General features: G+C 34.2%; 6 protein-coding genes across 8 annotated transcripts in view; 4 read left to right on the top strand and 2 right to left on the bottom strand.

Moving 5' to 3' along the window:
- LOC120155822 (histone-lysine N-methyltransferase ASHH2-like) overlaps positions 1 to 9,437 on the top strand; it is a 14,581-nt gene extending 5,144 nt beyond the window's left edge. Inside the window, 17 exon segments of the mRNA XM_039167285.1 lie at positions 172 to 274; positions 276 to 342; positions 1,035 to 1,114; positions 1,822 to 1,953; positions 2,086 to 2,202; positions 3,183 to 3,275; positions 3,902 to 3,979; positions 4,590 to 4,646; positions 5,341 to 6,121; positions 6,202 to 6,257; positions 6,481 to 6,560; positions 6,662 to 6,744; positions 6,849 to 6,928; positions 7,705 to 7,784; positions 7,875 to 7,920; positions 8,068 to 8,838; positions 8,840 to 9,437. Coding sequence (XP_039023216.1) covers positions 172 to 274; positions 276 to 342; positions 1,035 to 1,114; positions 1,822 to 1,953; positions 2,086 to 2,202; positions 3,183 to 3,275; positions 3,902 to 3,979; positions 4,590 to 4,646; positions 5,341 to 6,121; positions 6,202 to 6,257; positions 6,481 to 6,560; positions 6,662 to 6,744; positions 6,849 to 6,928; positions 7,705 to 7,784; positions 7,875 to 7,920; positions 8,068 to 8,838; positions 8,840 to 9,145 — 3,010 coding nt within the window. The 3' untranslated portion in view covers positions 9,146 to 9,437.
- A 7,449-nt stretch (positions 9,438 to 16,886) lies between these two features.
- On the top strand, positions 16,887 to 17,402 carry LOC120155817 (aldehyde dehydrogenase family 3 member H1-like). 2 transcript variants are annotated; one of them, XM_039167281.1, is made up of 2 exons: positions 16,887 to 17,248; positions 17,345 to 17,402. In XM_039167281.1, the coding sequence occupies exons 1-2, from the start codon at positions 16,914 to 16,916 to the stop codon at positions 17,358 to 17,360; spliced, it is 351 nt and encodes a 116-aa protein (XP_039023212.1). In that variant the 5' UTR covers positions 16,887 to 16,913; the 3' UTR covers positions 17,361 to 17,402. The 2 variants fall into 2 exon arrangements, with proteins under 2 accessions (XP_039023212.1, XP_039023213.1); XM_039167282.1 differs by having other exon boundaries at positions 16,887 to 17,251; positions 17,348 to 17,402.
- A 1,679-nt stretch (positions 17,403 to 19,081) lies between these two features.
- LOC120155937 (probable methyltransferase PMT10) lies at positions 19,082 to 38,824 on the top strand. Its single transcript, XM_039167389.1, has 11 exons — positions 19,082 to 19,091; positions 19,289 to 19,304; positions 33,155 to 33,812; positions 34,920 to 35,069; positions 35,149 to 35,419; positions 35,763 to 35,873; positions 36,154 to 36,313; positions 37,081 to 37,338; positions 37,464 to 37,586; positions 38,173 to 38,250; positions 38,348 to 38,824. Exons 3-11 carry the CDS (start codon positions 33,177 to 33,179, stop codon positions 38,544 to 38,546), a joined length of 1,986 nt encoding a protein of 661 aa, XP_039023320.1. The 5' UTR covers positions 19,082 to 19,091; positions 19,289 to 19,304; positions 33,155 to 33,176; the 3' UTR covers positions 38,547 to 38,824.
- LOC120155938 (PHD finger protein EHD3-like) lies at positions 35,489 to 53,264 on the top strand. Of its 2 annotated transcripts, none has more exons than XM_039167391.1 (7): positions 35,489 to 35,498; positions 48,402 to 48,651; positions 49,797 to 49,991; positions 50,103 to 50,360; positions 51,089 to 51,178; positions 51,276 to 51,317; positions 52,043 to 53,264. In XM_039167391.1, the coding sequence occupies exons 2-7, from the start codon at positions 48,412 to 48,414 to the stop codon at positions 52,967 to 52,969; spliced, it is 1,752 nt and encodes a 583-aa protein (XP_039023322.1). In that variant the 5' UTR covers positions 35,489 to 35,498; positions 48,402 to 48,411; the 3' UTR covers positions 52,970 to 53,264. The 2 variants fall into 2 exon arrangements, with proteins under 2 accessions (XP_039023322.1, XP_039023321.1); XM_039167390.1 differs by lacking the exon at positions 35,489 to 35,498 and adding an exon at positions 47,874 to 47,961.
- LOC120155940 (BTB/POZ domain-containing protein At4g08455-like) lies at positions 37,168 to 40,629 on the bottom strand. The gene is made up of 3 exons (XM_039167392.1): positions 40,236 to 40,629; positions 39,281 to 39,706; positions 37,168 to 37,203 (listed from the first exon to the last, which is right to left on the bottom strand). The coding sequence occupies exons 1-3, from the start codon at positions 40,587 to 40,589 to the stop codon at positions 37,183 to 37,185; spliced, it is 801 nt and encodes a 266-aa protein (XP_039023323.1). The 5' UTR covers positions 40,590 to 40,629; the 3' UTR covers positions 37,168 to 37,182.
- A 7,068-nt stretch (positions 53,265 to 60,332) lies between the features above and the next one.
- LOC120155936 (wall-associated receptor kinase 2-like) lies at positions 60,333 to 62,821 on the bottom strand. The gene is made up of 3 exons (XM_039167388.1): positions 61,888 to 62,821; positions 61,618 to 61,788; positions 60,333 to 61,538 (listed from the first exon to the last, which is right to left on the bottom strand). Exons 1-3 carry the CDS (start codon positions 62,759 to 62,761, stop codon positions 60,403 to 60,405), a joined length of 2,181 nt encoding a protein of 726 aa, XP_039023319.1. The 5' UTR covers positions 62,762 to 62,821; the 3' UTR covers positions 60,333 to 60,402.
- Between the last annotated feature and the right edge of the window lie 8,418 nt (positions 62,822 to 71,239).

Genomic DNA, 71,239 nt, shown 5'->3' with positions numbered 1-71,239 from the left:
TACAATCTTCATAAACCATGGCATCTTACTATCTGATCAAATGTTCTCTTTTGGTTGAGATATAGTGTATAATATGTTCTCCATTTCAGGTGTGTTCTTATTTTGTATCTTTTCGTAAGCTTAGACAGTCTGATACCTAATATTAATTCTGTTTTGTCATTTACGTGGAAGGGTCTGTGTCGACAACGTGGATAAAGCATTTTCTGATTGCTCAATCCCACAAGAGAAGTCCAATGCTGATATTAATACTGAGTTGGGCATATCAGATGCTGAGGAAGATGGTTTTTATGGCTTCAATCATAAGGAATTGGAAAAAGGGTATTGAAGCTAAATGTATGACAGGTATGATGTTTGCTATTTATGGCCAAACTGCATGAATGAATTGTAGACAGAGATGTTGTTTTAGTATGATGACTGTCTTTTTGCGCTCTTCTTTCCTTTTGGCTTAAGGGCTACTTTTGCCCATGTAGTAAACCAAATTTATCATTTTCGACCGTATGTTTTTTTTTTGCATCAATTTAGCCCTCGAAGTTGTTTAGGGACATCAACCTAACCCTCAAAGTCCGTTAACCATTTTGTCTAAAAGAATTGTGAGTCTTCTACATCTTTGGATTAAGGGATTAGGTTAAAAAATTTCTAAACACAACGATTAGAAAAATTCCCAAAATTTTATAATTTATTTCAGTGAGATTAAGGGATTAGGTCAAATTATTGGGAAATTTTTCTAACCGTTGTATTTTGTAAATATTTTAAATATTTTATTATTTATTTTTTTTAATAAATGTCACGTCATCATCAAGCCACATCAACTATATTGGCTGATGTGGTCGATAAGCGCAGAAGACTAACGGTTCTATTTGTCAAAACGGACTTTGAGGGCTAGGATGATGCCCCTAAACAACTTTGAGGGCTAAATTGATGGGGAAAAACTATAGGGGCGAAAATGATAAATTGAGTCTACTATAGGCCAAAAGTAGTCCTTAAGCCTTTCCTGTTTGATCTTCCTTCCATATTCACTTTCCAATTTATTGCAGTATCAGCACCTTCACATTTTTGGCGTCTTGATAGTAACCAATTTTTGCACCGTGGCCGAAAAACGCAAACCATTGATGAGGTTTGATTCTGAACCTCACTTGATTTCATTATATGTTTGCATGCTATTTTGTCTGCAGTTGAATTTTCATTTTCTTACTATACTCATTCCTTCTTGTTGTAATGGTAATAATTACTAGAGGCACTATAAGTTTATCTGGGAGAGCAAGCTTATTAATCTTTTCAGGTCTTGTAAATCTTGTTCATTTCCACCTTTTCCTTCCTATAGATTTTATGTTGACCCGATGAATTCATGTGATTATGTAATGTAGTTTTTATTATTAGAATTATCATGAGTTCAGTGTCGGCATATGTATTCATGATGGGTGGAATTCTTTATTGCTTCTTCTTCTTACTTTAGGGGTAGGGTGTTGTGTTGGGATTTGGGAAGTATTTAGTATTTTCAATTACCTTGGCACCTTCTTTAGTTATTCTTGTTAATGTGTAGGGCTCTAGGTCTAGACTCTAGACTACACAAATAAGGTTAGAGTTTTTGACTTAATACCCTCTCCTAATTCCTTGTTGAAGGTAGAATTTGATCCCATCTATTGGATAATACACTTTATAGGTTAAACTGGCTGATTCCTTTATTTCGTTGCTTTAATTTTCTCAGTGGATCACAAATATTAGCATATAATATACACTTTAGTTGAACCGGAAAAAAGTGGTTATTCTGTTTTGAGCTCCCCCCCCCCCCCAAATTATTAATATTTCAGTCGTTTTAAGCAGGTAATGGTTTGCCAGTGCGAAAGACCTCCGGCCGGGAAGCTTGGTTGTGGGGATGAATGCCTAAATCGGATGCTGAACATTGAATGTGTCCAAGGCACCTGTCCTTGTGGGGACCTCTGTTCAAATCAACAGGTTCTTCACTGTTTTTAGTATATGAAAACGTACAATAAATATGCAGTCTATGTTCTGTTGTGTGTGTTTCTAACTTCTAAGAGGGCTTTTTTGAAGAGAATGTTATTTTATTCCAAATGTCTATTTTTGCAGTTCCAGAAGCACAAATATGCAAAGATGAAGTGGGACAGATTTGGTAAGAAGGGTTTTGGATTGAGGATGCTAGAGAATATATCTGCTGGCCATTTCCTTATTGAATATGTTGGAGAGGTAATATATGATTTGTTTTCTTGTACTTTATGCTTTTTTGATCATGACAGACTTGTTGAAATTATAGTGGAATCATGGTATGGCTCTTTAGATTTGATTTTTATGATTGTTTAAGTAAATGGGACTTTAAAGTAAACCAGTCATACTGAACACTGTTGTTGAGGCTTCCACCCCTTACTAAACTGTTCAGGTAAAAGCACCTAACGTATTGTCAAATGAATTTGTTGAATAAGTATATGCTTAAGGCATTGTTCTGCCGTGTCATGGGTGAACTTTGTTATTTAGTTTATTTAATTCATGTGTTATAATCTAAGAAAATAAACTAAAGAAGAGTAAAAGAATAAAAGAGGAAATGAAAGAGAATTTTGATTATTGAATTTAGGAAATTAGGAGATTACAGTAGTTTAAATAAACTGAGTTGCTAACTTGTAACACGGCTTTTCTGTTAAAGATAAAGTTCTATCTAGAGCTAGGGATTACAAAGACTCCTAAGACTTATCCTTTCTTATCATAAAAGGCACCTAAACAAACAAGACTTCTACACGGCTTATTCTAACAGCATGCACTGCACTGTTGAAATCAGTAAAGTTTGTTTCTTTTCAACATTCTTCAATTGAAATTAAGCATTCATATCTTAGAGGAAGGGTAGAGTTGGGTGTTTCTAGTTCTTATTAGGATCCCTTTGTAGTCATATGTTATCATGCTAACTGTTTGCATTTGTGCAAGCCATTTTCAAATCCAAATAGCAAGTTAACTGATTCCTGTAATACTCATCTGAAAGTTTCTCTAAGTTTTTATAGATTCAAAAGCGGCATTTGTTATTGTCCAAAAAAGAAAACTCATACATGTTGAAGGCTTTTTGTTGTATAATCCATAATTCATGTTGAGTGGGACTATATATTATGATGATTGTATATTTGTGGACACTTTATTTTTGTATGTATAACTATAGGTGGTATTTGAATTGTTTGGTTCATCAGGTGCTTGGTATGCAAGCTTATGAGGCTCGGCAAAAGGAGTATGCTTTGAGGGGTCAGAGGCATTTCTATTTCATGACATTGAATGGCAGTGAGGTTTGGATAATATCCTTTACAATACGTATTTTACACAAGTTACGGCTATTAAATAGAATACATCACTGATGGTACAAAAGGCTGTAGCAATTGAAGAAAGTTTAGCTTTCTCCTGCCTGTCTTTGGTTTTGTTATTTCATTATTAAATGCTTACTACATGTTTGTGGACATAGCTAGAAACACAAGTTTATGACTTATTTACATAGTAGATTTTATTTATTGTTTATGGTGAATGTTTTTATCACTGAAATTACTCTGGAGAAACAGAGGATGCTTACTTACTGCTTTAGGCTTTAGCTTTGCGTTCTCAGCAGGATTTTAAATAGCGGTCTGCGACCGCGATAGCGCCCGCGAAACAGCGGTAGCGCTGCCTTCCGATATACCCGCTATGGCCGCAATCGCGGTAAACGCGACTGTGACCGCGATTTGAATCCCTGGTTCTCAGTTCAAACTTTATTTGCTTCTGCAGCCCAATGTTTGTAATTATCCATCCATTCTGAATAATGTTTTCATTTAGTTTTCTCAGTTTCTTCTGTTTATCAATGAAATCTATTGTGCTGTATATTTTTTCTGTCAATCTACTACTTTGATTGTTCAGTTTCAAGGGTAATTTTCCTTTCTTCCAGGTAATAGATGCATATGTCAAAGGTAATTTGGGGCGCTTCATCAACCATAGTTGTGATCCAAATTGTCGTACCGAAAAGGTGAATGTTCCTATGAGTTTTTTGTTATCATATTGGTTAATAAGAAAACATGATTTGTTTTCCAATAAAACTAAGTTAAGTAGGATTCTTATAATGTGTGTGCTACCGTAATTAGGATGAGAGCTGAATGATAGAATCTCTTGGTGGAATGTCTCCTTTCCACCTCAATGTTGTTAAGGGCTCAAAGCGCTTAAGCCCTTATATTGGATCGAGCTCAAGGTGCAAAAAAAAAAAGCACTAGCCTAAGTGAAGTGAAGCAGAATATGTATATGTGTGTTCTTTTTTGTGTGTATGTATAAAGCTTAAGATATATAATAAACTCTAAAGTGGAGTCTAGTTTTCCTACAAAGCATACAATTTTGTTATAGGTTAATATGCATAATTTTTGTTATTAATAATGTATCAATATGTTAACTATTAATGTCAGACTACCTGCTTGGTTTGTCGTTCACCCATGCTGACCTATGTACCTTTCTGTCTGATACGGCCAACTACCTTGGTGTTTGCCTGCATATGTCATTTGGTCAATCATAGTTTGATGTTTTTCTTGTTTATGTTTCCTGAGTATAAATATAGTTAACCTTGTTTCCATTGTTTTTCTCATGATCAGTGGATGGTGAATGGTGAAATTTGTATTGGACTATTTGCATTGAGAGATATAAAGAAGGTGAGTTTGCAGAGTATGACGTTGATGCCAATCTTTTCTTTTTTTTTTTTTGGATGGAAAATGGGATTTAACATAAACCCCATAAATGTAGTTTTGTTCAGCCTGCTTCCTGAGGCCTCTGCAAACCCTGTTTATAGATTTGTGCCATATATTAGTTGGTCATCCTTTTTTTGAGATTTATGATTAGTTCATGCTAAATTATTGGGTGGAGGGCAGAATGCAAATATTAATGATAAAATGCCTATTCTAGAGCCACAGACTCTTAACTAGACAGATACTTAATAAGTTGATCGGTATACATCGGAGTATCATGCATCATTTCTTGAACCCCCCAAATGTCCTATAATTTATTGCATTTACAGCATTCTTTCTGTTGGATATTTAGATAAACCAAAAACAGAGGGTAAAACCTCAAGAGTCAAGAAAGTAGTCTTAAGGATAGAGTGGAGCAAGCTGAATCTGATGTCCAGGCAGAAAAGTTTTGGAGGGTATAGGCCTAGGGCACATGGACTGACCTTGAAGAAATTGTTTTTATGCAATCTCAGACATACATTTGCACATGCATATTTATATGTATTTATGTATGGATCTCTCTCTCTCTCTCTCTCTCTCTGTGTGTGTGTGTGCCGTCTTTCTGTTACATGTACGAGAAATCTTATTATAATTTATCTGACAAGCTTGGTATATTTGTTAGGGTGAGGAGGTTACATTTGACTACAATTATGTGAGGGTTTTTGGAGCTGCTGCAAAAAAATGTCATTGTGGTTCACCTCATTGTCGGGGTTACATAGGTGGTGATTCACTTAGTGCTGAAGTCATTGTTCATGATGATTCAGATGTAGAATCTCCTGAACCTATGATGCTTGAAGATGGTGAAACCTGGACTGTTTCTAAAGGTGTTATGTCTAGATTGAGTTCCTTAGATGGTGCAGCAATGCAATCTGTGGAGAGTGTAATAACTGATGGTGCAGTAAAGTTCGAAAATATGCAAGACGCTGAGGACTCTGTGAACCATTCTGCTTCTGCCACGTCTCAATTGAACAGTTCAGTTGAAACTGAAGATCTGAAGGGGAAATTCCAATTAGCCATTCAGCCAGAAGAAGCTTTGCCTGTGACAGTTTCCAGTGAAGCTGTGCAGCCAGATGGTACTGAGGAACAGAAGGCTATCAACAAAATCTCATGTTCCATTCAGAAATTAGATGCTTCTCTAAATATGTCAGATAACAAATTATCTTCTGATATTATTGATGCTAATAAGAAGTCTAAGTCTGATACAGCAGAAAACAAAAAGGTTCCTGCAAAATCACGCACCCTGATGAGGAATTCTCAGTCATCCAGCTCTATTAAGAAGAGAAAAACGAGTAGTAATTCTCTGAATGGAAATAAGGTTCAGATAACATCCAACAAATCTCAAGTGTCGACTATCAAGCCCAGAAAATTCTCAGAAAATTCTAGTACTGGTCGTTTTGAAGCAGGTTAAGAAATCTCTTGTTTTGAAATGAGGCCGTTTTATAGTTTTCTATTTTTACTGATGCGTGCAACTGGATGCTTGCAGTGGAGGAGAAACTTAATGAGTTGCTGGATTCTGAGGGGGGAATAACAAAGCGAAAGGTTAGTGATTCAATGTCTTGCACTTACTATGTTTTAGATTAGAAAATTGTTTTGTTTTTCATCATTTTTAACTAGCTTTTTCTGTGCTTTGGCATTGTGTTCAAGTCATGCTAAGATGACACACATTTTGATGAGTATGTGGATTTTTGTGTGTTGCATCATACTTCTTTATTTCTGATCTTCATACCTAATCATGTTCATCGAACATTCTGATTTGTGACAGGATGCTTCTAAAGGCTACTTGAAGCTTCTACTTCTCACAGCTACTTCTGGTGATGGTGGCAGTGGTGAAGCAATTCAAAGGTTAACTTAGTTCCTCTTGATTTAGATGCTTTAAAACAATATATTTTGTGCTCATGCTGTATAAGTTTCCAATCTTTGATTCTAGCTTTCTTATTGTGCAGCAATCGAGAGCTTTCAATGATTCTTGATGCACTTTTGAAAACAAAATCAGGACATGTGCTGACCGATATAATTAACAAGAACGGTATTCTTCCGATCTTTTTCTGCACAGCATCCAATGATGAATACTTTTGTTGCAATTGCATCTCTGTTGGCTTTCAAATAAACGGTTGTTGATTTCGTTTTCAGGTTTGCAGATGCTACACAACATATTGAAGAAATATAGAAGGGACTTCAAAAAGATTCCAATTCTTCGGAAGCTTCTAAAGGTACAGTGTGGAAAATGTGTTATTGCATTGTTATTTCTGGAGATATTTGTGAATGCGCGTGTCATATATAGTTTCAATTCTTGGAATATCAGGTGCATCATACTATGAATGGTAGTGGAAAAGATATACTTTTTTCATATTTTCAGGAAAATTTTAAATATCGAGGAAGACATTCATTATCATGGACCAAGTGCTTTTTTTAATAGTTATATTCAACAATAGGATTTGAATTAACTGCATTTTACTGCTTTATGAAATGGTATGCTTAGGTTTGTTTTGAAGGAAAATGGGAAAATAGTTTTGGCAATAGACAGTTCACCTATAGTTCTAAATTGTATGATTAAAATCTGCTGCTGCCTGGTTAAATAAGTGTCAGTGCAGTTAGATCGTCTTTTTAGTGTACCTTTAGGCATTATTGTCTTTTGTGGATATTACTTAAGCTGGTCTTTCAGGATGGTAAATGGTGATCCCCAAGGGCATGGTTCTTTATGTAGGAGAAAAATTGAAACAAACAGAGGGCAACAATATGAATGCCTTTTGTGTAGTCTGCCACTGCATTTCATGGCTGAAGCATCGTATAGGATTCATCAAATATATATTTGTATTTGTGTGTGTCTCTCTCTCTGTGTAAGCATGATTATCTGGTTATCTAATTTTTTTTAGGACAATACAAAAAGGTTGCATTTAGGTCCAGCACAGAGTTGTCATTCTTAAGCTGGTATATGGAACTTTTAAGTTATGATAAGACTATAGCTTGCAACTTACTTCCTCTGCAGGTTTTAGAGTATTTGGCGGGACGGGGAATACTTACTCAGGAGCATATTAATGGAGGTCTTTACTGTGCTGGAAGGGAGAGGTTAGCAGATACGACCGAGTCTTGTTTAATTAAACACACTATTCTTCTTTTATATATCTTTACATGGAATCTATGCCTTCTCTCATGCAGCTTTAGGGAGTCGATACTGTCATTCACAGAACATGATGACAAACAGGTATCAACTGACATTTAATTTTTCGTTCCCTCTTGTTAATTACTTAATAGTATAACTTCTTTATCTTGTTATCTGTGGACTACAAATTTTTTTCCTTAATAGCTTTTTCTTGGATGAATTGTGTATCTTATTGGTCAAACCTTACAGGTCCATCAAATAGCTCGAAATTTTCGTGATAAATGGATTCGGAAACCTGTCAGAAAGCATGGCTACAGGGACAAGGAGGAGGGCTGGATGGAGTTTCACAGGGTTTCAGCATCTAACAATCATTGGCATGACCAGGCCGTACAAGCTACTGAAGCAATTAATAGCGGCAAACAATCTGTGGGTGGAACATCAACGGATACTTCCACCAAGGAGGGTGGCTCTTCACCATCAGCTGGTATTTCCCAAACCAGTAGTACCAGAATTCGCAAGCGGAAAAGCCGTTGGGATCAGCCAGCAGATCCAGAGAAAATTGATTCACGGTCACCAAAGAAATTTGAATGTAGCACATTATCCACTTTAGGTCGAGCAACATCAGATCATACAGAGAAGATGAACAGTGGGGATAACAAATGCCATGAAAAGTTTTGCAAAGGTGAAACTATTAACATTGACAATGGGAACCAAAGTTTTCAGCAGGATGCTCCACCAGGGTTCTCATCTCCTCTCAATACATCTTTGGCTGCACCTTATGCTGCTCCATCAACTGCTACAGGTTTCCCTCAACCAAAAGTTTGTCCGTCGAAGTTTCCTGATGCTGTTGTTGCTCATCCACATAAGAGATTCATTTCCCGTTTGCCGGTTTCATTTGGAATTCCACTTCCCATTTTGCAGCAGTTTGGATCACCACAAGGTGAAAGTCTAGAAACTTGGAGGATAGCCCCTGGCATGCCTTTCCACCCATTTCCTCCCCTACCTCCATGTCCCCCTGATGACAGACTCTCAACAACCTGATTCTGATGCGAACTCCATCAGAATTAGTGCCGACTTAAAAGAAGGGCAACAGGACAACCATCAACCTGCCTCTAGTTGCCCTGATGAAAGCATTCCAAGCACGGCTGGTGGAAACCACCGAGAGTTGGACATTTCAGGTACGAGCATCCAACAGACATTGAAAAAAATGAGAGAATCCTCGTATGATCTGGGTAAGAAGTACTTCAGACAACAGAAACGGAAAGGGTCATTGTGGGATAAATCCGAAAGCTTGGGAAACAACCATGTAGGTAGACATGCTGCATAGACGTAGGACATGTAAACAATGAGCTCGAGAACTCATCAGATGAAATAAACCAGTAGAATTGGAGTGAAGGCCCCATTGATTTTTATTGAACCCAAAGAAACATGATTGATTTATAGAAAAATTTCCTAGAATTGAATTTTGTTTCACATTCATAAATTTGATGTATTTGCCCTCAATTCTTTGTTTCCTGGGCCCAAGTTCCAGTGGAAATGTGTAACTTTATTCAATTACCAAGTTGTGAAGGTAATTAATCTCAGGTTCTTTGTGATAATGGTGTTTGTCTTCTTGGTCATGGATCCTTCATGCAATTCTTAAAGCTGCAATTTTTTTTTGTTTACCTTGTTATTTATTGAATACCACAGACAATGGCGCACACAGTATATGTAGATATATAATTTACTTGCACAATTTAAAATTAAAATGTATTATACAGATTTAAGACCGTTGGATGATTGAAAATAGACAGTTAAGATTAACTCCTTGTTTTCTTTACAGTGAATATTTTCTCATTTCTTGCCGTTAATCTCAGTCTATTTTCACTCATTAGTCTTGTAAAACTAAAAATTTTCACTCATCAGTCTTGTAAAAATAAAAAATTAACATTGTATTTTGTTTCAAAAGCATCACAATTGACAATGATTCATCAAATATGAATACTTAAAATCTATTTTGTTTCAAAAGCATCACAATCGACAATGATTCATCAAATATGAATACCTAAAATCTTTGGCGGATAAACATGGATGCATACCATTCATTAATCTCTAGTTAGTGGAGCTTTAAATATAACAAGTCCAACCATGCTTGAAATACAGCTTCATGAGGAGTATTATGGAAAAATACTACAAATTAGAAGCTTTGCTTAGGAAAAAGAAAAGTTCGAAAACAGTTACCACTAACCAAAAGAAAAATCCACGTAAGAGATGCAAAACTTTACATGCCTGAATCCTTCAAGTTTCTTTCTTAGTTCTGCAAGAGCGACAAAGTGATTATTAGAGCTAATTTGACAAATTCACTAGTGTGATGGTTGAACCATGTGCATCAGTCTTTGCTTTCAAGATCTGTTTCTTCCATGGAAAAACATCGTTGAACTAGCATAATATCAAAATTAGCCTCCAACGTTTATTAGAATGGTCACTTTAACACCTATTCTTTTATTTTTGGAGCATTTTGACCTATAACGTTTTAGATTTTGTTAAAATAGATATTGTTGGATGAAAACCAACGTATGTTATTAACATAATATTTTTATGTGTGTAATTGTTAACATATCACGTACCACATTAACACCTTGAATAACATAACAAATTCTTTCGGAAACTGGCACTGGTGTCAGTCAGTTACAGACTTAATAAACATAATTTACATGTTTATAATATGGGGGAAAGACCAATAAATTTGGAGAAACCAAAGTCACCTTCATGCCAATCAATCAAGGTATGATTTTCCTGGAAGTTTTGGTTGAAAATGATTTTCATCCTTCCACATTGCAACTCTCTAAAACCCTGCACTGGTTTTCTGTGAGCTGTTTCTCGCCAAAGATTGAGATTGACTATAACTTCCGATGCCATCCCCACACTCTTCAACGGGCTTTTTCTTTGGCAACAAAATAGGACAGTAGAAGAATCAACAACATTTGAAATTGAAGGGGGTTGATGGTAACAAGACAGTTATGTTGGCTTGGGCGAAGAATCGTAGTCGGTGGTGAGACATCTGATAATAATAATAATATTCAAGAAGAGGGAAAGAATTGTAAATTGGGAAGGACTTGGAAGGAGTTGTCGCCACATAAAATCACTCTTTTTACCTGTCATTGAGGTTTATATACCGACCTTTGCGTATGTTAGTGTCAAGCCTACAATCTTATTGTTATTTATATATAGGCCAACAGAATACACAAATGTAACAGTCGGTCAAAAGATTTTCCTTAACAAATCTTTTAAATTTATCGAGTTTTTGTTTATGATCGAACCAAAAGTTCTTTTTGTGGAATAAATTGAAGTTCTTTTATTCTCAAAACCTTCGTCTCTTTCTTAAATCCTTTTAGCATTCATAACTGGATTCCAGAATTTATCCAAAAAAGGTGACAATTGGTAATTAGAGCCTAGTTCTTGTCCATTAAAAATTGGAGTAAATAGAAGAAAGTTCAAACCATGACATAGGATGCAACCTTAGCTGCCATCTAAAAACATGTCAAATGATATTCAGACTCAACTGTAAGGCTTAAAGGATGATTCCAAGGTTCCCAAGTGAAGAGAAGAGAAGAAGGATAGGTTGATTAACTTGGAATCCAGATTTATAGAGCAGCGGGGATATTTGACAAGTATCTTGAAGATACTAAGAAGCAATGAAGGGGATGAAGCATATGAAGAAGTAAGTCCCAACAATGGAAAGAAGGAAACCCATCAGGTAAATGAACCTACTACAACTAAGGCAGGTGACAAAAAACCTGTACAATTTACTAATAGAAGAAAAAGAAAGGTACTCATGTCAATCTAATGAACCAGGTATTCTACCATCCAAACCCTTGGAATTTTAGAACTCAACACCCTTGTATATATAGGACACAATATAGGCCGTACCAATGAGGTCAATCCTAGAAATGAGGAAAATTTTGATAACAAGAATGTCTCTAACACCTTTTATGGCAGTACATGGGTTGTCATACCCCGATCAAAGTTAAAATTACATGTATTTGATAGTAGTAACCCTAGGGGTGGATTAGAAAGTGATAGAAGTATTTTAATTTGTTTGGTATTTCAGAAGAGCATAAGGTGGAAATAGTTGTCATGTACCTAGTTGGGAAAGTTGAGACGTGGTTCGATAGATATGTGATGCAAAAAAAACAGGGCTATCTGGCATGAATTTGAAACTGACTTATGTCATATGTTCTATGAATAGAACCTATGCATACTCTATTGAGGAGTTTAACAAGTTGGTGCAGAAGGCTAGCGTAGAAGAGTATCAAGAAAAATTTGAAGAGTTAAGACCTTTCCTGCTTCCTCAAAACACTTACTTGGGAGAAAATTACTTTGTATTTAACTTTATCAGCGGGTTAAATGATAAACTGAAAAATAATGTCAGAGTGCTTTAGCCTAAAACACTCTCAAAGGCATATAGAGAAGCCAAGTTGTATGATTTAGCCAATGAGATTGAAAACAGGAAGTTTAAGGTGCCTGCCAGAAATTTTTTATATTTAAATCAAAACAATATGAAAAAAATGTTTGAATATTGCACCTATTCCCAAGAAAAACACTACTCTAAGTGCTGATAACAACCAGAGTTTATTAGATTATAGGACTCATAATCTCTACTTTAAATGTGGGGAAAAGTTCACCCTGAGACACCAATGTGAATTAAGATTGTTGGGATTGCGATGAAACTCAAATGACAACCGAATATTGTCAAGAGGGGGTGAATTGACTTTTTGAGTTTAGGGAGTAAGAAGTAAAAATAGATAGACAATTTTGCACAGGGATTTATAGTGGTTCGACTTCTCAACCAAGTCTACATCCTCATCACTAAGGATTTTCTAGCAAATTCACTAATTTGTAGGATAAAGAGATAACATTTACAACTCCCTAGCTTTTCACATGCTAAACTAGAACCAATCCCCTTTACAAAAAGGAATAAAGATGCAAACAATAAAACCTCACAAGGTAGGTGTTTACAAAAATTAGGCTCACTAAAACGCTAATATTTACAATAGAAAGGAAAATAAGAATGAAAAACTCTTCTCTTGTGTTTGATTTCTTGGATAGGTGTTCTAACCCTTCTTCAAGTGTCATCAACTTGGTTTTATAAGTTGGAATGAGTTTGTGGCTGTTTCGAGCCGTTAGGGATGTTTTGGAGCTATTAAGGATTATTTTTATGCAAAATAAATTGCCATGATAGGGAGTATCGGTACTCCTTTAATTAGTATCGATATTACCTTTATAATTTTTAAATAAACTAGTCGTTAAAGACTGTTATGCTTGACCATTATCGGTACTATGCTTCATGATATTGATATCACTATGTAAAGTAGTATCGATACCCTTTTGAGTATCAATACCTATTTTGCATTCTAAAATTTGAGCAATTTGGAAAACAACTGGTAATATTGATACTACATTGAGAGTATCAATACTTCTCTTACCTTTGGTATCGGTACTACGTACCCAGAAAAACGTTTTGTGCTCAAATTCTATTTTAATGGACTTTGAATTATTTTTTAAAACTTTGAACAAATTCAATCAAGTCCAAAAACATTTTGCCTTAATTTATTATATCAAAATATTATAAAACATGGTTCAACAATCTCTCCCTTTTTGATATAACAAAACATTTGAAATTTTATTTTTGGCAAAACTCCCCCTTAATAAAATATTTCATGAAAACGACAAATATTTAGAAAATATTAAAGCTCTCCTTTTTCATTGAGAAATTGAATTTTTCAAAACATATACTTATTCCCTTTTTGTTATATAAAAAATAATTCAACTTTAAAGTTCAAAAATAACAATGGAGAGAAAATGGTAAATTTGACATTAAAATCATTTGAAAAATCAAAGCTCTCACTCAATAGAAGCATTCCAAACGAAAATTTGACTTTAAAAGCTTAACACTTAGAAGACATTGAATTTCAATAAAGGCGAACAAACATGTTAGAAGCACATGAAATTCAATATATCAAAATCTAATAAACTTTATGTAATACCAATTATTGTATTTAAGTGCATGTGCATAAAGCTATCCAACAATGTTATGCATTTGAAAAATTGATAGCAATTGTTAGAGAGATATCATTTGCAACAAATCACATCATAAACATTTAAATTAAGGTTAAAAATTAAAATTTGTAAAAACAAAGCATTTAAAACCAATTTTGACCAAAATTCATTATGATGAACTAAAAAATTATGAAAAATCATTAAAAATTTTAAATGTTCATCATAATACACTTTTCAACATACATGAGATAAAAAAACATAAAATTATTTAAAATAAAAAACTCATGCATGCTTAAACTAAATGAGCAACCAATTATGCAAGATAATCAAAATAAGCTTAGAGATTACCCATTCCTTTTCAAGTGTGGCTAGAACATTTGAATATCTTCAATTTCATCACCATTGCTCCCACACGCGTACAAGAGACATTTAAATGGGTTTTGGTATCCAAATTGCTTAGGATCTTGAACATTAGTTTCAATACCCCTTTTTCCCTTTGGAACTCATACTTGTTTAATTTTAAAAATGTTTTCATTTCTTTAAAGGATAAGTATGCTCCAAATGACCATGAAAATGACAATGTGAGCATTTTGTTATTTTTAAACATAATGAGGTGTTTCAAGAAATTAGTTATTTTTCTTTTGTTAAACTTGCGAGCTTAACTTTCAAATCAAGATTTTCTTTTTCTAAATCATTTATTTTTATTTTTGAAAGCTCTAAATCATTTTTCAAAGTTTCATTTTGTTTTTCAAAATCTTTATTTCCAAAGATTTTCTAAATCATTTATTTTTATTTTCAAATCAATTTATGCTTTCAAAATCAAATCATTTTCAACTTTAAATTTTGAAATTAATTTTTTATATTTGGAATTCATGATCGCAAATTTCAAATACAACTCATTATAAGCATCTTGTAACTCATCAAAAGAATATGAATTTAATTCATTTGAGTTAGAAGATAGCTTGGGCTCTTTAAGAGCCATTAAGCACACTACCTTTGGTGGTTCTTCTTTCTTGTCACCATGAAGTTCTTCGAGCTTATTCTAAAGCTCCTTGGCATTTGAACAAGAAGAAACGCCTTTATAGACATCGGGACCAAATGCACAAAACTACATGTGCATGGCCTTGGCATTTTTTTTTCTTTTGCGTTCTTTCGTTCTAGGGCGCTCTACTCCTTCGTCTTCTTCTTTGGAGAAGAGTAGTTGTCCTCGATCATCTCACATGCATCAAGATCATTGGATTAGATGAATAACTTCATTAATTTCTTCCAATGACGATAGTTGACTCCATTGAAGTATGGAGGTTTGTCGATCGGTTGAGAGTCTTCCATGTAGAACGAGCCGGAGGTGGAAGCCATCTTTTCAGTTGTGTCGGAAATGGATAGAGCTTCTTCAAGGATCATCTCAAGGTTGTTAGACCTTCTAATGATTCAAGCTCTGATATCAATTGTTGGGATTGCGATGAAACTCAAATGACAACCGAATATTGCCAAGAGGGGGTGGATTGACTTTTTGAGTTTAGGGAGTAAGGAGTAAAAAGAGATTGACAATTTTACACATAAATTTATTGTGGTTCGACTTTTCAACTAAGTCTACATCCACTACCTTAGCTCTCCACTAAGGAATTTCTAACAAATTCACTAATTTGTTCTTTTTTTTTTGCATGATAAAAAGATAACATTTACAACTCCCTAGCTTTTCACAGGCTAAGCTAGAATCAACCCCTTTTACAAAGGATAAAAAATGTAAACAAGAAAAACCTACAAGGTAGGTGTTTACAAAAATTATGCTCACTAAAACACTAATATTTACAAGATAAAGAAAAATAAGAATAAAAATCTCTTCTCTTGTGTTTGATTGCTTGTATAGATGTTCTAACTCTTATTCAGGTGTCATCAACTTGTTTTTATAAGTTGGAATGAGTTTGTGGTTGTTTCTAGTAGTTGGGGATGTTTTGGAGCCGTTGGAGATTATTTTTCTGCAAAATAAAGCTGCTCAGGACAGGGAGTATCGGTACACCTTTAAAGAGTATCGATATTATCTTTATAATTTTTAAATAAACTAGTCGTTAAAGACTATTGGGCTAGCTTGACCAATATCATCACTATGTTTCATGGTATCGATACCACTCTATAAAATAGTATCAGTATCCATTTAAATATCGGTACCTATTTTAAATTCAGAGACCTCTGATGTCTTTAAGCCTACTAGTATTAATACAAAGTCAATAGGCGGCTGTAAGTGTAAGTCAGCAATGAAATATTCTTGATTTGCAGTCAATTAATAAATAATACATATTTCACTCATGTCCATAATTATTGAGGGAATTATGTTCCAGTCCTAAATTTTTAAACTCTTACTTCTAATTATTGACCAGTCTGCAAAATCAGAATACTCATAAAAGACTTGATGGTTGTATATATACTTGTATTTGGTTACTGATACGAACTTCAACTACTTCTTTGTCTCTTAAAGCCAATTGTTGATATTTTTGGGGGTTATCTAATTTTTCATATATCTGCTTTAATATCATAGATGAATTCTGTGCGAGACCTTATTTCGTGTCAAGCTTTCAAGTTGAGAATCATGAAACTCATGAAGAAAACAGTTGGGAACTTTTGTGAACTAGAGTGGCCCAACTTTCCTTTTCCCCCACTTATTTTCCTCGTGGTGTGATAAGAAGTGTTTAAATACGTGACAGACTTGAAATCTTGGTGAACGCATGTGGCATTATGACATTCTAACAATTAGCTTTATCATGAAATCTCGGTGAACACATGTAGCATTTATGACATTCTAACAATTAGGTATATAAACATGCCCTTTTTTGCAGGCAAAAACTTCATTGATTACATTTCCTTCTTCTGCTGAAATTGTATCCGAACCATAGCGTATAAGAGAGAAGGGTAAAGCCCTAGCAAACTATCTTGATCTTGCATCTTTTCCACGAAAGAAAGGATGCCACTTTCTATTGAATAATCTCTTGCTAGCCTTGTGAAATGAAAGATTTTCTTCAGTTCTTTTGTTTTTCTAATTTCTAATTCTTAAATTTATATGAATGATGACTATAATTGTATCTGTTCTTTCAGTGTTGTCTCTTGGTCCAGTTATTGGAGCCATTGCAGCTGGTAATGCTGTAGTCTTAAAGCCATCAGAAATTGCTCCAGCCACATCATCGTTGATTGCAAGGTTGGCAGCTGATTATTTGGATCGCTCTTGCATAAAGGTTGTTGAAAGGGTTGTTTCTGAAACATCAGCACTACTGGAGCAAGTGGGACAAAATACTCTATACAGGTCAATGATCATTTATTATCCATTTTACCTTCTCTACCTTAACCTTTTATGTCTTAAGAAACTTGGAGAACTGCATTTCAGATTCATATGTATATCATGCTTCAAGAGGCTTGAGATCAGAATGGGTGTTGGCTTTCTATTACTTTTTTATCAAACCAGTTTGGGTGAAGGATTAGATTTCAAAATTTTTATGTCTTCTGTGTTTTACTGATTCTCTATCCTAGTGAAGAGCCAAATGGTGACATTGGTGATTTAAGGAGGTTCCCTTTTAGCATGTAGTTTAGATGTTTCTCCGTAGCTTCGAGATATCAGATGATTCGTAGGAAAACCATCTTAGCTTCTAGCGGGTCTTTCCCTTTGCTTAGGTTTCTTCCTCACGAAATATCCTATGGTGAATGTTTGGAACTCATCAAAGGGAGGCCTGTACTCTAGACTCATTAGAGAAGTTTTAAACCTCTAAAGAAAAGACTCCTGATACCATAAAAAATATACCTTTAAAGCAAATATCCTAATAATAATAACTGATGTATTCGTAAACTAAAAATTATTTAATCTATTTTATAAGATATATAAAATATATTTTTTAAGTTAAAATAAGAATAAAATATATTTTAAAGTTAAGATAAGAATAAAATATATATTTTTAATGTTTATATGTTAATTTAGTTAATATGTGAATTTAATTTAAGATATATAAAATAATAAAAATTTAAGATTAAACTAGTACTCAGTATAAATAGAATTTGTAGTACGTTTAAATCCAAAGGGTTTGCTTGGTTAGTTATTAGACTGCTGCCTTCCACCCCAAAAGTCGCAAGTTTAATTCCCTTGCTCCCACGTTTCAACTTCTTTAATTTTCTTTCCACACGTGTCACCTCTGATTGGGGAGAAATATAATTATTAAATTAAAATATAGTAAAATCCTCCGATCAAATGGTAACACGTGACATGATTTGATTTGAAGATTAAATTTATTTAATTTGTTAAAATTATGACCAAATTAATAGAATATATAAATAACAGTAACTAAATATGTAATTTTCCCAATTTTACTAACTGCCATGTGATACTTATGTTAACCGTTAACAACTAGTAACTTAATTTAAAGCATTTAAATAGTTGGGTGGTCGGTTGACAAGAATTCAAAATGGTGATCAAAATGAAAAGGAGTTATAGTTGGGTGGATACTATATATTTTACCCTTAATAATAAAATTACTAATTAAAATCAATCTCCAGCATATAGGGACTAAAATGAATGAAGCTATACAGTAAAGGATCAAACTGACATAATCCCCATAGTTAAGATACCTAACAGATTGAAGCCCAGAGAATTCGCGGGAAAACATTCTACATTCCTTTAAAAGTTCAGGACATACAGCTACTCTCATCCTTCTTCGTACATCGCCGCCGCTGCTTCCGCCAGACAATATGTCCCACCCTAGTATTTATCTTCTGACTCAAAGTCTTCTCTTTGCCTTCAAGTTTAGGACAGAACCAGGGAACAAAAATAAGGTAATTTTTGAAGCCCTAAATTTAACGTTGAAGAATGATTTATTTTTTAGACTGTACTGCTTGTTACTCTGTTTCATCGATTTTTCTTTAAGAAAGCTATCGCTTTAGCGGAAATTTGCAGCCGCCGTTCGCTTCTATGGACTGCGGATTGATAACCCACTTCTGATAGAAGATTATATGATCTAATCTCAGTTTAAAAAATTTATAATGCAGCTACCTTGTTGACTACTTCATAGGCCGAGAGCAAAACAGTTAGTATTTTGGTGAATTTAGGGTTTGGTAATCCGTTCAAGAATTTGATGCAGCATGTTGGAAGAATTTAGGCCTAGCTATGGCAGTAATAGTGGGGGGAATAAGGAGGGAATAAACAAACATTATAATGCAATTGATATGGAAGAAAATTTGGAGTTGGATGCAGTTTATGAACTGTATATGCGTAGTAATAGTATGGGAAATAAGGAGGGGATAAAATAACATTATAATGTAATTGACATGAAAGAAGATGTGTTGTTGGACGTGGAATATGAACTGTATATTAGTAGTTTAAAGCCTGGCTATGATGATAATATGATTGGGGAATCATCCTCGGTTGAATATATATCTAGCTCGGGCGGGCGGGTTATAGAAGAAAACGAAGAAAGGTCCTTTAAGAATGTGGAAAGGATGAGGGATTTCAAGAGTGATCATCAAAGAGTGAAGGCTAAGAATCCGCAAACTAGGATGCCGAAAACCGTGAAGAAGTGTTCGAAGGTTAGAATTGAAGGAAGTGAGAATAAGAAATGCAGCCAGTGGGAAAAGAAAGGGTCTACTTGATGGGAACAAAGTAAGTGGAGAACCTTTTAAGAAGATGGATTCTGGAAAGGATATAGAAAGCTTTAGCTATGAAAGTGATAAGACAAGTGTACATCAGACGGATGATGAAGGTGGTTCTGATTTGGAGATACTTGCATTGGATGATGATACTTTTCATGAAGGACAAGATATACCATATGTATCATCAAAATGTTACCGATCATTGGTAAGCATATCTTTTTTCAACTTTTTGTTTCATCTATTCTAATTTTTTCTCTCTGCCAAGACAGTTTAATAGGCTCTAACCTTATCTATATGTCATTGAAAGTTTTTTTTCTTTTTTAAATGCGACTGTTATATGATTATTTTTTAATTTTGTATGTATGTGCTTGTTTTCGGAAAAGGTTGATGAAGATAGTTGGGATGGCAATGTAACCTCTGCTCAGTCTCAGTTCAGGGAGAAGCTTATGGATCTTCTTCAAATTCCTTATGACCAACATGAGTTTGAAAGTCTATGCAACAAGTGACCCATAAAAGACCAGTGCAAGGTGTTAGGGAGTTACGCTGTTGAATATCGAAACTATATTCAACTAACACTGATGGAAAATCGTACCTTGATTGGTATGAAGGTAAGTGATTCTGTTGTGTCTTGCATTGCATCATTATTTTGTATACCTTGATTGCCTCTGTCTAGAAGTATCCTTTTATAGGTTGTGTGGTTCTATTAAACGGCTGAAGCAAAATTATTTTTACTACGTCTAAGAAGAGTAATGTGATCGTGTCCTTTGTTAGTATGCTACTGAATACTAGATGATCCGGAATCATGAATTCGTTCACCTAAATTTCTGGTGATTTCTTCTTGTCTCTTTGGTTTTGTTATTTCCACTGCCGTGGAATAAGATTTTATGTTTACCGGTATAAGATTGCTCTCTGGTATTCCTTAAAGTGCAGCTGTCATAGAATAAATTGTTTCTGCAAGTAATTTGAGTTGTTGTTCTTACATTCTCTTTTTCATGATTTTGTCGATTATTAAGCTTCTATTCCATGGTTTTTGTTAAGCAAAGACTCTTGCAGACTTAAAAGGGAAAGTCGATGAATTCAGTTGCGATCAACGTAAAATTTTTTGTCTCTTACGTGGGTTTTTTTGGTTGATGGTGAGTATTTCATGTCATAGTGCATTTTCTAATGTTCATTTTCATCTTGCTAAAATGCCCCTCTCAGATGCTAATATATTTTACTAGAAAAACCAGAGCTGGGGAGAAGATAGGGTGGATTTTGAAGGAGGAAAAGGGCATAATGCAATCTGATCCAAGTTTCAGACTGCAGCTTCATTTTTCTTAAAGTACACATGTTAGTCATATATTAAAAAATGAGTATGGGATATGTTCTTATAAATACAAGAAAAACGTAGAAGAATCAAGTATACCCAGGACGAACAGGGGGCTGTTGGGGTGCGTTTAGGGGGTGTGCAAATTCGGATATCGATTCCGATCCGATACGAAAATTCAGATCGTCAAAACAATTATCTGAATCCAATCTGGAATAATTGGATATCTGAATTTTCGGATCGAAAATATCTGAATATCCTGTCCGGAAATATCCGAATATTCTGTTCGAATATGTAATTTATTTAAAATTTATATATATATATATATTTTTTGTCTCCTCTTTTTCGAATTTCAAATTTAATCAGGAAAAACATTAATTCCATTATCAATGCTGATTTTCTGCTTAGAATGGCATAAAATAACCCATATAGATATCAGATGTAGTATCAATGTTAGTTTAAAACATCCATTGTCAAGTGGTTACCATCACAAAGCATAAGAAAACTGAGGAAAGCAGGTTAGGCGATGAATATATAGCTGAAGCTGTGAGCGGTGATTGAGCAATGAAGAACGGCTAAAGCTGGGATTTGAGAAAACCTCCCCTGAAAGATAGAATAAATGGGCCTAAGGCTAAAGGCCCATTATTTTCCGAAATCAATATTTTCCTATTTTTATTTGATCCAAATATCTGATCTTTTAAACGGATATACGATCCAAATTATCAGGAAAAAAATCAGACTGGATATTCGAATATTTGGATCGGATCATTGGATAAATGGATTAGATTGTTCGGATGGGATATTTTTGCACACCACTAGGTGTAGTAGTGCCCTGAAAATATCAAATTCTCATATAATTTAAGTATTTTCTTTATATTTTCTATTGATGATTTAATTTCATACCTCTTAAATTTCAAATATAACATTTTAAATTCACATCCCTAACCCAAAATCATGCCTCTCTCACTGAGCATATCTGTCTTGGACACAATCATATCCAACATTCACCTAGGTCCGGGTAAATAGATAGGTTCATTGGTGTAATGGCATAAACTACTAATCTTGTGCTTTTCTAACCATGTATTAGCAAAGCTTCTAAATATGTTTTTGTGCATGTTTGTCAGAATACTGCCCATTAAGGTGCATTCAAGCCTTGGATGGACTCTGTGTATTTGAATGCTTTGGGATGACTAGAGATTTTGTATGAATCTAGCAATATATATGCCTCAATGTTATAATGCCACTATTGACAATTGCAGCATAGGGCACACTTTTTGTTTTATTTTAGCATTCGTTTGGAAACATGAACTTAAAAATTTAGATTAGGAGAATCATCAAGTGGTCTCAGTGATTAAGGGGAATGTTGTTCTCTCTAAAAGTCTTTGATTCAAACAGTTGTGTATGTGGGGTATATGTGTGTTGCCAATAATTAAGGAAGACTCTGAACATATATTATATTATAATCACTCCAGACTAATAAAAAAATTTGATGAGGATGTTATTTGCGATGCATTCATTATGATAAATAGTTAAAGATTCAATATAATGTAAAGTTGAAAGATATGAAACTTGGTTTACTATTTAAATACATTTTGTAAAGATTTTTATAAGAAATTTCTTTGGAAAGATACATTTTGATAATTTGCATTTAAATTAGAGTAGGAAAGTTACTTGTTGAGAATATTAAATATATTTTGATGGTTTGCTTTTAAAAAATGTGTTGTTTTGCTTTTATAATTACAAATTTTTTTTTTGGTGAACAAAAGGATAAATTACATAGGATTAAGCCCCTGTTGTCAACGTGCAATCTTCAGCTTCCTGTTGGATAAAATCAATCACTTCCAGTGGTGGGGTGGAGAAAACCATATGAACTTCTCCTCTAGTCGCAGCAATCTTAGCTAGTCTATCCGCCACCTTGTTTGCATTTCGGCTTATGTGCTTTAAAACAACGTTTCAATCTCTGTTAATCAACTCATTCACACGATCAATAAGAGTAAAGATCGAGCCTCTCTTATTGTTCACTTTTAACATCCGGACAGCCTCCAAACTATCTGTTTCCACCGTGATTAGCCGCTCTCCTAGATTCCAAGCATGAGAAAGACCTTCATGGATACCCTATAACTCCGCTTCAACTATAGAACATATTCCGATCACTTTTGAGAATCCAATCATCCAACCACCATTTGAAGATCAAAAAATACCTCCACATGACGTAAATCCGCTTCCTATGTTACGAGACCCATCAGTATTAATTTTAAAATATGATATTTTTTAAAAAAATAAATGAAATAAAACTTATGCTAATAATAATAAAAATAAATAATAATTAACAATGGCAATTAATAACAAAAAATAATGATAGAAATATATACAGAATGGAACAACACAGCCCAAATGCAACTAGAGAGGTCTAAAGGAAAAAATGGTCTATTAGAGCAGGCAGAATTATTAATTGGCTCGATAGGCTATTCAAATTTTTATTTTGATGTTTACGGTAAATATTATAGTGTAGAGTAAACTTGTCATGTCGACGTGATGAGATTGTCTAAATAATATTTTATTGATTTTAAAGAACTCATCACTTCGATGTGATGAGTCCTTATAAAATATAATTTTTTTTTGAAAATTAAGTATTTAGTTTTTAATTTAAAATAATTAAAAAATAGTGTGACTCATCATGTCGATGTGACGAGTTTCATCAAAATTTAAAAAAAAAAATTGTTGGCCAACGGGCAGATTTTTAAATTTTGAAACATATAACCGTTGGAATTCGTTATGTTGACGTGATGAGTTCCGTCGAATTTCATATAGAAAAACAATTTTCAAAATAGTTCATTACAAATTAAAAATAAAAGTTTTTTAAACTAATACAATAACTAAAATATTTTTTAAAAAATACTTATATTTTCTTAATTCTTGACGATATCGAGGAGTGGTCGAATAATAATAGTGTGTGGCCCGTCGATTTCGTTGTAATTGTCTACCTTCATCGTCTACATATTCCTTTGCTTCTACTTCAATAGGAGGTGTATTGAACATCACTCCATTTTGATTTCCACCTTTGAAATATGGTGATGGATTATTTAAGGTATTTGATTTGATAGTTGACGTCATTGCCTCGAATTGTCCACCAATCAGTACCTCATTGACCATATAGAATAGAGAAAATAACTTGAGTGATTATAATATATGATTTTAACCAATTTTTTTGGGTTTGCAAAAATAACCAACGAATTCGCAACTCAATTTCGAATTCGCAACACGAAAGCCAAATTCGCAACAAGAATTTACATTTCGCAACACAAATTTGCCAAATTCGCAACTCATGTTTCAAATTCGCAACTCGAATTCGGATTTCGCAACTCGAATTCGCCAATTTCACAACTCAATTTTACCGCGTTTACCTATATAGGTAATTCTCATCTCAAGATACCAAATTTATACTTTTTGTAAACTCGAATTCACTCTGATCTATTTTGTAAACTTATACTTTTTGTATTTATGTAAATTATTAAGTGTTTTATTTAAATGTGAATGTGAGTTTTTTTTTAATTTACTTTAATTCAAGGGTACCCTCATTTCAATACAAATAAAAGTTTAAAATTTTCTCTATTTTTTTAAAGATTCAAGGGTTCGACAAGTTAATGTGACATCTCGGGCTCATATCTGGATCGGGTACGGGTTAGGGGTGTTACAGAGTATTTGATATCTGAGATAAGGTTTAAGTGTATTTAAATTTATTATTATTTTGGTTATCTTTTAGTTTAATTAAAAGATAAAATTAAGAGAAATTGATCGGTTGACAATATTTATATAATTTTATATATTACTAATGCAATATATGTACATATTCAATTCGATTTTTTTAGTTTTGATTTAGGTTAAGAGAATATATATTTTGAAACAAATTAATTCATATTATGGCTAAGTCTGATATTTTGATAGATTACTTGAAACATAATGTTGTGAAAGTAACCTCTTTTGTGTATATTGATTTATATAAAATATCAATATGATTATGTGTTTATTGTGATTCATGTATTTATTAATGGACCCAAAGGAAAGTTAATATTTGGTCGGATTTCAAATAACACCTATGGATATGTGACAATTATAAAGTACTTTATGTGAGCATTACATTAGTCCAAAGATTAGTCTATTGTTCGACATAACTTGTTGTCAGTGTTTGATTACTACACCAAGAGTACCATTTATTGTTAATATTAATGTCCAAAGACTTGATATTGATGTAGTGTTTGGTATCTTGAGATGAAAATTACCTATATAGGTAAACGCAGTAAAATTGAGTTGTGAAATTAGCGAATTCGAGTTGCGAATTTGGCAAATTCGTATTGCGAAATGTAAATTCTTGTTACGAATTCGAAAACTGTGTTGCAAATTCGAAATTGAGTTGCGAATTCGTTGGTTATTTTTGCAAACCCAAAAAAAGTTGGTTAAAATCATATATTATAAGGCTCTATCTCCCAGTGTTGTTAAATTTGACTTCCTATTTACTTCAAAATTTTGGAGGTATAAAGATATTTTGAAATCAAGATCAGTAGTTGTAATCTCGAAGCACATAGACATAGATAGATGTTGCTCATTCCATTGTTTGAATGTATACAACATACTTCTTCGAAAAATTATCTCTATGCTTCCCACGTGTATCAATTCTATGGAGCTCGTCCATCTTAAATATTTACATAGGAATCAGCTGATGGGACGCAAACTGGCACAACACTTTATATGCGACATGCATCTCAACAATCGCAAAAAGAAGCAAAAGTGTTACGGCACACCACAACTCCCAAGTGGCAGTAACCGGTAGTTCTTCGGCTTATAATACATGTTGAAAACATTTTGATGTTTCGATATAACAAATTAAGTTAAATGAATTTTAAGATTTTACAAAAGATTTTCTAAGTATATTCGATGTAATTATTCGAATATCAAAATATTACTCCAAGTCTTTCAAAGTTCATTTTAATCCTTACTAAAGTGTAAAATTATGTTTTATACTTAAACTATTTTAAAACAATTTTACAAAGTATTTCGAGCCTTAAATCGAGCCAAAAATATTTTCTTTTCAAAGGGTTTCAAGAAAAATCAGATTGCTCAGGGGGTACAGATTCCCCCCAGGGGGTACCGATTCCCCCCCAGGGGATACTGATTCCCCCTGTCTAACGGTCAAAAACAGATTGCACTTAGGGAACCGATTCCCCATGAGGGGGTACCGATTCCCTCCACGCTCCAAGCTGTTTTATTAATTGTTTCTTATCTCCAAACGACTCCAAAACATCCCCCAATGACTATATACGACTTCAAACACATTCCAAGCTATAAATACAACCTAAGGACACTTGAAGATGCAAGAGAACAACTATCCAAGCAATCAGACACAAGAGAAGAGTTTTTCAATATTATTTCATCTTTCGCTCATAAATATTTTGTTCTTGTGAGCTCAATCTTGTAAACACCTACCTTAGAGAGGTTTTCTTGTTTACATCTTTTATCCTTTTGTAAAGGGGAAAGGTTCTAGCTTAGCCCGTGTAAAAGCTAGGTAAAGGTTCTAGTTTAGCCCGTAAAAACTAGGGAGTTTGTAAGGTTACTCTTTATCCTCAAAATAAAGAACAAGTTAGTGAATTTGTTGGAAAATCCTTGGTGAGGAGCTAAGGTAGTGGATGTAGACTTTGGTTGAGAAAGTCGAACCACTATAAATCGTTGTGCAATTCTCTATCTTTCAATCTCCTTACTCCCTAAACACAAAACCGTTCCGACCCCTCTTTGCAAACCGTTCCGGTTGTCATTTCGAGCTTCTGAAAATCCCAACAATTGGAATCAGAGCCTAACTCGTTAAGAAGGTTTAACCACCTTGAGACGATCCTAGAAGAAGTTCTACCAATTCCCTACACAACTGAGAATATGGCTTTCACCTCCTGCTCGTTCCACATGGAAGACTCTCTACCAACGGACAAGCCTCCATACTTCAATAGAGACAACTATCAACATTGGAAGAAATTAATGAAGGTATTCATCCAATCCAATGATCTTGATGCATGAGAGATAATCGAGAACAACTACTCTTCTCCAAAGAAGAATGAGAAGAAGATGAGTGACAAAGAACGGAAGAAAGCTCAACTTAATGCCAAGGCCATGCACATGCTGTTTTGTGCATTTGGTCATGAAATCTATGAAGGGGTTTCTTCATGTTCAAGTGCCAATGAGCTTTAGAATAAGCTTGAGGAAATCCATGGAAACAAGAAAGAAGAATCAACAAAGGTGGTGTCTCTAATGGCTCGTGAAGAGCCCGAGGTATCTTCTAACCCAAATGAATTTAATTCATATACGTTTGATGAGTTACAAGATGCTTTTAATAGGCTATATTCGGAGTTTGAGACCATGAACTCCAAATATAAGAAAATGATTTCAAAATTTAAAATCGAAAACGATTTTCTTTTGAAAACAAAAATAGATTTTGAAAGCCAAAATGAAATTTTGAAAAATGATTTAGAGCTTTCAAAAATAAAAATTGATAGTTTTGAAAAACAAAATTTTGATTTAAAAGTTAAGCTTGAATGCTTAACAAAAGAAAAAGAACTCATTTTAAATAATTCATTTAGTTCAATAATGACAATATGCTCACATTGTCATTATCATGGTCATTTGGAACATACTTGTCCTTTGAAGAAAGGAAAACGTTTTAAAATTAGGCAAGTATGGGTTCCGAAAGGAACAAAGGGCATTGAAACTAACGTCCAAGGATCCAAAGCAATTTGGATACCAAAATCTACTTAAATGTCTCTTGTAGGTGTGTGGGAGCAATGGTGATGAGAGTGATGATATTCAAGATGCTCTAGCCACACATGGAAAAGGAATGGGTAACCTCTAAGCTTAATGCTTTTAATTTTGGTTATTTGGTTGCTCATTTGATTTTAAGCATGCATGAGTTTTGTTTTTAAATGGTTATGCATCATTTTTTTAATCTCATGTATGTTGAAAAGATGATTATGATGAACATTTTAAAGTTATATTAATTTTTAAGAATTTTTAGTTCATCATAATAAAACTTTGGTCAAAATTGGTTTTAATGCAATTGATATCTCTCTAACAATTGATATCAATTTTTCAAATACTTTGATTTTACAAATTTTAAAATTTTTGACCTAAATTTGAATGTTTATGCATGTGGTTTAAATGAAAATGATATCTCTCTAACAATTGATATCAAAATTTTCAAATGCATAACATTTTTGGAAAACTTTATGCATATGCACTTAATTTTAACAATTGTTATTGATATCAAATTTCAACAATTGGTATTGCATAAAGTATTTTAGTCTTGGATATATTGAATTTCATGTGCTACTAACATGTTTGTTATTCTTTGTTGAAATTCAATTTTGTTTAAGTGTCTTGTTCTTAAAGCTAAATTTTATTTGGAATGCATTTATTGAGGGGAAGCTTTGATTTTTCAAATGATTTTTTTAAAAATGTCAAATTTACTACTTATTCTCCAAAGTTATTTTGAACTTCAAAGATTAGAGTCTTTTTGATTTAATAAAAAGGGGGAGAAGTGTTAAAGTGTTTTAAAGGGGAGAAGTGTTAAAGTGTTTTAAAGGGGAGTAATTTTTCAAACTTGATTTCAAAATCTTAAAATTACTCAAATATTTTGTTATATCAAAAAGGGGGAGATTGTTGAAAACATTTTGATGTTTCGATATAACAAATTAAGTTAAATGAATTCTAAGATTTTACAAAAGATTTTCTAAGTATATTCGATGTAATTATTCGAATATCAAAATATTACTCCAAGTCTTTCAAAGTTCATTTTAATCCTTACTAAAGTGTAAAATTGTGTTTTATACTTAAACTATTTTAAAACAATTTTACAAAGTATTTCGAGCCTTAAATCGAGCCAAAAATATTTTCTTTTCAAAGGGTTTCAAGAAAAAACAGATTGCTCAGGGGGTACAGATTCCCCCCTAGGGGGTACAGATTTCCCCCAGGGGGAACAGATTCCCCCCCAGGGGGTACCGATTCCCCCTGTCTAACGGTCAAAAATATATTGCACTTAGGCAACCGATTCCCCATGAGGGGGTACCGATTCCCCCACGCTCCAAGCTGTTTTATTAATTGTTTCTCATCTCTAAACGGCTCCAAAACATCCCCAACGGCTATATACGACTTCAAACACATTCTAAGCTATAAATAATACCTAAGGACACTTGAAGATACAAGAGAACAACTATTCAAGCAATCAAACACAAGAGAAGAGTTTTTCAATCTTATTTCATCTTTCTCTTGTAAATATTTTGTTCTTGTGAGCTCAATCTTGTAAACACCTACCTTAGAGAGGTTTTATTGTTTACATCTTTTATCCTTTTGTAAAGGGGAAAGGTTCTAGCTTAGCTCGTGTAAAAGCTAGGTAAAGGTTCTAGTTTAGCCCAGAAAAACTAGGGAGTTTGTAAGGTTACTCTTTATCCTCAAAAGAAAGAACAAATTAGTGAATTTGTTGGAAAATCCTTGGTGAGGAGCTAAGGTAGTGGACGTAGACTTTGGTTGAGAGAGTCGAACCGCTATAAATCGTTGTGCAATTCTCTATCTTTCAATCTCCTTACTCCCTAAAGACAAAACCATTCCGACCCCTCTTTGCAAACCGTTCCAGTTGTCGTTTCGAGCTTCCGAAAATTCCAACAATACATAATTTAACAAAATTGTAAACATTAATTAAATTATAAAAATTAGTGTAAATTATAAATAAATAAAATTTTAAATAATTTATTAAAATAATATTTACTGCATGTCGAGTGGTTATATCAATCTTCATTCGTAAATAAATTTTCATTGCACCCGACAACTTTGTCTCCTTAATTTTATGTCGCCATCTAAACAATATAATAAATAAAAATTAAAAAATAAGGATGAAAAATAAATTTAATAATTTAATAAAAAAAATTAAAAAATTACCTTCCAACCAGATCAAGCTCAACATGGGCTGATGTAATTGGAGAAAAAACGGAAACTAATACTACATTCAATATTGTAACAAGACTAGACAACTTGCTACATTGGCTTTTTGACCCCTTTCAACGATTGTAGCCTTGCAAAGTTCCTGATTTAAAAATATCAAAATCTAGCCCTAACTAGTGTTTCAACACTCAATGAAACTATTCATATCGAAAGATAATGAGTGTGCATCAAATTCCTAGATTTATCCAGTAACAATATCCCTACAATCAATTAGAGAAGATACGATCGAGCTACAAATTTGACGTCATCCTCAGTAGAGTCTTGATCAACTTTTAATTCAGACTCCAACCAAGTCATATGTATCCGCATCCTGTTTACGACATCTGGTGGTAGCCTCTTTCCCAAAATTTGCTCAATTATATCGAATTGGTTGTAAGTTTTCTGCCTCACCAGTGTCGCACCATTTATCATAACATCGAGTTGGTAAACGACATCTTCTAATGTAATCGTTACTTCACCACTTGAAAAATAGAAAGTATGTATTTCGGGCCTCCAATGTTAAATTAGTGTCAAAATAAGTGTAGGTTTCACATTAAAACCACAAAGAAATGTGGTTGGATACAACATTTTTTGTTGTAGATATATAATAATCCGCTCATTCGGATCTTTAAGTGTCATTCCTCACTGACGAATGTCCTCTTCTTCTTCTTCCTATAATATCAATTTCAACCAATTAACCAAATTTTAAAAAAAAACTAATAATTTAAACTATTAAAAATATAAGAAAAACATTTTACTGAAGCGAGTTCAACTGAGTAAATATGGACATCACCAAAGCATAGCATTTCATCTTGAGTAGACATTTCAACACGAATTCTTCAACAACAAAAATCTCAAGAGTAATTTTTTTCTTCTGAACAATACACAATAAAAACCATAAACCTCAACCCCTTATTTATAACTCTAAACCCAACCGCTATAACGGCTAGAAGATTTAAATATATAATGAAACTCGTCACCTAGACGTGAAGAATTCCAAAGTGACTTTTGCTTGTTGCCTGACGACTATAAATGACTAGTTAATTTTAAATTCCAATGGATCTCGTCACGAAGACAAATCCTGTTATTTTTTAATTATTTTAAATTAAAAAATAATTGCTTCATTTTAAATATATATATATATATATATATATTTTATATGGACTCGTCGTGTTGTGGTGATGATTTCCTTGAAATACATTAAAATACTGAATCTCATGGGTCATACTTACCTGGATCCATTTAAAAATATTATTTAGATAAACTCATCACGTCGAGAGATCAAGTTTATCTTGCGCTATAGTATTTGTTGTATATATCAAAAATTAAAATCAGAGTGACCTATTGTGCCAATTAATAATTCCGAAGGCCAATTTTACCGAGGTCTAAATTCAATGAAAGAGGGCAAAATGGGGTTTTTTGGCCCATTACCATGGGCCCCAAAATTACTTAGGGAAAAAGAGGTGACAATAAATTATTTTGACATCTACGTCATTTTTTACAGTGTAGAGCAAACTCGTCATCTCGAGATGAAGAGTTCCATGAGATATTATTTTTTTTATTCTAGACTCAATGTTTTAATATTTCTTGTGTTGACGAGTTTCTTTAAAAAAACAAATTTTAAATATGAATTTAGTTTTTTTTTAAAAACAATTTTTTTTCAACTACACATATCAAATTTTGGTATTGGGTAAACTACATATTTAATATATAAACTATAATTTTTGTTTTTTTAGTACCTAAATTTTTATTTGTTTCAAAATTATACCTAAAGTTTACTTTTTTATTTCATTTTGGTACGTCACTGTTAAAAGTTTAGTGGAACAAGCATGACATTTTTATGGCGTAAATTACATTATTTATCACTCAACTATCTTTTCACTCTTATTTTGGTCACTACAGTTTAATATTTTAATTTTGTGACATCATATTTTTATTATTAATTTATTAATATATAATTAAAATAAAAAATTTAAATTTAATAACTTTCAAATTGCTCCTAATTTAATTACTCTAACTTTTAAATTTAATTTTAACAGGAGGTACTAAAATGAAATAACAAGTAAATTTTAATTATAATTTTGAAACAAATAAAAATTTAGGTACCCAAAGAAAACACAAATGATAGTTTATATATTAAACATGTAGTTTACCCAATACCAAAATTGATATGTTTACATGGGTATTGTAGTGAAATGTGTAGACATTTCAAAGCTCAAAAAATTGTTACACCAAAGTAACTCATATCGAGATGATGAGTTTCAATTTTTTTTTAAAAAAAACTAAATTCATATTAGAGTTTTGAGAAAAAATAATAATTTTATAATAAAACTCGTCACCTCAAGGCGAGGAGTTTCACAAGAAATATTAAAATATTGGGTCCGAAATAAAAAGTAATATCACATGGAACTCTTCACCTCGAGGTAACGAGTTCGTCACACTGTAAAAAATGTTGTAGATTTCAAAATAATTTTTGAGATGATTTATTGGGCTAAATAATTATTTTGGGTGCTCTATTGGGAAAAAAAAACCGATCAAAATGTCTTGTTGGCCTGCTACTTCCCAGATAATATGGGTTAAATTTTGGATACATATAATATGAATTATTAATTTAAAGAATTGTATCATATATATATATAAAGTATATTTTTTCATCTGAATATTTAAAATAATTTTTAGTTAAATTAATTTTTTTTAAATAGGTATTCTTATATAGTTATATGATCTTTTATATATGGACGTAATTAATAAATTTCTTTTATGAATATAAATAAATCATAAATGTTAGTTTCCTTTAAAAAGTGTGAATTATTTATTGCCAACTCAGCATTAAGAAGATGCATATATCATTTATTAAATATCCTATTTAATATTTGTCAATCAACGGGACTTATCATACAATATTAAGATAATTTCTTTTAGCAAAATATAGAAAAGTTTAAAAATTATATATATATATATATTTATTTTAAATCTTTCAATTATTATAATATGAAGAATATTAAAAGAACTAAAATTTAATGTAATTTTATTTTCCAGAACATTATTTGAACAATTTTATCCGAGGAAAATAGAGGGAAAAAGTCGGCAGCCGCAGTGCACGTGACGTGTCTTCTAATCTTCATCTTTTCCTCAATCTGAGAATCTCAGCGCATCTTTCTGCGTAACGTTATTTATTACTAAAGATTTTATTACTCATTTATTAAATATTTCCACCTTGGAAGCGTGTACCACACGCTCTCTCCGTTCACATACCCTCTCTCTCACTCTGTCTCCGATCTTTTATCTTCTTCTGCAAATCGAATTTCTCTCTCTAAAGTTTTTCCGTCAGTTTCCTGAGAAAATTTGACGAGTGAAAACTAGCTCCCCACTGAGTTCAAACAAAATGAAAACGACAGCTCCAATAACCAGTGCTGCAACAACCGCCGCCGCACCTTCTACGAGGATAATTGATGTCCTTAAAACCCCAAAGTTTGTTAAATTTATAGCCGTTGTTCTCCTCTCTGTTTCCCTCGTTTTCCTTGCTACTCACTTATCCTCCTCTTCTTCTCCCTTCTCTTCCTTCTCAACGGGTTACTCCTTAACAACTCCGCATGCGTCGCCTCCGCTTTCTCCCCCTCCTCCTCCGCCGCCGCCGGCAGTGCGAAGGACGGGAATAGTCGACCAAAATGGAAGAATGTCTGATGAGTTCATTGTCGGAGAATCAGATTCGAACTCGACGAGTAGTTCTACAGAGTTCGGTGGTGGAAACGAGGAAGGAAGAGAAGAAGAAGAGAAAAGGAATAGTGAGAACGATGATGAAGTTAGGATTAGGTTCGAGAAATATAAGGTTTGTGAGAAGAGTAAAGTTGATTATATACCGTGTTTGGATAACGAGAAAGCAATTAAGCTGTTTAGTGATAGTGAAAAGGGGGAGAAATACGAGAGGCATTGTCCTGGAAAAGATAAAAAGTTGGATTGTGTGGTTCCGAGACCGAAAGGGTACCAGAGACCTATACCTTGGCCTCAGAGTCGTGATGAGGTAAATTTTTGCCTGAAAATTCTTTGATTTTATTTACTATTTGTTATTTAAAAATAGGTTCTAAAAAGCTGTAATTGGGTTTTCTAGTAGAAAACTTTGATGATTTTAGTAAGTGTAGATGGGAGTTTGATTGGGTATTGGTTTCAAGTAATTGAAATTTGGGTGTTAAGGTTGTTATTGTTTTGTTGATGAATGGTTAGCTAAGGAATTATATATCCTGTGCAAAGGGCTGCAGTTGAACTTGGTAGAAAAGAGCCATGTAGTGAACTTGGGTGATGACATAAGGTATGAAGTGAGAAGACGAAAAGTTCCGTAGATAGTATGTTTATGCAATCGGCTTCTTTTTCCATTTTCAAATTTAGTGGAGGTTAGTACCCTATGTGATAGTAGCCTTGGTAGAAAATTATCAGGAGATTATGTTTTGAAGTACTAGTATTAGATTGGTGTTAACATCTCCCGGATGCATTAGATTTGCCATTGAAGTTGTCTGATATCAGTTTTAGTTGTAATGTTTACCCTCATAGGAATTCTGGCGGATTGATTTTTGGTGCCTTGATGGAACTTCAGTATTAAATGGATAATAGTATTTGATTTCTCCAAACTTTATGACATAGGAATAATGGAACTAGTAACTGCTATTTGATGAAAGATGATAACTACATCACAATGAAACTGGTAGATAACGGTTAGCTTAGAGATGCGAGCATGCATCGCTAGCCTCTGACCTGTCTCATTATTGATATTTTGATAGTGGCTGAATTCATCAAATATATGGTCTTTGATTTCTTAGTTATTGTGTAAGTACTTTTCATTCGACTGTTATTTTTTTGTCTGTTGAGGATATATCATGACTTTGGCCTATTTACCAAGAGCATAGATGTCACGAGATTTTAATATCCCTCTTTAGGAATTTATAGTGTTAAAGTCTTGTCATTTTCTGTTAGCTGCTCAATCTGCCTATCTAGTTATCACTGTTGCTGTACATGCTGCTATGAATACTATTTGGATATAACAACCTTCTTTGGTGCTCTTATTTCAAATTAACTATTTTACCTTGTCAAAATCTTATTGAAGGTTCCTTTGTGTACTGTTGAGTTATAATTGCAGGTTTGGTTTAGCAATGTGCCACATACTCGTCTAGTTGAAGATAAAGGTGGGCAGAATTGGATATCAATAAAGAAAGACAAGTTCATTTTTCCAGGAGGTGGAACACAATTTATTCACGGGGCTGATCAATATTTGAATCAGATTTCACAGGTTGTCTGCTTTAACAATCTCTTTTCGGTAACAGTACTTGCTTTTGACATGGGATTGATAATCATATTTCTGCTTGCAGATGGTCCCTGAAATTTCTTTTGGTCACCATGTCCGCATTGCATTAGATATTGGTTGTGGAGTTGCCAGTTTTGGTGCCTTTCTTCTACAACGCAATGTCACCACTTTATCAATAGCACCGAAAGATGTTCATGAAAACCAAATTCAATTTGCACTAGAGCGTGGGGTGCCTGCCATGGTTGCAGTATTTGCTACTCATCGACTGTTGTATCCAAGTCAGGCTTTTGACTTGATACATTGCTCAAGATGTAGAATTAATTGGACTCGTGATGGTACGCTATATTTTCTTTAACATGTCCAAAACAGCTGCTATATCTTGAAATATTTGAGAAGTATTGGCATTCAATTAAGGTTTAATTGTCTTTAATTGACTATTGCACATAATAATGAAATTTAATTCTTCCAAAAGCATTCTTTTATGGTTATTTGAGTATTAAATCTTTTAGTGGTTAGGATTGCTCGTGTTCAGGTGTTTACCCTCTGAATGTGCATATATATGTAGTTTGCATGCTTAATAGGTTGAGCTATTAATAATATACAAATATACATATATGTTTCATGTACTCCAGAGCTCTTTGATCTTGATGTTTCTTTCTATTTTTGCCTATGGTGAAGATGGAATTTTGCTTCTCGAGGTCAACAGGATGCTCAGAGCAGGAGGCTATTTTGTCTGGGCTGCACAGCCTGTATATAAACATGAAGAGATTCTACAAGAGCAGTGGAAAGGTACCCCCTCATGTCAGTGTTTTTACTGCTCTTTTTCTCTCAGCACACACATACAGACATTTTTTATGGTGCTTGATATCCTGATTCAATGTTTTAGATGCTTTGAATACTTCACATCACTTAATCGTTTAAATAAGAAAGAACCAAAAAGTCAGTTGTATGTATCACCTTGATCGCCTATGACCTTCATCCACCTTTATCAACTTTTATTGTGTTCAATGAAAATAAGATTGATACATTGAAATAGCTCAGATTTATTTGTAAGCTAATTTATCTACAGAAATGGAAGATCTTACCTCTCGCATTTGCTGGGAGCTAGTAAAGAAGGAGGGATATATTGCCATATGGCGGAAGCCTTTAAACAATAGTTGCTATCTTAATCGTGATACTGGAGCACTACCTCCCCTTTGTGACCCTGATGATAATTCAGACAATGTTTGGTATGTCCTGCTTCAATACATGAAGGTTCACTACACTTAAATGAAAATAAAAATCTTATGCAAATGATTTCAACATATTTAGTACTGGGCCGATCTTTTGGGACTCATTATCCTGCATTTTTGTTTTGTTAAAATTGCTCTTCAGATCATGGCCTTGCTGTAATGAAGAATCAGTAACTTGAGAGTTAGACTTTGTAAACCACCTATAAGTTGAAAAATCTCTATGTGTTTTCTTTTACTTGTGCCAAATCTATATCTTTAGGATTTAGAAGATTGTGGGCTTGTGGCCGACCATTGATAGTATACCTTTAGTTTGTGTTTCAGTGAATATCAATCAATAAATTGACTTCTGTGGCCATTTACATTTCTTACAAAGCAGCGAGAAAGCCTTCTAAAGTTAAACCCATAAATGAAGTACAGCAAAGAATTGTTTAGAAGAAAGATTAGGAGATCCCTGTTTAAGCTTGGCAATTAAAAAGGTTGAGGGTGGGGTTCTGGATAGGGGAACTCTCAGTTCTCACCATTATTTTGCTTAGGCCTCCAGCAATTAAGTGTAGAAGTTGCTGGTAGAGAAAAGCCATAGCCTCCGACAACCTTGAATTATATCATTCTTTTAAGGAGTGTTTTTAGCTGGTTGCTTCCTTGTTGCCTTTGTTTGCCCATATTCTCTTCTCCTGTGAACTTTGGTATGGCAGAAAAGCTAATGGAGGCTTTACTAGCGAAAGTTGAGCAACTTATAACGAGCTGCAGTGTAACAATGTTTGCAGGTATGTTGATTTGAAGGCCTGCATCACTCAATTGCCAGTGAACGGTTATGGCTCTAATGTCAGCACATGGCCTGCACGTCTTCATGATCCACCTGACAGGCTTCAAAGCATAGAAATGGATGCCTACATTTCCAGAAAGGAAATCTTGAAAGCTGAGTCAAAATACTGGAATGAAATAATAGACAGTTATATACGTGCTTTTCGCTGGAAAGATATGAAACTTCGTAATGTGATGGACATGAGAGCTGGACTTGGAGGGTAACATCTTATATACCATGCTGCAGCATAGACTTTCCTGATTTTGAAGTGCTTTTATGTTTTGTTAAGAATGCAAAAGAAATGTTGCATTGTTTTGATTATTTTGTTTATTTTTTACAATGCAGGTTTGCAGCAGCATTGCATGATCTTCAGATCGATTGCTGGGTTATGAATGTTGCTCCTGTTAGTGGGTTCAACACATTGCCTGTAATTTATGACCGTGGACTTATAGGAGTTATGCATGACTGGTATGATCAATACTGATTTAAAAATCTGGATTTCATATTCTTCCATCATCATGTGCATGGTGGTATTGTAGCATTTAGCCAGATTGTCTTTACCCTTCTATAAAGTGCATGAAGTTAATTATCCAGAAGCGTAGCTACTATTTTGGATCATGAATAGTAAAAATATGTGCCTTCTGGTATCAATGTGGACATAACAGTAAAAAGTATAAATGAGAGAAGACACCATTTATGTCATAATCAAAATTTCTACTTGGATGTACTTTCTGGAAACCATCATGCTTGTTTCGAGGAAAACCGAGCTTCTTTGAGCTAATCCATGTAGCAGTCAGCACATCCAGTAAATTGCCATGAACTAGGATGAGCTTTAAACTAAGTCAAACAGCCGTCAAAATAGTGCATAGTAAAAACCAACATGTTTGTGCAAGTAATAATACTTGCAAACTTTCAATTGCTAGTTTTATCGTGGTTAAAATTGCGCGGTCTTCTGTTTGTTTATTTGTTAGTTCGTTTGTGATTGAATATTTTTTAATGCTTTCAATCTCATCTGTAGTATTTTTAGACTTGTGATTCTTAAATTCTTTTCCAGGTGTGAACCATTTGATACCTATCCAAGAACATATGACCTATTGCATGCATCGGGCCTTTTCTCCGTCGAGAAGAAGAGGTAATATTCATTCCTTTTTTCCGCTTGTGTCCTAATTTTTGGTAATGATGCACATTCTTCGGTGCAGTTTATCATGTTCCTTCTCTGGTCGATATAGGTGTAATATGTCAATCATCATGCTTGAGATGGATCGGATTCTGAGACCTGGTGGACGTGTATATATACGGGACTCAATCTCCGTTATGGGTGAACTTAAAGAAATATCAACTGCAATGGGATGGGTGGCTGTGGTACATGACACAGGTGAAGGTCCACATGCAAGCTGGAGAATTTTAATATCCGAGAAACGTATGTAACATGCTTGTTTGATGAGCTTGCGTGAAACCATGTTTTAGCCGTCCATGTCTGTACCTTTCGGACATGTATGAAATCTCATACAGAAAGAAGCTGCAACTCTCCGAACAAAAAAGCGTCGAGAGCTGCAACGCATTCCTCATAATTTAGTATTATCTGTTGTTTTATGTACTCAGCGAACATTACAGGTCGATAGTACTACATTTAGCGAACATATACCGGAGGATTTCGTTTTTCTCTTTTGTTATTCCAAGTGTAATTTGTACATTACAAAATCTGCCATTCATCATATGTTGAAATCGTTAATGCAACAACCTGTATGTCTTACTGATTATCTTTAGGAAACTATTCCATGTTTCAATTGAGGGAACATGTGATTTCAATAGACTAGGTTATGTTTGCCCCAACTCTTTCTTTATTGAAGTATGCTCGACACTCGTGTCTGGCACATATCTTGGCATAAGTTTAGGGACATGATCCTCTAAGATCTCGTATTTGACTCGTATCTATGTTCAATAACATTCGAATCGAACTTAAAATGGGACAAAAGGATCCATCCATTGACAACTTGCAACATAGATTTCACCTATCAATGCTCATCAAACTTCTTTTTCGCATCATTCTAAAAGTCCATCCATTAACAATGATCACAAACACAAACTCTCTATCCCAATGACGAAAAAACAATCCCTGGACACAATTAACTATGATTATCCTTTAGAGCAGCGGTATTAACCTGTTTAGCGAGATAAGCTTCGTAAATTTCCACGACAAGTCGAGCATCCTTTTCCACGAGTTCCATGTACTCTTCCTTTTTCGTAAGCTTATCCATGTTGTCGACAATCAGACTCAATGCCGCATCGAGGACGAGCTTGGCACCGTGCTGGTGAGCAAAAGCATAGGTCATGAGTGAATTATCCCAGTTCAATTTGGACACCAGGAACTTCTCGCAGTACCCTTTGAGATGCTTCACCTGGTACTTCTCGGCCAAAACCAGAAGATCACAAGCCATCTGCTCATCCAGCCATGCTTCTGCAGTGTACAGATAGTTCACAAAGGCTTGCAGGGCATCGTATGATACGTCACTGATCTTAATTGTTCCACTTCTGCTTTCTTCCATCTCAGTTTCAAGCATTGCTTTGAACACTGGTGAACGATTCACCTGGTTTCATATCAAAATGCTCATATAGAGAGTTAGGATCTAGTTACACAATTTAAAAGTTTAACATTAAACTACGAGTGAAGGTAAGCAAGCGATTGAGATAAATTGAAAAAACAAGAGTTAAGCTCATCTGTCTTTTCACTGTACAATCATTATTTTTTACATCGTGTGTGTATATGTAGGGTTAGGATCTACGATTACAATGCAAAAAATATTGAGCTTTAAGTTGATTTAGGCTTGTTGGATGAACCAATGAACCAAAATAGACAAATAAAATTGTTTTTTTTAAATAAATATATTCTTATTTATTATGATTAATCTTAGTCATCAAACTATCCTAAATCAGTATAAAGTTAGAACTTTCTAAAAGAACACATTTCCTAGTTTGGGTCTAGCCTTTTGGCTTATGTAAAAGCTAAGAGCCACGACCCAAACAAAATTTTCGAATGTGTTTGGGTCGCATTAGAAGTTAAAAATCTATGCAATTTTTATTTGAAATTTGAAGCAAAAGGAAGCAAATGGATAGTACCAAAACGGCTTTATGAGCGGGAACTGGAACAGGGGGCAAGCCGGGGGAGCCATCGTCGGAAGCGACCAAAACGACGTCGGGGAACACAGGACCGGGAGAGGTGGGGGAGCCACGGTGGGCGTGATCGAGCGGGGACCAAAAGCGTAAGAAGGCGACTTTGGCTTTGAGATCTTCGATCTCGCGCTTGAGTTCTTCCTTGGTCTCTCCGGCTTCCTCGTAACACTCCTTGCACGTGCCGGCGTCGCGTGGGTCATACTCTTCCTTGCAGGACATGCACCTCATCGTCTCGGCGTCGCTCTCGCTCTCCGTCTCCGAATCCGATCGGACCACCTGGTGACACCGATGACGTCGCATGTTTTTGCTCTATGGGAAAGAACGCGCGGCTTTCGCAACTGGTGGGCTATTTTTAATTACTCCTACTTTTTAAAACTTTATATTTTAAAATTCATTTTTTATATTATTAATTTTAAAAAAATATTTTTTATTATGAATGTTTATTTATGTGTATATGTTAATACGCATTATTATTAAGACTTTAATATATATTAAAGTTAGAGTTTTATATGGCATTTACTGTTCAAACTTATAAATATGAAGTTAAGATAAAACATTATACACGGCTTGTATTGAAATAATAATACAGCTCTCTCTTTATCATTATTTTTTCTTTATTATATTCTACTTATTGTTTCGTTTAGATTATTTCATAATATATTTAAATTAAAACACATTATAAGTGATGAAATATTTGTACTTTTAATATTTAAACAATTTTTTCCTTTTCAGTAACGAGTAAAATAAAATTTCTTTTTGTAACTATAGCTTTCATATTTTAAAATTGCGATTTAGAGATTAAATTAGAAATATAGACATAAAAATAAAGGAAATGCTATATAAATAAAATTATTGACTTTAGGAGTAAAGTTTTGTCTAATACAGGTTTTGGAACTACAAACTCAAATAATGCAGATATGTTATGGAAAAATATGGCAAATTCCATCAGAGAAGTGGACAAAAACACCCTTGGGTTGTCGACAGGGAAGGTCAAGGAACATAAAGAATCGTGGTGGTGGAACGACGAAGTCCAAACTAAAGTGAAGACAAAGCAAACTTGTTTCAAGGAGTTTCTACAATGCAATGACGACGAATAAAGATCGAGAGTTAAACAAAGATATAAAGAGGCAAAGCGGAAAGCTAAGAAAACGGTGGCTAAAGCAAATGATAAGGCATACGAGGAAATGTACAAGAAATCAGACACCAAGGAAGGACAAAACGACATCTTCAGGCTTGCAAAATCCAGAGAGAATAGGAAAAAGGATCTAGGTAGCATTAGGTTTATTAAGGACAACAATGGTGTTCTTATAGTGAAAGATCATAATATTAAGAGGGTTTGGAGTAGTTACTTCTTTGGCTTATTTAATGATGGTGCCTCTCCCTGTACAGATAGTACCGTTGATGGGTCAGCCAATCATCTTACTACGACCAATGACTGTTCTACAAGTAGAATTGGGTTTGAGGAAGTCAAAATGACTCTTAGAAAGATGGGGAGGGACAAAGCTGTCGGTCCAGATCAAATTCCTATCACTGTGTGGTTGGCCTTAGTTGAAGAGGGAGTTAAGTGGTTGACTAACATCTTTTATATCATTTTAGAGACTGCCAAGATGCCAGAGGAGTGGAGAGAGTCTACGGTGATACCAATCTATAAGAACAAATGAGATCCCCAACGTTGTGGCAACTATAGAGGTATTAAACTACTCAGCCATACCATGAAGCTATGGGAAAGGGTGATAGAGGCTAGGCTGAGACAGGTTACTAGGGTTTTGAAAAATCAATTTGGCTTTATGTCAGACAGGTCTACTACGGAGACGATTCATCTACTTCGACGGCTTATGGAGAAATATAGGGAACAAAATAGAGATCTTCACATGACGTTCATTGACCTTGAGAAAGTGTATGATAACGTTCCCCGCGATAATATCTGAAAGACCTTGGAAACGAGACGGATCCCAACTGCTTATATCCGGGCGATTCGTGATATATACTGTAGATCTACTACATACGTCAGGACTACAATTGGCGACACCGAGGCATTCCCGGTGAAAATCGGACTCCACCAGGGGTCGACTCTTAGCCCTTACATATTCGCCTTGATTATGGACGACATCTATTGTACGACACCAGACGGTGTTCCATGGTGTATGCTTTTCGCTGACGATATTGTCCTAGTTGCTGAAACAAAAACTGAGCTGAATAGTAGACTGCTACCTGGAAGACTGCTTTGGAAGAAAAAGGTCTAAGGATCAATATTGAAAAGACAGAGTATTTATGTTCAAACTTCAGTGGGAACCAAAACGATGAAGATGTAGAAGTATGCATAGAAGGATACGTTCTCCCCTCAAAAGATTGTTTCAAGTACCTAGGATCTATGATACATAAAGATAGGAGTGTAGATGATGACGTTACACACCGTATAAAGGCGGGATGGCTAAAGTGGAGGGCTGCTACTGGAGTTTTGTGTGACAAGAAGGTGCCTCTAAAACTTAAGGGAAAATTTTATAGAATGGAAATAAGACCAGCGCTGCTGTATGGATCAGAATGTTGGACAATCAAGAAGGATCACGTAAGGAGGATGGAGTCCGCAGAAATGAGAATGCTCCGATGGGCTTGTGGTAGGACTCTGTGGGACATGACACCAAACTCTACTATTAGGATGTCCTTGGGGGTGGTGCTTGTATCCGAAAAATTGAGGGAGGGAAAGCTACGGTGGTTTGGGCATGTCCTTAGGAGACAACCTTCGGATGCGGTCAGGAGGGTAGAGTCGATTACAGTCGGCGGTGCCAGAAGGAGAAGAAGACTAAGGCGGAAGTGGGAAGACTGCTTGAGATCTGATTTGAAGGATTTAGCCCTTACCGAGGACATGACCTCTGATAGGAAAGTATGGAGACTTAAGACCAGGGTAGCCGAGTAGTGCGGGTCACATCCATAGGGTGTATCATCTCCGTCTTCTTTTAATGCCTTTATAGTAATTTCCATGACTTTTACTTTTTATACGTTTTTGTCATTGGAATTTATGAAGGCTTTGAACTAGGGTAGCGGAGTAGTGTTGCCTTAGTTTAGGTTTTAACCCATTTTGACTTTATTCCTTCTCGTAGCTGGCTATCATTGACTTCTGTGTATCCTTCTCTTCTTGTTTCATCTTTTTAAATTTAGTCGGGTCTTACGTTTCTGTCTATATGCAGAGATTTTTACGCAGGGATTACTTCCCATTACAGACGCACATATGAAGACTGTTCAACTATGTATTTATTTATTTATACATGCATTGCATTTTATCTTCATTTTTAATTTTTTGACTGCCGGACGTCTTCCACGGAAGTTGCTCTCAACCTGGCGTTGGGGGCAGCCTACTACCCTACCTCCCCCTTACATATGAGAATAGGGTTTTGTTGCTATTGTTGTTGTATTGACCATAAAAGATGCCTATAAATAAAATCGTCAGTAATTGTCGATGATTTTGTTTCAAGTTTTCATTTTTTCAAAAAAAAAAAAAAGATTTGAACTAAATTGTAAGAAAATGAAAATTCATATATTAATATGAGAATTTTGAGAAATTGAAACAGTAAATTTTTTTTGGTACATTAAAGTTTAGGTCAGAGGTAGTTCCCCCAGTTCAAGATCAGGGCATACCTAAAACCTAATTGCGATTTACATAGGAATTTATAGATTGTCTTCCAAAAGTAACAATGATAGGATTCGAATTTGACCAAACTTTGAAAGGTCGTTATTTTAATTTTTATATTCATTCTCTTGAGTTGAGACGATTTTTTTAATCCGTGTAATCTTTTTGAGATCCACATGGCAAATAATCAAAGACGTTTTATCATTGTTTTTAGGGTTAATTGTATCATACGTCCCCAAATTATAACTTGCACTTTAGTAGTCCTTAAACTTTTTGAATATTTTATTTCATTCTTAAACCATGATTTTCAATTTAAATTAGTCTTTAAAATTTTAAATATTCTAATATCATCCCTAAATTATGACCCTCTTTCTATATTAGTCCCCAAACTTTTAAATATTCCAATTTCATCCCCAAATTCATTCAAATATTTAATTAGTTTCAACCATGGTTTGCCCTAAATTCTATTTTTTTAAACATATAATAATATAACTTAGTCTAACGATTTTATTAGCAAGGGACGTGATTAGTATTTACGTATAGTTTGGGATGAAATTGGGATATCCAAAAAGTTTGAAGATCAATTTAGAATGGATGTCATAGTTTGGGGTGAAATTAAAATATTAAAAAGTTTGAGGATTGGTTTAGAATGATATCATAGTTTAGGGATGAAATAGACACATTTAAAAGTTTAGGGACCAATTTGTATGAGAATCATACTTTGAGGACATGTGATACAATTAACTCTTGTTTTTATCTTGAAAAACCTTATTTTTGTCTTTAACAATGAATTTTTAAATTTTTATCTGTAATTTTATACTTTGACTTTATTTATTTCTAATTTGTCAAATTTAAAATTTTATATAAATATATAATTCATAAATATTTGACAAGTGCGATTTTTTGTTGTTGTAAAATTTATGATATTTTCGTTTTAGTCCATATAATTTTAATTTCTTTTTTGCTTGGTTCCTACAGTGCAAAATAAAATTTAAATCAAACTAATCGCATGCAATTGTTACCTAATCTAACAATGTCGACCACAAGTTAAAAACGAACCAACATTATTTTGTACCTGAATAAATTATCTATTTGATCACTCACTCATTACTTAGTTTTTATTTTGGTTACTTAACTATTAATTTTTTTCAAAATCATAATTAATATTACATTTTAATTTTGTTTTGGTCACATATCGTTAAAAAATTAATGGTAATGCTGATGTATTACTATAAGGTAATATTAGACTAACATTGAAAAAAATTACAAAATATCTAGTCAACATCACTGTTAAATTTTAACGATAAATGACTAAAATAGAATTAAAATGTAACATTTGAAATAATTTTAAAAAATTTAATAGTTGGTGACCAAATAGGTAGTTTACCCTATTGTTTTATTATGGTAGCAAAAAGGGAAACGAAAGTGGGAATTTGAGTAAAATGTGTTTTCTTTATTGGTTGGAATTAACAATACGAAGCATAAATTGACTTGAACTTTGACTTTTGGATTAAGCACTTTATTTAGTACTTACTATAAACGACCGCCACCTGTCCTTTTTGGAAGAGCCTATTTTTTATTTTAGGGTAAACTACACAGTTGATAACTTAACTATTTAGCTATTTTACGTTTACCAATGATCTTTCAATTTTGTTAATTACACCACTTAACTATTTAATTTGTTCAATCAAGCCACTAGTCATTAATATTTGACGGAAATACTGACGTGGCACTTACAAGAATTATTTAATTAAATAAATTAAAATTAATAAAAAAATATCCTCCAATCATGTAGTAACACGTGTTATACTCTTGTGGTGACACATTTCATATCCTGATTTAATGGTTAATTTATTAAATTAAATTTGATTTATGACCAAATTAAGAGAATATATAACTATTAAGGACTAGATACAAAAATATATCAATTCTTTTAACTGCCACCTCAACATTTCCGTCAACCATTAATGGCTAGTGGTCTGATTGAACAAATTAAATAGTTAAGTGGTGTGATTGAAAAAATTGAAAGATCGGTAGCAAAAGTAAAATGACTAAATAGTTAAGTGATCAACTTAGTAGTTTACCCTTTATTTTAAAATTCACAATTTAAATTATTCAATTAAAATGTCATTATAAAATATTATTTTATCGTTAAAATTAAAACGAACGTCTAATGTAGTATGATATTAATAATAATTTTAATCTTTAAAATTTATATATTTTATCAATTTGGTCATAATTCGAAGGAATTCAAGAAAACTAATCCTTTATACTTAAACTTCAATCAATTTACTTTTTTTTTTCTTGAGTTGGGAAACTATTCCCTATGGAATCTGGTTTTAATTGGCAGTTGGAAGACATCTTCTTCCATGTTTTTCTGATATTTTTGAAGCATGGAGTGTAGGTTGTACTGGTTGTCGATCAATCTCATCTTCGTGTCGTATGTTTTGTTACACATGTACTTTATAAAGATACAAGGCGAAATTGTTCAATCATGTAATTAACTAATATTTATCGATAGAAGGCTTTTATCAATAATGTATTATTGTTTTGTAATATAATACATTCATACAACTATTATTTTGATCCAACAAACTTGCTTGACTTGACATTAGAGATGGCAACGGAGCTGTTTTGGGCCGGGGATTGGTCCCCCATCCTGTCCCCGTTTAAAAAACACGTACCCTCTCCGCTTAAAAAACTACGGGGATTTAAACGGAGATCCTCATCGGGTAATCGGGAAAAACCGCGGGGAAACGGGTATCCCCGTTTAGCATAAACGGTTATTTAAACAGGTAATTTTCACCGTGGGGATAACCGCAGTGAAAATTACCCGTTTAAATAACCGTTTACCTTAGATGGTTATTTTTCACCGCGGGGATCCCCGTTACCGTTTAAATTTCACACGATGACACGAGTTATTTAAAAAATAATGTCATTATCAGATCTAAACTTACTTGAAACGCTAAACACCACCAAATGCATCCAAAATATAAAAACAAAACAATTTAAATAGACAAATATAATGACAACGACTAATAATATAATGTTTCAACTTTCATAAACGAAATTTATTAATATTATATATATATAATTATTTTTAATATTTATCGGGCCGGGTATCAGGCCGGGTATTCGGGTAATCGGGGCAGGGATTATCAAATCTGTCCCCGTTTATCATCCCCGAACCCGACCCATTTAATTCGATTTTCGATTTTTCTCGATGAGTTCAATTTTTGTTGCCATCCCTACTTGATATTGTCGCAAAAAATATTTAAAAAAATGGATTTCTATTAAAAATACGATTGATCATATTAAATTGTTTTAAATTCTGATAAAATTTATAGAATATATAAGTTCTAGAGACTAAAAATATTATTATATTGAATCAAATGAGATTTCTATTTCAATTTTAATGACGAGATGGCATGTTCGTAATAATATTTTAATTAATTGACTAAATTGTAATCTTAAAAAATGTGACATGTTTGTAACTGAATTGAGTGACATGAAATCTAGTTTACCCAACAAATTAAAGGATAAAGTACATAAATGGTCAGTAAATTATACAGAAATAATCTTTTTTGTCATTAAAATTTTAAAAGTTACAAAATGCTCATTACACTTATCAAACTATTACAAAATAGTCACTATTCATTATAAAATAATGATAAATTTCGATAAATTTAAGGACTATTTTATAATTTTATAACTTTAATGATCGTTTTTATAATAGTTTGATAAAAGTTAATAAAAATTTTGTAATCACTTAGGAAATAAATGACTATTTTGTAACTTTCAAAATGTGAATGACCAAAATCATTATTTCAATATAGGTTAGTGATCATTTGTGTACGTTATCCAAAAATAAAACAGTAAAGTAAAAAGTCTAAAATTCTTCGGTGGAGTCCTTTTGTTTTCAAATATAAAAGTACATTCTAAATAAATGGAATAAGACGTGAGGTTGCAGAGGAAGCACAGAGTTTCAGAGGAAGTAATAGTAAAACCTTCTTTCAATTCGTTTAGGGTTTCAATTTTTCATCTTAGGTGAACCTTCTTTATTCTCTTTTCATTTTCATTTGGAGTCTTCCTTTTGTTGTTTGCTGTTTGGTTCTCGAGAAATGTAGGTAGGGAAAAGAGAGAGATAGAGAAGACGTAGTTGTTAAATGATTCAAATTTGTAATTCTTGAACCGCGAATAATTTATAATTAGTAAATACTGAAGTTCCGTTAGATTACCTTGATTAATTTGGCTAAATTTATTTGTTTTCGTCTTCTTTTTGGTGGAAATAGAGAGCAGGGTATTGTTTATTTACAGTTCAAATTTTCTTTTGGTTTTTTTATTTGGTTTCCTAGTTGCATAACATATTTTTTCACTGAATTTGATGATTTTAAGGTGTTTATGTGATAATTTTATGTGAATTTGGAAGATGACGTGGTTTGTTATACTGAAACCCTAACTCTGTGGTGAAATGCTCTGCAAACTAGGGTTTTGTGAATGGTAGAAATGGGTCTTGAGGAGGGGACAAGCAGTGGTGAAGGAACTGAGAGTGGGAAGGAAATTAGGTGCTCCAAGAGTGAACCTTTGGATAATGGGTTTGGATATGAATGTATGAATGATTCTGGTGATGGAAGTTCAGGAGCAAGTGAGAGTTTCCGAACATATAAGAGGCGCAGACAGTCAAGTTCGAGTTCAAAGGTCAAAGTGCATGATGGTGGGAGAGCATCGGCAGACCAGGTAGATTTTGATAAACATGTCTGAATATGTATGTTTGCAGCTATAGCTTTCACTTTCTTTTGTTGTTGTAATGTATAATGATGAATGGGCATGGGCTTATTACGGTACTTTTAACCTAGTCATAAGAGCATATAGATTTTGCATTTTGGTCGTTGAGAAAAAGATTAACTTGTTTGCAATCAGATGGAAAGCTCTGAGTGATCATCCTGTGGGTATGACATACGAGGAGAAGATTTGACCGAGTTGTTGGGTACTTCGAAGAAAAATTCAAGCTATTGTGCATAGTATGCCATAAATATGTGAGCTTGTAATGCTAGAAATTCACAATAATGGGTAGTTGTTACTTGTTGATGGTATTTTGAAACTCATGTGGTTTTTGGGTGGCTTTTTTGGTTGAACGGATGTGGTTCTTTTATGAATATTCTTTCTTGTGCAACGAGGTTAGAAATTGTTTGCAAGTGAGTTGATTCTACAAATATTCCTAAAAGTTAGCCTTAGCCCTCCAGCCTTGTTCTCTAAGGCTTCATCAAGATGTGTGCTGCTGCTGCTGCACTTGAAGCTGTGAAGGGGCATGGGATGTAAAAATGTCAAATTTTCTTTTATGGTAACTTCAGTGTATTGCTATCATGTCGGTCAAATGAATAGGGGCTGATGTATTTGAGAATTTTAATCCTGTTATCCTGAATAACAATGATAATTGAAAGTGATAGTTGTTTTTACTAGTTTCATGGTTCTATTTCTTAAGTATCCCATATCTTTTTTGAATAAAATCTTTTCAGCATTACATATAAAACCAAAGAAATAGATTCCTGATTTATGGCTGTTAGATACCTTTTGGTAACTAAGGAAGCAAAAGCTTCTAAAGTTAGCGAAGCAAGCTATGATACGGTATGCCACCCTTCCGTAGAATGCATGGATGATAAAAGTGGAAAAGTTCTGAATTATCTATAGCAAGATTTAATAATTTGGCCCTATGTTATCGAGATATATGTATTTGTTGTGTTCTTTTTTTTTTTTGTGAATACTCGATATTCTCTTTGAGCTGAGAAGTTCTTGTCTTTGTTTTTCTTTTAAACAAAGATGTTTGGCTTTCGAGACTACACAGTACAGTTTGACATGCTAATGGATATGCTTATTGTGAGCAGGTCACTCTTCCTGGTACTTATCATTGTGATTCTTTAAATGACAAAAATTATCGTCGTCAAAGGAAGTGGAGAAATGTTAATGTTGTATTGGAGCACATGCATCAATTATTAAGTGGTGATGAAGGTGGTATACAGCGTTGCATTCAAGATGCAATTTTATTTCATCGAGAAAATGGTTGTGATGTGACATTTAAGGTTTATGCTTTTATCTAAATTCCACGTGGTCAATGATATCTTGCACTGATCTTTCTATTTTCAATTTTCTTTCTGATATATTGGAATGTTAATTTTATGATTCATCTACAGGATTCTGAGGAGCTGGAGGCTGTTATATCTAATGGGTCCTTTAAGGAGTCAAAACCTCAAACCACCACTGAGATGTGCCAGCGTGTTTTCTTTGAAGTTATAATTTCTGAAAAATTCACATCTTTGTGTAAGCTTCTATATGACAATTTCCAAGGGATCAAGCTTGATAACCTTTTTCACTCAAGTCTCATGAACTCAAAGATGAAAGATGGAGCTTATGAGCAATCACCTATGCTTTTCTCCTCAGACATTCAGCAGGTAATTTATGCAACCATTCTTATTTGCATGAATTGCTTGAATGGACCCTTAGCTAGATGATGCTAGTTTAAAGCTAAAAATGTTACATTGATTGAATTAAAATTTTATAAGCTCAATTTTCAGTTACGTTTAGAACAATTTATTACATTCTGGGCCCTTAGCTAGATGATGCTAGATTCTATATTGCTGAACTTTTGTGAAGGATATCCAATTGAAATATATTGTTTTCAGTAAACTAATCTGCTTATTTCATTTTGTAGGACATTCTAGAAGTGAACATTTACGCTTCATGTAGCAGTTTTATTTGAATTTAATTTTAAAACCACATTGGTACTGATAATTTGGATGGATGTGGGACCTGAGATCAATTCTAATAAAAATTTGAATGATTTGAGAACCTGCTGCTTATTTTTATAGAGGCATTTACTAGATCAGTGTATCTTATTTCTAGTTGATTATTCTTGCATATGCATCAATACATGGTGTATTTGTATCAGATTTTTGCTTCTTTTTTTTTTGGGCTCATGTTGTAAACTTGATTTTCCTTAATTTGGCGTTCAATGCAATGGACTTGCAGAAACTTTTTCTTGCAAAGAGAAGAAATGATTGCAAAATAACCCCCAAAATAAATAGCTTATTCCATGTAGCAGATCCGGTTATTTTTTTCAATAGTAATTATATATTTACACAAATACTTGTATATGCCTTAACCTAACTTTCTTCTGTAGATATGGAGAAAACTTCATGAAATAGGAACTGAAATTGCATCCCTCGCAAAGAGCCTCTCCATCATATCAAGCACATCTTATCGTGAAAAAGTGAGTGAGTAAACACATACTACTGCTATTGTAATTTGTTTAAAGAACTTTATTGCTAATAATGAATCTTTGTGATGTTTTTTCTTCAAACTTTCAGATTGGCTGTTCTGGTGTTGCTGTCGAAGAGGACAAACATGAGGTAAACATTCTTGAATTAGCTTGTGGTTTGCATTTGCATGCTTGAATCAGCATAATGTGTTGCTCTAACTTCAAATTTCAGTTATAGGTGCATTGATTTAACCATATTAGATATTTTGCATAAAAAATGAAAGAACTGTTTTAGGTTGTTTAGGGGGAGATTCTAATAAAAGGAATCTTAAGGTGAAAATAAGGTAAGATACATAAACTGTTACCAAAATATACTCAATTTATGTATACACACAAAAATTGATAACCTTTTGGATATGTACCCAAAATGTTACAATGTATATACCAATTTATGCATCTTTTGGGAATAGTTTTATTATCTTACATTATTTTACCTTAAATTAAAGACCCTCACCTTAGAACTACCCAGTTTAGGGTGCTTAAGAGTTGGACAAAGTTGATTCAGGATAAGACCTTGCAATTTCTGTTGTTATGTTTGGGAAAATTTCAATGGAGGTACTGCTTTGTATAAAAATTGATGGGTTTGCTATTTGATTTTGATATTTATAGAGCATTTTGATGAATATTTGAATTTAGCATTTGTATAGCACATTGGATTTAAGGCAGGAGGAGGATTCTGACCTGAACTGTTTTTCTCTAGCTTTTAATTTGTATTACATTGCAAGCTATAACAATTTATATGTTAAGAATCTGCTTTGAAGGTTGAGTTTCCTTTATGAGATATATTATTTCCTCTTTTTCCCCAATGGAAAACAGTTCTGTACTCGGGAGCCGGAATCTCATGTTAAACTGGAGCAAACTGAAGCCTGTGGTGCGTATAAAGTTTGCACTTGCAGGCATTGTGGGGAGAAAGCAGATGAGAAGGATTGTTTAGTTTGTGATTCTTGTGAGGTAATGTACCATGTTACCTGTATTAACCCCGCCGTGAAGGAGATTCCTACAAGAAGTTGGTATTGTGCAAGCTGTACTGCAAAGGGAATAGGATCTCCGCATGAGAACTGTGTGGTATGCGAGAGACTGAATGTCCCCGGGAATATCTACGAAGATGTTGCTGATGAAAATCATAACGGAAACTTTGAAGCGTTTACTGACCTTGGAGAAAATTCAAAATGTAGCATCAACCAGGGGCCTCAATCCCAACAACAGAGCGAAAACCAACGTGATTGTAAAATTTGCGGAAGTGTTGTTCAACAAGGTGAGGAGTTAAGGAGTTGTGAGCATCCCTTCTGCCCCCATAAATATTATCATGTGAGGTGCCTGACAATGAAACAGTTGAAATCATATTGTTCCGTTTGGTACTGCCCTTCATGTCTGTGTAGAACTTGCCTCATCGATAAAGATGATGATAAGATTGTTTTATGTGATGGCTGTGATGCTGCATACCACATTTATTGCATGAAACCACCACGAACCTCAATCCCTAGCGGGAAATGGTTTTGCAGAGAATGTGATGCCCGGATCCAGCGAATACACAAAGCTAAAAGGGCGTACCAGAATAGGGAAAAAAAGCTAAAGAGGAAAGGCATAGGAGGCAAACCGGCATATGATAATCTGGAAACGAGTCGAAATCAGGAAAACAAAGAGGAGTCGGATAAAAGTAGAGGCGGAGTGGACATGCTTCTAACTGCTGCCAGTACTCTACATTTGGAGGAGAAGTTGAATGCTATTCAGATGAAGACATAGGAAGAGCCTTGCACTTGGAGGACATAACAAGATTTCGAGTTGTTGGTTACGGGAAACTTATTCTTCATTTTTTTTTCAGCTGGGGAACGGATGTTCTGGTATGTTGTAGGACTTCATCACATTTTGCTGGCATCACTAACAGGGGATTGATGAAGTAAAATGTTGGATTTGTAGTATGAGAAGAATTACATGGTTTAGAGAGGAGATACGTGAAGCAATGGTTTCTCAGCAAATGTTGTATAATTGTGTAGAAAACTGTGACCGAACAACCTGTTTTTGTTGATGAAAAGTTATTGTTTTTGCCTTTCTCATTAATTGGTTGATTGTTATCATGGCTACCGTTAGATGTTGGCTTTGAATCATGGCTATAGTATCATACTGATTAGGGGTGTTCAAATCCGAGTAATCGTATTTTCGGGTTATGGGTATCCGGTTCATTAAAAGTACCGAGTACCTAACTCTTTGGCTAGTATATTTGTTGGCTCGTGATCCGATCCGTTAAATCTGAGTACCCTTAAAACCCTAATACTTGCATTCTTGGGTCAGGGGTACCTAGTTCATATATATATTTTATTTAATTTTTTTTAAAATAATCACATAAGAAATAAATAAAATTTAAAAGTTTATAATACACACTTCATACAAAAAAAATTTGGTGATTTAAAAGTTAGTTTATATATATATATATATATATATATATTAAAGTTTATTTCCAAAGGAAAACATTAAAAATATTAAAATTGATTATGAATTTATTTTTTGAATCTAATATTAACAAATTAATAAATTTTTTTAAAGAAAATAAAAACTTAAAACTTTTAAGCTAAAAGTATATAATACAAACTTAGAAAAAATTTAGGAATTTAAATTTAGTTCGAAAGTAAAAATATTAAGAATCTAAAACAAACATATAATTTAAACTTATATATATACACACACTAAAATTATCAGGCCGGGTCGGGTACTCGTTTGTAAAAAAAATTCGGTCCAGACCCGACCTAAGTACCTGGAAAAAATCATAGGCCGGGTACCCATCCAGATTGGGTAATTTTTTTTTTAGAGAATTACCAGTTTTTAGGTTCGGGTCTGTGGGTCAATGGGCTGAATCAATCGGGATGGTTATTTTTGAACGCCCATAATACTGATATTGATTGTAAATTGTATTAATAAATATTTTTTTTATTAATCTGTATAAGTATAAGATAATATATGTTTATAGATAACTCTCAATAAATTAATATTGAATTCTCACACTCTGAAATTCCTGGTGTTTGAACCCGATACCTCAAAGAATAACAATAATTTCTTTATCACGGAGGTCACTTGGTTCGTGCTAATAAATATAATTTTAATTAAAAAATTTAAACTATGTATTTAGTCCCTTCATTATCATTTTAGTTTTGTTGTAGTCACTAACTTTTTTTTTAATTATCAATAACATTATGTTTTGGTTTTATTTTAGTCATTCACTATCGAAAAATTTAACGATGATGTTGATGTGTTATTATAAGGTAATGCTATGTCATCATTTTTCATCATTAAAGAAAATAAAAAATATTACGTCAATAGTTTTGTTAAATGTTTTAATGATATATGATTAAAATAAAATCAAAACATAACATTAACGATAATTCAAAAAGTTTGAGTAAATCAAATTTGGGTGGATAAATAACCCAACCCGGTGAAGTGAAATGTGATGGTAATTGCGAAAACAATCTGATAAAAAGAATCTGCAATGTGTCGATATATAAACACCTTCCGGGAAGCGTAAGAAAACAGTGATGTCAAGCTTGTTTGCTTATTGCCTCTTCCCTCTTACCTCTTCCCTATTGGCCACTGCTTCCTGTTTTCAACTTCATCTAATTCCAGGACTTTACACCATCCTTTCCTACTTGTAATTTTAACTGTTAAGGAAGTTGAGATGAAGAGATAAGGTGGCAAAATCTGAAGCACAAAGAGATGGGTGTGAAAGGGTATTCAACTCTGGGGTTAACAATCTCAGCCGAAGAAGATGAAATGAAGCATGGGAGTTTGTTTCCAAAGAGGAGAAAGCTTGTTAAAAGGATGATCATGGACTCCATGCTTAGGTCTCTTTATCTTTGTCTTTTTTGTTCACCTGTGTCTACAGAAATGTCGGCTTCCTAGTATATTCTTAAATGATCTGGTAAAAGGAATCTGAGTGTTTTACTTTTAGTTAAAGGCTCTTTCGTTATGTTCTCCAATGGCCTTTTATGTATCACAAGTGATAATCAAGGTTGGTTTCTGGTTTTGTGTGTTAATGGATGCTTGCTGCATGCTCTGCTTATTCTTCTCGTTTCTTCCATTCTCCATTTTACCTGTATATCAAGTTTATTGTTATACCTTCTCCGTATATTCTCAACTAACCATTCTTCGATCAATCAAAGCTTTTCGAATAAAAGAACTCAAAAGTCTCGTATTATCCTTTCAGTGCTCTTAATAAGATCTCGTATAAACTCACGTGATCTTTCAAAGTCTGATGTTAACGGTAAGAATCATTATAAAATCTTTCCACCAAAACAGAAAAGGAACTTCTCTTATAGAGTTCTTTTACATGCTTTATTGTTTAAATAAGGCATAAGAGATTCTCGTACTTTAAAAAAAAATTAATGTGACGCTCGTATTATTATTATTATTTTGGATAAATTGCATTTCAATTAGTCCAAAGAGAGCAGAACACTGCTACAGACAAACGACCAAGCCAAACGAAGGCCAATTAATCACATAAAAACGGACTACTTAGGGATACCCCAACTTAAACATAACTGCTTATTAACAGGGTCATTTCTATCAATACACCTACTAATGCATCTAATTCTAACAACATCATGAATACAGACAAAAATATATTCATGCCGACTAACAGTATTACTAAAAACTCGGCAATTTCTCTCCCTCCAAACCAGGTAGATGAAGGCATTCCAAGCAAGCTTCAATAAGAAAACAAGGAAGGATCTACCTTTCAAGTAGGTGGCCGCCCGAGACAGCTCCATTACCCACGTCCTAACCTCTCGCCAAAGATTGCACGATCTGAGGATAATCTTCCAAATGCTAACAGAGAAGGGGCATTCAAAGAAAATATGCTCACTCGTTTCCCCAGCATTACCACCGAGGACACAACAACCATCAACCTCAATTCCCATTCAAAACAACCTATACTTAGTTGTCAATCTCCCAAGGATGGCAAGCCAAGAAATAATCACATGCCTAGGAATATACATTGGGAACCAGACAAGGTTCTGCCAAGACACACGACCCTTCTTGATTCTCAACTCCTCCCAAAGCACCTTCGATGTCAGCCATCCAACATTCAGGCCAGCAACCAACAGATTAGAAGCCTACGATCTAAGCGTCAAGATTTTCCGCAGCCCCCAACTCATCGTGTTCTTCACTTCAAACAGTAAAAAATCAGCTTCCTTCACAACGTATGCACGATTCCAAGTAACCTAGAGAGACTCATCATTCGCAAAAATCTTCTTTAAAAACTACATAACACAATTTATTCCAGCAAAGCATACTCTTAAGGCCCAACCCCCTATCACTGCACAGGGAACAAATATCTCGCCAATTTACCTTAGTACTCGAGGCCGAAACGTCCTGGCCCTTCCAGAAGAATCGAGCACACAACTGCTCAATCCTCTGAATAACACTCCTAGGGAGAATAGGTTGCCGACACCAATAGTTGGAAATGCTAAACAAGACAGAGCAAACGAGCTGAAGCCTCCCTGCATAGCAAAGTCTTCACTCTTCAACTAGTCCAAAGTCCCAACTTATCCTGAACCTTCTTGATTGCCCCTAAAAATCCTTAACCAAGTCAAGGAAAGTCGGATGCTTGGTCCAAAAGTTGAAAAACTTCAATGGCTTAGGCCTATCAGTAGACACCTCCTTAAACAACCACACAATAGCGGGACAATGGTATGAAACTCCAGAGGCTTGAAAATCTACAAAGGATTCAGGCAAAGTAGTAATCCATTCAAGATTAACAAGCACTTGGTCAAGCTTCTTAGCAACAAAGCCCTCATTCTGATGATTGGACCACGCGAACATCGGGCCACAAAACGGATGATCTACTAAAGATAGATCATTCATACAATCTTTCAACTCAACCATGTCAGCCGAGGAACAGTCAGTCATACACAAACTCTCATAAGGACTAATGGCGACATTAAAGTCACCACTTAAAATCTAGGGGTGGAACCAAAAGCCATCCCAACTTCCTTTAAATACTGTCAAAACAACCTACGAGCCACTGAATCATTGCTACCATAAATGGCCGAGATGCAAAGATGTTTCCCCCTAACACAACCACTAATGGAAATAGCCTGAGATTGCACAAAACACACATTGAACTGAAACTACTTCCTCCATAAGAACCAAATTCTACCATTGCCAATACAAACATAGTTTTTCAAATGCTCCTAATCAGCAAAGCACTCATTCATAATGGCAGAGGCATTAGCCTCCCTAATACGAGTTTCAAACACGCATAAAACATCCACACACAGACGGCTCATCCTTCGAACAACAACCTTCTACTTAAAGAGGGCATTAGGCCCCCTAACATTCAGAAGTAGACAATCATTTATCAAGCTTAAGGGTAGACCATCCCGCAACGTCACTCACAGAATGCTTCCCCACACTGTCAACTTGCTGTTTTTCTTAGACTTCATATCATTCAATAACTGAGCAACACCAAGAGAACTTACACGAGTTTTCCTTTGCTGCACCAAATTTACCCACTCGATCCTTAGCAGATTTGCCTCGACCCTTCAGTTTCATTTGAGAACCTTGAAGCGGGAGAAATCATCATTCTCCACATTATCCTCCAAGACATAACTCACCACACCCAAAACATCAACAATTTCCCCAACACGACCTCCTCCTCCTAAAACCTCCATAGAAGGATCCGGAACAAGCAATACAGACTTATCAACATCCCACCTTCCCTACAAGACCCTGGGAAGGAATAAGCTCACCCGCATAAGCAACCAGAACACGATCCACAGTACCCAAAACTTCTACATTTTCCTCAACTCCCTACCCCGATGCCTCTTTAGAGGTCCCAGGCTTGTCCAACTCTAAAAGACACTGACTATCTAAATTCACAACAGACTTCGGAGTTTTAGGCCTTAAACTTTCACAGACTCATCCTTCCTCCTATTCGGACAAGATCGCTATGAGAAGGTATAACATCCAATACATCGGAATGGCAACCAAGACACATCAACTCTAACATAGACTTTTAATCCATTCTGAAGAACTACATCTATGAATTTAGAGAAAGTAACAGAAGGCGAAACCTCAATACATACTTTTGCGAATGAAAGATACTTTCTCGAAGCCGGTAAGCTATCCATATAGAGTGGAACTCCCATAGCACTAGCGATGCAGCTCAATCCCATTTGAGTAAAGAGCTCAAGAGGGACATTCGACAATTCAACCCAAACAGAGACAATCAAAAGAGAAATCAAGTTTCTCTAAACTAGATTTCCATTGGCGCAACACCATAGGGACATTTTGAACATGCCAAGGCCCATTTTCCAGTACCCAATAGCAGACCGAGGCATTTGCAAATTGGAAGTCAAAAACAACATCCCTGCTGCCTTCACTTCAAGTTCCCCAATCTTCCCCTACAGAGTAGAAACAACTTTCTGCATTGAGGCAAAATTAGGAGCACACCCAAGAAATTGAGCCACCAAAGAGTGACTCCAAAGATTAATCCCTTCAGAATCACCTCAGCCGGCGGCTGAACTGTAACAGAACCGTCCACCACCACCGGATGAAAGAAAACAAGAGTTTGCTCTTGCTTTTCCGCAAAAAGATTTCTCCGACCCATCCAATTCAAAGCAAAGCCCAACAAATCGAAACAAACACCAAGAAATCAAAGAATTGAAGAAAAAAAGAAGAGGAACCTAGAAAATCTGCAAAGGGCCAGCTAACATGCACCGAGAGCAAATTCTAAACGTGCACCTCCCAAAGTTCTCCTACTCATTAACTTATTAACTTTTTAATATGACCCTCGTACTATTATTTTTCTTAATATGACACTCTAACTTAGAAAACAAACATAATGTGATCATTGATCAACGTTTTTTGTCATTTGACTATTATTATGCTGACGTGGTAGTTTATGGTGTTGACATGACAGTCTACGGTACTGATATAGTAGTCCACCTGTCATGTTTGAGTTACTTAATTTAGTCCACCTGTCATGTTATCTGTCAAGTTATCAATCACATTGGACTATCACGTCAACACTTTGGATCGTCATGTCAACACCGTAATAGTTAATAACAAAAAAGTTGGTCAAAAGACCACATTTGACTTATTTTTTAAGTTAAAAGGCCACATTAAGAGAGAAAAATTATACGAAAATCACATTGATTTTTTTTAAAAAAAATACAAGGACATACTTTTTTACCTTTAATTAATGCTGTGCCCGACTGCTCACTCAACATTGTGACAAAAGAGTCACTTTCGTGCGTTAGACAGAATAGAGAAATTCATGACATATTTTAATAGGATATTATACATCATTATTGCAATTCATGACATAGCTATTAAGTGAGGTAGAAAGAGTTCCCATATCAGTATCTCGATCTAGTTAATGCATACGATATGCCAAGTCATTTTGTAACCAATCATTGCATACGATACCAGAGCCCATTCTTCGGGTTTTTTATCAGCTTTTCGTTGCGTTTTACTGATATTTTTGGTTGATGCTCGTGGTGTTCTTATCTTGGCTCTCGATCAAGCTGGTTTTCTTTTCAGTTTCTTCAGTTTCAGGTGATCTCTTTCCGGCTTCTCTTCCTGCAAAGCCTTTTACTCGTTGAGCTGATTCTTTTCTCTCGTCGAGGAAGTGCCGATTGAGAGAAGATGTTCTTGATTCATAGAAGAACAATTAAACTTGGTTTGAGGCTGGTTTAATTCTTCACTTTGATCTGAGATCTGAGCATTCTCAGTCGTTAAATCTGAAACGTTTTGGATAATATCCGTTGTTTTGTTTGGTTGAGTAGATCTTGAGCATGAGCATAAACTTGTCGGTCAATGGCGGTTCTTCATTATATTTTGGTGGAATTCAATCTGTTAGTGAGAGTTTGGCCAAAATCAAGCTGATTTGTGAAACCCTAGACACATTAGGGAACTTGGTTTCTCAAACAATTTCATTGGTAAAAGATTTAAAACTGCAAGCTAACTAGTAAACAATGGCTGAATTATATCAGGGATTTAATAACATAGGTATTGTTGTGGCCGTGCTTAACAATGGCTGTTATTCTGATAACGGACTGCTATTTAAATGCCTGACCAATATATAAGTAACAAATCAGTACCTAAAAATTTCAAAACAATTTAAAACACAGAGTTATCCGATTTCTTGCTAAACAAGCATCTACCACCATTGTTGTGAAAGAACTCTAGTTGCTGACATAAGTAGAAACACCCGATGTCTGTCCAAGCAGAAACTGTGTCTCCTCTATATTCAAAGTAACTTCAGCCCATGGATGTTGGCACGTCAGTCTTCTTAGATCCTCGAGCTCTTGTGCAACTTCCTTCATTGAAGGCCTCTCTTCGCCTTTTACGCTTAAGCACCTCTTCGCTAGCTTAGCAACTTCTTTAATCTGCTCGACTGCTCCTTCTTTCGCCACTTTTTCGTCTAGAATCCGAAACAGTCGATTGTTTCTCAATGATTTATTAAAATGATTGGCTAAATTTCTTTCTTCTTCAGGCCCTGCAAATGAATGTGCAGTTTTTCCCGTTAGCAGCTCAACCAGGACTACTCCAAAGCTGTAGACATCACTTTTCTCTGTCAATTGCGTGGTACACAAGTATTCAGGGTCCAAATATCCCAGAGTCCCTTGCACCATTGTTGATAACTGAGTTTGATCCATCGGAACTAATCGAGAAGCTCCGAAATCCGAAACTTTTGCAGTGTAATTGTCGTCCAAGAGTATATTTGCAGGCTTCACATCTCTATGAATGATTGGTGTAGAAGCTGCAGAGTGCAAATATGAGAGCACTTGGGCTGATTCGGTCGCTATCCTTATCCGAATTTCCCAAGAGATTGAAGAATCTCCGTTTTCGCAGTGGATGTGATCGGACAAAGTGCCATTGGAAACGAATTCGTAAACCAACAGAGGGACCTCAGTCTCCAAGCAACAACCTAAAAGTCTGACCACATTTCTGTGATTTATTTGGGAGAGAATGATAACCTCATTGATGAACTGCTTGATTTGGCTTTGATCAACAACTCTGGACTTCTTGATAGCTACTTCAGTGCCTTTCTTCAGGATACCTTTGTAAACTGTGCCGAATCCTCCCCTGCCAATAATGTGGCTCTCGTCATAGTTTTTGGTCGCGGTCTTAAGCTCTTCCGCGGTGAAAATTTTTACCGTTTCGGTCGATACTTGTCGTTCATGTAGCTCTTGGTGTAGCAGTAAGCCTCCATTTTTTTTGAAGAACTTCCTTTTCATGTTGAGTAGCTTTCTTTTCTTGTTTATGAAGAACAACCATGAAGAACCCACAATAACAACCAGCGCACATGAGCTAATAGCTGCCATAAAACACCAGCTAAAATGTCAGACATGATCTTTTTCTGTATATGCTGTATAGAAGCTAATGTTAGAACCTACCAATAGAGATTTCAATGACTTTTACTTCATTTTGCGTGCAGCGAGTTCCATCTTTTCTGCCATCACCATGAAAGCCTTTTGGGCAAGAGCAAGTGTAATTTCCAGGAGTATTAACACAATTCGTTTTGTAAACACAATTGTTTGAGCTAGAGCTTTTGCACTCATCGATATCTGGGAATCATTAGAAGAAATAGGTCAACTCGAAAGTGGCAAAACAGGAGCAGAGCCATGAAAAAAGAATGGTAATAAGAGCATAAACCATACAGATACCTTGGCAACCATTGGGATGATATGGATTTCCATTGTAGCCATCCTTGCACTTGCAGATATATCCGGACCGGTTGTCAGGGTCGAGGCAGTTGCTATTCTGTTTACAAGCATAACCCGATTTACCCTCGGCTACCTTGCATGTTTCATTGCCAATAGCCCAATCAAGCACCATAGGAAGGTATTTTATTTTCCTCAACTCATCAAAACTTCTACTGTTAAAAGTGAACTTGGTTTCATCAGCAATAAAGGCGTAGCTACAGGGATTGAAGTCCATGATGTGCGTATGGTTGTTGTAGCTTGTAACTGATACAGTTATGTTCTTAAGTCCACTAGGAATGGGGATCTGGCAGCATCCTATACCCGAGCAAGAATTGTTAAAGCCCTTTGTGTCCCCTTTGTTACAATACGATATGCAGCCGGTGACGTATTCATTATCGCTACCCTTGCGTTTAGCCCTGACGGTTGCGTAAGTATCGCAGCCGACGGCGGTGAACTTGTTTCTATTGTTCGAGATAGTGTACATAGCTGCCCGCAGCCGAGAGCTGTTCCAGGAAACGCGTGAGCCAGAGGCGTCGTAACAATCCATGGCTATTCTAGTCATGACTTCGACTTGACCTTCAAGTGTTATGTTAGTGACCTCTAAGTTCCCACCTCCTAACAGCGGTTGAGGTCGGCTAGCAGACTTGTTGCAAGTTATTAGAAAAGCTCTGCTCAAGTAACACCTTGAATCCATGCCGAAAGGATATGGGATGCTCACATTTCCACACTTATCTTCGCAACCCAGCAAGGCTCGAGAACCCACAGATGCTTCAGCCCCAAGCAAACAGCTGAAAAGGATCAAGTATAAAGTTATGCCCGGAGGCATAGGTGCCATAAGAGCCAAAACTAGAGGTTATTATGAGTTTCAGATTCGATTACACTCTACTTGGTTTGGAGATCTAAGCCTTTGTTTTATTCCAGTGAACAAGTGAGTTTCTGCGAAACCAAGCCGAGGACCCCAAACCCTTGTCCCACAAGAGCATAAAAGCCAAGTCAATGACCACCTTCTTTCTTAGTCAATGCCTTTCCATTATTTATACTCAAAAGCCATGTCTACCTTCTCAGTCAATTCTCCCAATTGCACAAGTTCATGTCCCACAAGTTCCATTATTTTGACTTGAGGAAGCAGGGACCGAGCCAGTTAGCCAGGATTGAGCTATGAGAGGACAAATTGTTTAACTTTAAAAGTAAATATGGTCTTAAATCATAAAAATTAAGAGACTAAGAGTTTAATTTCACTAATTTCAAAATTCAAAGGTCTTAAAAAGTAATTAAATCAGAGAAATTTAGGGTCAAGACTTAATTCTATTAATTTTAAAACTGACTATCCTAAAAATCAATTATGCCAAAAGTTTTGGGAGGTGCAAGGGCATAATTACAATGGTTTCAAAACTACTAGTGAAGGTAATGAGACTAAAAGTTTGGGGAGTCATTGTCCATCTCAATAACGTGTGGGTCTGTTCCTAAGATTTTAGGTTAAGAAATGTGAATTTAAGAATTAAAATTAAAAATATAAGAATTGTTAAATTAAATTATTAATTAAAGGTATAAAAAATATTAAAATTATATAAAAGTTTAAAATTTTTAAAAAAATATCATACCTATAAACTGTTATGTATAATAATTTTCAAACTTTCACTATCACCTCAGCTGAGTGATGTGGTCCAAGACTAAGACTAGGGATGGGTAAAATACTCAAATTCGATGGGCTTTGACTCTACTCGACCTTATAAGAGCGATTTTTTTTTAAATTTTAAGGTTTGAGACTGAGTAGGGTGGGTTATATAGTAGGTAAGTTTGGGAAGGGGCAAAGTCAGGCTTAAGGTGGAAAATTATCGATCCGACCAAATTATATATATATATATATATATATTATATATATATAAGATTTTTTATTTTTTATAATGTTAAAATATATTATTTAATTACTAAAATTATAATAAATTAATATAAAATATATTGTTTTAACAATTTAAAAAATAATAAATAATTATAAATATATTATTTAATGTTAAAATATATTATTTTAATAATTTAAAAAACAAATAATTATAAATATATTATTATAAAATATATTATTTTGATTATTTTAAAAATATTGACATATTCCAATCGGATCGAATCATGATTGAGATTTTAGTCTAAAAATAGAAACATGTTTGGGACGAGAGTAAAGCTAAAAATTATCCGAATGGGTCAGGGCTAAATATAGACAATATATTTTCAGGTCGAGGGGGCAAAAACCGGCCCGCCCTGTGCCCATCCCTCAAGACCAAATGCCAAGCGGGGCAGGCTGATAAAAATCAACAGTTTTGACCTGTTCGTTGGATACTGTTATTTGTGTCTATAGTTTTTCTTAATGCTGCCATTAACTTTAGAGTTGTTCTCTATATGATCAAAGTTCTAGTATCATGTGTTTTTAATTAATATTTTAAATAAATAATAAAGATACGTTATAATTGATTAAAGCTGTTTGTGAGAAAAATATTTTATTGTTATTATATCAAATAACTATTATTATTATTATTATTATTGCTTTTCTCTAGTACGTTTTATATCTGTTTTAAGATCTATATTATTATTATTATTATTATGATTGATTTTCTCTCGTACGTTTCATATTCACCAACAAGCGGTTGGTCTATTAGAATGAGATTCAAATTTTGATGTTTATGTTTGGAGCAAATTAAGTTAGGAGGGTTGCATCCATAATGGGCATCTGTAAAACACAATATGGATTTAGTTGGTTAATAGATTAAATATCAATGATTAATTCAAAAAAATATATTTATCACAAACCAACTTACATCAGTAGTTAAAAGAATCGTTCTTGTTTTTAGAGGTCACGTGTTCGAACACTACCTATTAAAGCAAGGTGATTACACATTCATCGTAAAATGATTAAAAATATTTAGAATAAATACTACTTTGTAATCACCTTAGCTTAATAATTTTTTTTCATATAAGATTACTTAATGAATATTTATTGACTAGTCGACCATTATTATATTTATTACAAATTAAATGCTAGAAATTTATTATTTGTCTTTACATTATATTATTTTTTACGAGTGTTGACACAAGTGGTTGAAATTTAAGAATTTAAACTTGTAAGGTCAAGTTAGAATTTTACCACTGTCACTCTTGGTAAACAATCTATAAATTCTTATGTAAATCCTAATTAAGTCTTAAATATATTATGACCTTGGACTGATGAGTCATCTTTGACCAAAACTTTTATATTGTACCAAAAAGAAAAAGCATTATACTATTTTCAAAAAGTAACAAAAAAAGGGCATATGAAAAAAAGTCATATTATATTCATATTGATTTAACATGTTAAATTATGATACCAAGACAAAGAGCACGACCACTACTAAGGGGAAGACAATTTATCTGATGGATATGCTTTAGTTTACTCTTCCACGGGCCACCACACCATTCATTTAAATTTTACAAATTTTAAATTTTACAAATTTTAAATTTAATCCTAATTTTACGTATGGGAGAGAATGAAGTAATTCTAAGAGAGAGAAAAAAACAGTAATTTTAGTGGGACTAGAACATATAATCAGATGGTATATTAGAGGAATAAAAATGAACAACTTAACCAATCAATAAAATATACATCATTTAATATATTTGTATATTAATTTAATTATATATATATATTTATAAAAAGTTGTTAATTTTATTAAAAATAAAAAATATCTAAACTTACAATGAAGATTTACAAGCATAACCGTAAACATAAACTAAATTATAATTAGAACATTTTCCGATAACCATTGACACAAAAACTAGTCACCTAGATTACACAATGACAAAAAAGGAAAATGTTTAAAAAAACATAACCAAAATGGTCAAACAAAATAAAGATAATTTTTTTTGACTACATCGGCAAACGAACTACAAAAGGGATGAAACTATTGAAATACCACCGACAAATTACAAATCAGAGTCGAGCGACGTTAGAAAACTATCCACGAACTCAAAACGCTTATTCAATTCAATCCGAGGGTTCAAAGCATAGAAGATCAACATGATAACAAATAAGTGTCATTTTGATCAGTCGTGGTGATGTCAAATCGAACACTGAGAAAACAAATTGTTGAGTTAATCGATCGACGAATATGGCCAAGAGGGGGGTGAATTGGCAATTAGAATTTCGGTGGAAGCTTTAGTAGAAAATTGAAAGTACTTGCACAACGATTTAGAGTGGTTCGACTTTCTCAACCAAAGTCTACGTCCACTACCTTAGCTATTCACACTAAGGATTTTCCACAAATTCACTAATTTGTCTTTCTTTTGAGGACAAAGAGTAACATTACAAACCCCTCAAGAATTATACCTCAAATTCTTGAGAGCACTCTCTCCCAAAAAGAACAATACAAATTTTGCAAACTTATAAGAAAATCCTCGCAAGGAAAGATGTTTGCACAATTCTAGAACAAAGAAAGATCACTCAAGAATAATACAATTGAACACAATAAGTGTTCTTGAAAGCAAATATGAATATTGAATGAAATAGGCTTGAAAATGCTCGAACTTGAGGCTTGATGCTTTCTCTTTGATTCTCTCTTGATTCTTGTTGATTGTTGTTTTTTTTGTTTTTGATCAATGGTTTCTAATCTTGTTTAAATACTCCTTCAATTGATTCTGAACGTTGGGGATGATTAGTGGAGTTAATAGATCCGTTTAAGTGTGAAAACAATTACTAAAATCAGTTGGGAGCGTGTGTGCATCGATGCATAAGGTTAGTGCATCGGTACATTATGTGTAAAATTCAAATATTTTGACCGTTGGACCTTTAGTGCATCGGTACACTGAGCGTGCATCGATGCATGAAACACATTTGATGTTTTAAAATAGCCGGGGTGCATCAATGCATGACTTGTGCATCGGTGCATTCGATGTTTCTATTTGTTCAAGAGTGCATCGATGCATAGAGAGTGCATCGGTACACTTAATGCATTCGAAATTCAATTTAATTGAGAGTGCATAGATACATTGACTAGTGCATCGGTACATCTCTTTAAAAATTAAATTTTTGGCTCGGTTTTGGTTCGAAATACTTTGTCAAAATTATTTCAAAATTATTTTAAGTATAAAACACAATTTTACACATTAGTAAGGATTGAAATTGAACTTTGAAAGACTTGGAGTAATATTTTGATATTCGAATAATTATATCGAATATACTTTAGAAAATCATTTGTAAAATCTTAAAATTCATTTAAACTTAGTTTGTTATATCGAAACATCAAAATGTTTTCAACAATCTCCCCTTTTTTATAGAACAAAACATTTGAGTAATTTTAAGATTTTTAAGAAAATCATTTTTGAAATCATCAAATTACTCTCATTTACTATAATACATCTTCTCCCCCTTTTTGTTAAATCAAAAAGACTCCAATAAAAGCATTTGAAGAAAAAGTTTTGAAACATAGCCAATTGATATTTATAAATGTAGCTTAAGCTGCTAAGATCACAATCAAGAGAAAAGTTAGTCATTAGTTTCATAATCAATATTCATAGATAGATATGTAATGGAAAATTGGTCATATATGTCTAAATAATGCAAAAATCTAATAAACCAATATAGGTTCAACAACCAAATATATAAATATAAGTTCAAATATCCAAGCATCCAAACCATAAATCCAAACAAATTCAAACATTCAACAACCAAAGTAAAACAATCCAAAAACAAAAAAATGTTTATCAATCCAAGTTTTAAAACCAAGAAAGCATGGAAAGTAAAGATCTACTCCATCGAGAAGGAGGATAATGTGCTCGTACTTCAAGAGTGAGAGCATCCATACGTTCACGCATCTCCTGTTGAAACTCAGTCAGTTGAGATTCCATGGAGGCAAACCTTAGATCAAATGACTCCATAAATTTTTGAAAATATGGAGGCATTTGTTCCTCATGCCGTGTTGGTTCCGGTGCCGGAGGATCATCGTCAGGTACTTCCTCATCAATATCTTGCATGAGCTGCTGAAGTTCTGGATCATCGTCTGCAGCCGGTGCTGGAGGAGGTGGAGCACGAGGAGCTCGTGAAGAACTGGCTCCCGGAGTTTGCTTAGAGGGTCGATAAACCCATTAGCCAGTTTCCTCATCCTATTTCCAATCAGCTTTCTTCAAAGAGGTGAGATTGATTTGGTTTTGAAGAGGAATAGGATTGTCGAGAGAAACTCTAAGACCAAGTTTGATAAAACGATTACTAAGTAGACACCCATAAACTAAAGTTTCGACATGTTTAGAAGGGACAACATTTATGGTATCTAATAGTTCACTAAAAATGATTTGTGGCAAATGTATCTTGTTATTATGCTAGATACAATGCATCCACCATAAATCTCTGACACGAAGAGTGGAGTACCTACCTCCGGATGGTCTAAACCACCAAGAGATCATCAAATGAAGAAATCGATCGTGATGAGATCGTAAAGTACTAACACTAGTATTAGGAAGATAGGGATATGCCACAGTCTCTTTCTCATTATATAACCCATTGTCATCTACCCCAAATTGTTTAGCTATAGTCTCGGAATCAATATGAATATATTGTCCTAAAAGGTAAGATCTTATTCCTATAGTCCCACATTGACTCTCGTTTTGAATACATACCGCATTAGAGTAGAAAATGCGGACTAACTGATGATAGACAATTGGTTTTAGGTGAAACAATTTATCAAACTTCCAGGATTTGAAAGTTTGTAGGTATTCAAAGTTGATATCTACCATTGCTTGAACAGAGGGAATACGTTCTTCCTGGATTTTGTATGATTGGAAAGAATTCATGTACATATGATAGAGTTCTTCTCTATGACGACCAAGCATATTAAAACAGGAATTTAGAATAGTCATGTTGGAATCGTTTGGATGTGGAGGTTAAGGAGGAATATGATTAGGAGGTTGAGGAGGAATAGAATTAGGAAGTCGGTTAGAATGACTTGAAGAAGTCCTAGGGCATTTAGGGTTAGACATGGTTTAAGAATTGAAATTGGATGGGTAACCTGCAAATTTAAAAACATGTATGCAATATAATCAATCCCAACTCAAATTAGTCCACAATAATTCAAGATTCTCTAAACCGAATCCTAATGAGCAAGATTTTGAAAAACTATTTGAAAATAATAATTGAGAAATCATAATACGTATAGTTTTCATGAAAGCGACACAATTAAATAAAAAACATAAATAATTTTTCGAAACTAATTAATTTTTTTTATTTCAAAATTTTAAAGAAAAATTTGAAAATTGTTTGTTTTTGACGAAATTGATTGTAAAATATAGTTTAGAATCATACTATAATCAATGCCCGATATATTGTTTGTCCTAGAACTAATCTAAACTAGTTCTAAAATCAAAATTTGATAAAATAGAGGTTTTTGGAAAAATACCTTGAAAGATTCTGACTATTTTTTCGTTGATTTTGAGCAAAAGGAGAGTATAGGGAGAGAGAGGGATGAATAGTGACAAGAAAGTGTTTGAATGGTTTTGAGAAAATGAAGAAAAGCAGGGTTTTTATCCAAAAACCCGATGGATGCATCGAAGCATGACCTTGTGCATCGATGCACATTCAAGGAGTGCATCGGTGCATCTTCATGATGTATCGATGCATATTCAAAGGGGTGCATCGATGCACTATTCAATGTATCAATACATTATGCACAAAAATGTCAAAAATCTGTTTTAAACACTCAAAATGCTAAATTAATTAGCTCTAGTGGTATTGGCAACTCATATATTGAAAAATAATCATGTTCAATCAATCAATTTTATCCTTAAACTACATTTGAACATAAAATTAATTTTCACCAAAGATCATAAACTCCCCCTAACTAATAGCAAAGAATGCAATTAAAAGTGTTACTTTATAAACTTTTTCAAATCTAACTTAAAAGTGCTAAAATTATTTTAAACACTAAATGAAGATAGGTCAGTTAAACCTAATTCTCTCCTAAGTGTCCAAAATCTTTCTTTGTCTAAAGGTTTTGTAAAGATATCCGCTAATTGGTGCAAAGTATCAACAAATTCTAGAACTATATCTTCCTTAGCGACATGATCTCTAATTAAGTGATGTCTTATTTCAATGTGCTTAGTTCTAGAGTGTTGGATGGGATTTTTAGTGAGACAAATAGCACTAGTATTGTTACACTTGATAGGAATGATACCTACTTCAATTCCATAATCAAAAAGTTGTTGTTTCATCCATAAAACTTGTGCACAACAACTACCGGCTGAAATGTATTCCGCTTCAGTGGTAGATAATGCAACACAATTTTATTTCTTTGAAAACCAAGAAATTAGCATATTTCCAAGGAATTGGCAAGTACCGGAAGTGTTTTTCCTATCTAATTTGTATCCCCCATAATCCGCATCAGAGAAGGCATGCAAGCTAAAGCTAGAGTCTCTAGGATACTAAGGTCCTAAACTAGGAGTGTCCTTAAGGTATCTAAAGATCCTCTTAACAGCTAGTAAATGTGAATCCTTAGGGCATGATTGAAATCTAACACATAAGCAAACACTAAACATAGTGTCAGGTCTACTTGCGGTTAGATAAAGCAAAGAGCCAATCATTAACCTATATAATTTAACATCCACACATTTACCTCCTTCATCTATGTCAAGCTTTATAGAAGAGCTCATTAGAGTTACATGAGGTTTCCCATTTTCCAGTCCAAACTTTTTGAGCATATCCTTGACGTACTTAGCTTGATTGATGAAGATGCCATCTTTTCTTTGCTTGATTTGGAGTCCCAAGAAAAATGAGAGCTCCCCCATCATGCTCATCTCGAATTCACTTTGCATTAGCTTAGAAAATTCTTGGCAAAGAACATCATTAGTAGAACCAAATATTATATCATCAACATAAATTTGAACTACTAATAAATCTTTACCTTTATGCTTTAAGAACAATGTAGTGTCAACCTTTCCTTTTGAAAAACCTTTTTCAATTAAAAAATTTGACAATCTTTCATACCAAGCTCTAGGAGCTTATTTTAAACCATAAATCGCTTTTATCAATTTAAGAACATGATTTGGAAATTTTGAATCTTCAAAACCAGGAGGTTGTTCCACATACACTTCTTCTTTTATAAAACCATTTAAAATGCACTTTTAACATCCATTTGATATAATTTAAATTCATGAAAACATGCAAATGCTAATAACATTCTAATTGCTTCCATCCTAGCTACGAGAGCGTATGTTTCATCATAGTCTATGCCATCTTCTTGAGTGTACCATTGAGCAACAAGTCTAACCTTGTTTCTCACTATATTACCACTTTCATCAAGCTTAT

The sequence above is a fragment of the Hibiscus syriacus genome, unplaced genomic scaffold, assembly GCF_006381635.1.
Source record: "Hibiscus syriacus cultivar Baekdansim isolate YM2019G1 unplaced genomic scaffold, ASM638163v2 tig00111208_pilon, whole genome shotgun sequence".
Classification (NCBI taxonomy): domain Eukaryota; kingdom Viridiplantae; phylum Streptophyta; class Magnoliopsida; order Malvales; family Malvaceae; genus Hibiscus; species Hibiscus syriacus.
This window is presented reverse-complemented; position numbering and strand designations above follow the sequence as displayed.

What these genes read in the sequence shown, in the direction of transcription:
- LOC120155817 (XM_039167281.1), top strand. Translation starts at nt 16,914, where the DNA reads ATGATGACTATAATTGTATCTGTTCTTTCAGTGTTGTCTCTTGGTCCA.
- LOC120155937 (XM_039167389.1), top strand. Translation starts at nt 33,177, where the DNA reads ATGAAAACGACAGCTCCAATAACCAGTGCTGCAACAACCGCCGCCGCA. An exon ending in GGCCTCAGAGTCGTGATGAG is followed by an intron (nt 33,813 to 34,919) that starts GTAAATTTTTGC and finishes TTATAATTGCAG; the next exon opens with GTTTGGTTTAGCAATGTGCC. An exon ending in ATTTGAATCAGATTTCACAG is followed by an intron (nt 35,070 to 35,148) that starts GTTGTCTGCTTT and finishes TTCTGCTTGCAG; the next exon opens with ATGGTCCCTGAAATTTCTTT.
- LOC120155940 (XM_039167392.1), bottom strand. Translation starts at nt 40,589, where the DNA reads ATGCGACGTCATCGGTGTCACCAGGTGGTCCGATCGGATTCGGAGACG. An exon ending in CCGCTCATAAAGCCGTTTTG is followed by an intron (nt 39,707 to 40,235) that starts GTACTATCCATT and finishes ATATGAAACCAG; the next exon opens with GTGAATCGTTCACCAGTGTT. An exon ending in AAGCTTATCTCGCTAAACAG is followed by an intron (nt 37,204 to 39,280) that starts GTTAATACCGCT and finishes CTGGAAATGTAG; the next exon opens with GCATCCATTTCTATGCTTTG.
- LOC120155938 (XM_039167391.1), top strand. Translation starts at nt 48,412, where the DNA reads ATGGTAGAAATGGGTCTTGAGGAGGGGACAAGCAGTGGTGAAGGAACT. An exon ending in GGAGAGCATCGGCAGACCAG is followed by an intron (nt 48,652 to 49,796) that starts GTAGATTTTGAT and finishes TATTGTGAGCAG; the next exon opens with GTCACTCTTCCTGGTACTTA. An exon ending in TCGAAGAGGACAAACATGAG is followed by an intron (nt 51,318 to 52,042) that starts GTAAACATTCTT and finishes AATGGAAAACAG; the next exon opens with TTCTGTACTCGGGAGCCGGA.
- LOC120155936 (XM_039167388.1), bottom strand. Translation starts at nt 62,761, where the DNA reads ATGGCACCTATGCCTCCGGGCATAACTTTATACTTGATCCTTTTCAGC. An exon ending in TCATCCCAATGGTTGCCAAG is followed by an intron (nt 61,789 to 61,887) that starts GTATCTGTATGG and finishes AATGATTCCCAG; the next exon opens with ATATCGATGAGTGCAAAAGC. An exon ending in AGTCATTGAAATCTCTATTG is followed by an intron (nt 61,539 to 61,617) that starts GTAGGTTCTAAC and finishes GTTTTATGGCAG; the next exon opens with CTATTAGCTCATGTGCGCTG.